At 38.1% G+C, this 70,133-nt stretch overlaps 6 protein-coding genes and 1 pseudogene across 9 annotated transcripts; 4 read left to right on the forward strand and 3 right to left on the reverse strand.

The window, feature by feature from the left end:
* Nucleotides 1-10,253: 10,253 nt before the first annotated feature.
* On the reverse strand, nucleotides 10,254-14,948 carry LOC121787656 (ubiquitin receptor RAD23c-like). 2 transcript variants are annotated; one of them, XM_042186457.1, is made up of 12 exons: nucleotides 14,749-14,948; nucleotides 13,595-13,756; nucleotides 13,392-13,442; nucleotides 13,141-13,217; nucleotides 12,976-13,032; nucleotides 12,701-12,875; nucleotides 12,384-12,524; nucleotides 12,217-12,285; nucleotides 12,046-12,093; nucleotides 11,852-11,958; nucleotides 11,617-11,695; nucleotides 10,254-10,648 (listed from the first exon to the last, which is right to left on the reverse strand). In XM_042186457.1, the coding sequence occupies exons 1-12, from the start codon at nucleotides 14,812-14,814 to the stop codon at nucleotides 10,535-10,537; spliced, it is 1,146 nt and encodes a 381-aa protein (XP_042042391.1). In that variant the 5' UTR covers nucleotides 14,815-14,948; the 3' UTR covers nucleotides 10,254-10,534. The 2 variants fall into 2 exon arrangements, with proteins under 2 accessions (XP_042042391.1, XP_042042392.1); XM_042186458.1 differs by lacking the exon at nucleotides 13,392-13,442.
* Nucleotides 14,949-16,098: 1,150 nt separating this feature from the next.
* On the forward strand, nucleotides 16,099-17,571 carry LOC121786124 (IST1-like protein). Its single transcript, XM_042184665.1, has 4 exons — nucleotides 16,099-16,444; nucleotides 16,534-16,637; nucleotides 16,729-16,900; nucleotides 16,972-17,571. The coding sequence occupies exons 1-4, from the start codon at nucleotides 16,253-16,255 to the stop codon at nucleotides 17,260-17,262; spliced, it is 759 nt and encodes a 252-aa protein (XP_042040599.1). The 5' UTR covers nucleotides 16,099-16,252; the 3' UTR covers nucleotides 17,263-17,571.
* LOC121786122 (NADPH-dependent diflavin oxidoreductase 1-like) lies at nucleotides 17,569-26,844 on the reverse strand. 3 transcript variants are annotated; one of them, XM_042184663.1, is made up of 14 exons: nucleotides 26,649-26,844; nucleotides 26,413-26,490; nucleotides 26,103-26,201; nucleotides 25,933-26,010; nucleotides 25,748-25,852; nucleotides 25,409-25,500; nucleotides 24,315-24,490; nucleotides 21,500-21,594; nucleotides 20,882-20,956; nucleotides 20,655-20,765; nucleotides 20,195-20,317; nucleotides 19,027-19,146; nucleotides 18,370-18,586; nucleotides 17,569-18,289 (listed from the first exon to the last, which is right to left on the reverse strand). In XM_042184663.1, exons 3-14 carry the CDS (start codon nucleotides 26,187-26,189, stop codon nucleotides 17,760-17,762), a joined length of 1,809 nt encoding a protein of 602 aa, XP_042040597.1. In that variant the 5' UTR covers nucleotides 26,190-26,201; nucleotides 26,413-26,490; nucleotides 26,649-26,844; the 3' UTR covers nucleotides 17,569-17,759. The 3 variants fall into 3 exon arrangements, with proteins under 3 accessions (XP_042040597.1, XP_042040595.1, XP_042040598.1); XM_042184661.1 differs by having other exon boundaries at nucleotides 26,103-26,290; XM_042184664.1 differs by lacking the exon at nucleotides 26,413-26,490.
* A 107-nt stretch (nucleotides 26,845-26,951) lies between these two features.
* Nucleotides 26,952-32,920, forward strand: LOC121786123 (annotated as a pseudogene).
* A 2,997-nt stretch (nucleotides 32,921-35,917) lies between these two features.
* LOC121787244 (14-3-3-like protein A) lies at nucleotides 35,918-39,491 on the forward strand. Its single transcript, XM_042185926.1, has 5 exons — nucleotides 35,918-36,072; nucleotides 37,997-38,509; nucleotides 38,612-38,734; nucleotides 39,059-39,175; nucleotides 39,288-39,491. Exons 2-5 carry the CDS (start codon nucleotides 38,024-38,026, stop codon nucleotides 39,348-39,350), a joined length of 789 nt encoding a protein of 262 aa, XP_042041860.1. The 5' UTR covers nucleotides 35,918-36,072; nucleotides 37,997-38,023; the 3' UTR covers nucleotides 39,351-39,491.
* A 2,798-nt stretch (nucleotides 39,492-42,289) lies between these two features.
* On the forward strand, nucleotides 42,290-47,068 carry LOC121787243. The gene is made up of 12 exons (XM_042185925.1): nucleotides 42,290-42,623; nucleotides 43,051-43,148; nucleotides 43,240-43,326; nucleotides 43,393-43,543; nucleotides 43,654-44,169; nucleotides 44,557-44,699; nucleotides 44,784-44,978; nucleotides 45,050-45,140; nucleotides 45,228-45,396; nucleotides 45,829-45,930; nucleotides 46,004-46,100; nucleotides 46,684-47,068. The coding sequence occupies exons 1-12, from the start codon at nucleotides 42,450-42,452 to the stop codon at nucleotides 46,718-46,720; spliced, it is 1,860 nt and encodes a 619-aa protein (XP_042041859.1). The 5' UTR covers nucleotides 42,290-42,449; the 3' UTR covers nucleotides 46,721-47,068.
* Nucleotides 47,069-57,638: 10,570 nt separating this feature from the next.
* LOC121786108 lies at nucleotides 57,639-60,276 on the reverse strand. Its single transcript, XM_042184644.1, has 5 exons — nucleotides 59,897-60,276; nucleotides 59,768-59,812; nucleotides 59,460-59,696; nucleotides 59,192-59,373; nucleotides 57,639-58,045 (listed from the first exon to the last, which is right to left on the reverse strand). Exons 1-5 carry the CDS (start codon nucleotides 60,090-60,092, stop codon nucleotides 57,866-57,868), a joined length of 840 nt encoding a protein of 279 aa, XP_042040578.1. The 5' UTR covers nucleotides 60,093-60,276; the 3' UTR covers nucleotides 57,639-57,865.
* Between the last annotated feature and the right edge of the window lie 9,857 nt (nucleotides 60,277-70,133).

Here is a 70,133-nt window from a genome sequence, read left to right on the forward strand (position 1 = left end):
GCTGGCCACCTTTCTTACTATCGAGGAAAGTATAATCCAAGAGTTCAGTAAGATGCGCTTGGAAGTGGTGAGAATGCCCGAGACTGTGGAAGGGATAGTAGCCACGTTGGTGATGGAACCCGACTTAAGAGCCAGAATTGTAGAAGCTCAACGGCGAGATACGTTACTAGAAAAGATTCGCTCAGAAGTGAGGACGGGTGAACTCGGAAATTTTCGTGAGGCAGCGGATAATGGTCTCACATACAAGGGAAGGTTGTGTGTGCCTAAGGATGAAGGCCTGAGGATGGAAATCATGAGAGAAGCACATGAAACCCCATACGCTGCTCATCCAGGGAGCACCAAAATGTATCAAGACTTGAAAAGACAGTTTTGGTGGAACGGTATGAAAAAGCATGTTGCGGCATTTGTGGAGAGATGCCTAGCATGTCAACAAGTAAAGGCGCTACACCAACGGCCTTATGGGAAATTGCAACCCCTCGAGATTCCGGAATGGAAGTGGGAACATATTGCAATGGACTTTGTGGTAGGACTGCCAAAATCCCAGCGAGGGAACACGGTGATTTGGGTGATTATAGATCGCCTCACCAAATCTGCCCATTTTGTGCCGGTTCGTGCCACTTATGGATCCGATCAGTTGGCTAAGGTATATGTACGGGAAATTATACGCTTGCATGGAGTTCCAGCGACAATCACATCTGATCGTGATGCTAAATTCACTTCTAGATTTTGGACAAGCCTGCAGCGCGAGTTGGGGACTAAGTTGAATTTCAGTACAGCGTTCCACCCGCAAACCGACGGGCAGTCGGAGAGAACGATACAAGCATTGGAGGACATGCTACGAGCCGTGGTGCTAGATCGAGGCGTAGGTTGGGAAGAAGTGTTGCCCTTGGTAGAGTTCGCTTACAATAATAGTTACCAGGCGACTATCAAGATGGCTCCATATGAGGCCTTGTATGGAAAGAAGTGTAGATCGCCACTTTATTGGGATGAAGTGGGTGAGAGAAGAATTCTCGGACCAGACTCTGTAGAAGAGATGATAGAGATTGTCCGACAAATCCGTGGGAGGATCAAGGAGGCACAGGATCGACAGAAATCTTATGCGGATGTTCGAAGGACCGATTTACAATTCGAGGTCGGAGAAAAGGTCTTTCTGAAAGTTTCCCCTTCTAAGGGAATAACTCGTTTTGGAGTGAAGGGAAAGCTGAGACCCCGATTTATTGGTCCATACGAGATTTTGGATAGAGTCGGCGTGGTAGCATACAGATTGGCCCTACCACCAAGCTTCGGAAATGTGCACAACGTTTTCCATGTGTCACAATTGAGGAAGTATGTGTATGACCCCACACACATCGTTCACCAAGAAGAAATGATGGTCCTAAATCCCGATCTAAGCTATGAGGAGAAGCCCGAGGCCATTGTGGATCGAAGAGTGCAAGAATTGAGGAATAAGTCAGTTGTTTCGGTGAAGGTACGGTGGAGGAATCATGGAGTCGAGGAGGCAACATGGGAATCAGAAGATAAGATGAGAGAGAAGTTTCCAGAACTGTTTGAGTAATCTAACAAATTTCGGGACGAAATTTTTTGTTAAGGTGGGAGGAATGTAATACCCGAAAATTTGTGGAATTTTATTCTTTTAATTAAGGATGAAATTCTTTTCTATGTTTTTGTGTTTAAAATTTGGTGTGGAAAATATTTTGTGTTTATTTGATTGTTGTGGATGTGGTATTTTCTACCTAGGCAAACTAAATGTAATTAAATAATTAATTAAGCCATGTTTTTAAAAATCCTAATTAAAATTAAATCTCTCTTTCTCTCTCTCTCTCTCTCTCTCTCGGTTTCTCACCCCCTCCCCACTAATTTCTCAACCTCCCCCACTCCCTCTTAACCGATTCTTTTCCCCTTTTTCAATCTCTTTCCCTCTTCGGTCTCTCTCATTCTCTCGCTCGCTCTCTCTGTTACTCTCTCTCTGGTAAGTCTCCCTTCTTCTCCCTCTCGGTTTTTACCTTCCCTCTTACTCCCTCTCATTGATTCCTGATTTCATTAAGGTAGCAAACTCTCGCGTACCGTTTTGAAATCGGAGTAGGGAAGCTTTGACCTACGTTTCGAACTATTCGGAGAAAGGTAACCCCTAACCCTTGTTAATTTTCGAAAACTCATGCATATAGGACGTTTTTGGATGGGTTAGATGTTGAGTAGGATTTGTGGCTATGTGCTTGTGTTGAACATGTTTTCGGTGATAACTGACAGTGGGTTCCGACCCCTTTTTGACTGAGCAAACGACCTCCTTTTGGTACGATTTTTTTTTAACTGTATAAACCTTGGTGTGTCTTCTGTGTGGTGTGTAATTTTCAGCCTCTTTGGATGTCGTATGAATTTATTATGATTTTTGCAAGTAAACTGCGCAGTTCTGCGTGTTGTATGTTTTGGGAGATGTTTTCATGTGCTTTTGGCGTGATTCTGAGTGATATGTTTTTGTGATGAATGTGGGTGTGTTTGGCCAAGAGATGGCTCGGGAAAATCTGTGTTTGGCTCAAGGGTTTTGTGTGGGTTGGCCGAGAGATCTAGGGTCCGGCCTAGGGCAGGCTGGTGGGAAGTTTTGAAGGGATGATCCCAGGTGTTTGGGTGTGTTTTGGGACGTAGAATGCGTGGTGGGAATGTCGTATAGGGTTTGAGAATCGGAAGTTGAAGGAAAGTGAGTGTACACGGAACCAGCGGCCGAGGTGCCGAACAGATGGCCGAGGTGCCGAACAGACGGCCGAGGTGCCGAGCATAAGATGCCGAGGTGCCGAGCAGGCGGCCGAGACGGTCGGTCGAGGTGCCGAGCCGGACGGCCGAGATGGTCGGCCGAGGTGCCGAACAGGCGGCCGAGACGGTCGGCCGAGGTGCCGAGCCGGACGGCCGAGATGGTCGGCCGAGGTGCCGAGCTGTGCCGAGATAGGTGCCGAGCTATGCCGAGACAAGTGCCGAGCTGTGCCGAGACAGGTGCCGAGCTGTGCCGAGACAGGCGGCCGAGGTGCCGAGCCAGGCGGCCGAGACGGTCGGCCGAGGTGCCGAGCCAGGCGGCCGAGACGGTCGGCCGAGGTGCCGAGCCAGGCGGCCGAGACACCGAGCCAGGCCGAGACGCCGATCCTTTTTCCGAGCTTTTTCCGAACCTTTTCCGAGCCAAGTGAGCTGTTGCACAGTAAGGGTATGCCAGGACTTGGAGTGCTGTGTTCGGGTGTCGTGTGCGCGTTTTGGGTACGTCGTTTGCGCGCGGGGTGTGTTTCGAACGTGTGGCTTTGTGTGTTTGTTATGTAATATGTTGTTAAGTGTATGTACGTGTAATGTGCTAGATGTTGAAGTCGTCCACGTAGGAATCATGCATTGTCGTTTAAAGTCTCGTCTCTTCTGACTCTAATCATGATATTATTTATCTTTCAAAAGGGTGATCTTTTTCGAGGAAAGTGTGGTTGAAGGGAACTGTTTTAAAAGCTAAGCAATCGAGGTGGGCTTTTCTACCCTACTTTTATGTGGGTTATCTTTAAATACGGACTTTGTTCCGGAAATGTTTATGGAGGTGAACTGTTTGTCTTGCCAATTATTTCGTTTTGAAACCTATCTGAAGTGGTTTACCACATATGTTTAATCGAATTCGGGTCTGTTGGGCTGCGAACCCTCAGGCTAGTGTACACGAGACTGGGTGCCATCTGAGAGCAAGTTGGCCGGTCTAGATGACCTGGGGTGTGGCCACGCCCCTTGTCATGGTTTGGTTCAGATAGTGTATGATTGAGGGAATAAGGGTGGCAATATCGGAAAATGACTGCGCAGTCGAATTTATGAAATGTATTTTTGTGTACTTGGGTTATTTTCATTACACTCAAAACCCCAATGTTACACTGTTATGGCATGACAAACTATGTTTTTGGCGTGTGTCCACTGAGTGCATAAGTACTCAGCCCTGCATGTTGTTTTCTTAATGTGCAGGTTGAGCGGCGATGGGGAGGACGGATGTTGAGCAGTTAAAGCCAAAGTGTGTTTTTATCTTTTGGATGGTGTCGTGTCGTCATACCCGGCATCATCTGTCTTTGGGTCTTTTCCGCTGCTTGTAAACCGTCACGATGTTTTCATTTAAAACTCTGAATACTTTAACTTTCGTAATGTCGTCTTAAGTACAATGTTTAAAAGTGAACTTCCTTTATTAAATGTTTTGGGTCAAATATTCTTGTTACCCCCTTTCTTCCCCGCTTCTTTATTCCCCCCCTAGTCGCGGTCCACCGTACTTCCTATCCTTAGGAAATGCGGGCGTGACAAACACATTCACGGTCTCAACTCTCAACTTACTTCCCTCAAAGATAACCGTTTCTCACCACATTTATTGCGACCTCATATGTGGCTGCCTCACAAATTTATGCAATAAAATAGTAGAAAAATCAATGCACATTACATTATCTTGGTTAAATTAATTGAGTTGTTGCATGCAATGTTTTTTCATCTGCAGGTGCAGAACAACCAGAAATTAAAATAATAGTCCAAATCATACTAAGTACTAGTAAGTAGTTCATAAATATATAAATGAAATTCTTTGATTACTTTAATTTGATTTCATCCATATCCATATTAGCCTAAAAAAACCATTCTTTTGTTAAAAAGTGAGGCACATTCGAGGAAAAAACGGTGTTGAAATAACAAAGGCTAATATTTTGAGCTCACTAAAAATAATGTTGATCATTTAATGAAGGCGTCATCTATTGTTGGTGGTAGTACTTTGGTTAGACGATGTAGCGGAAACAAGTTGAAAGTTGAATATATATCGAAATGTTCAATATATCTTTAAGTGTAACCACTTAATTAAGGGTCAAGAATCAAAGAGGTCAAGTTTGGCGATTATATTTATTAATCGATAGGTTTGTCAACTATCAACTTCCAACCACTTATAACGTGATTTAATATAGTGATGATATTATTTGTCCTACATTGACAATTTATATGATCGTGATTAAATTATTTTCCTAAAAGTTAAGTACTAACTATAAGGTTTCATTTAGTAACTATTACTATTGTTGTAGAAGTCTTCATTATACAATTGCCATTTTAATTACTTTTGTTTGTCAAAGGTTTAAAAAAAAAAGGTTTTCTTGTGTGGTGTTAATTACTTAATATCGTTATTAACATTACGTATTAATTTATTTTAGATCATCCTTCTAAAGAATTATCGAGAGACTTTGTTTTCATCTTTCTTTTCTACTATAAGTATAATAAATTTATAAAACTTGGCCACATTTCTTATATGTTTTCTAAGCTTCAATCTTATTGGTGATACTAATTACTAGTATTATTTATTTATTTATTATATTATGTCACTTTATTTAATCTTAGCTGCGTGCCTATTGAATACATGTACGGTTAATTGATTATACCGCGATCGCGAATGTCGTAGTATTATTTTACTTAAATACTTATATTAAGTGCATGCGTTAAATAAGTTAAATTATTTTGAAAGTATTAAATAATTTAAATTAATTAATTTTCACACCTATTTCCCGTCTTAGGTTGTAATACCCCGACTTTTTCTATCTTTTTAGTTGTTCTTGAAGGGACGTCGTTTGTGTAGCCGAAAAATTTCCTTCAATTCTTTTAGATGTTAATGAAATAGCCAGTGTTTTTATTATTGAATTTTGGGCTAGGATCTTTTTCTTTCTTTGTATGAAGCCCAATTCTTCGTCGCCAACTTTTGGAAGTCCTTTCAAATTCCTTTTAGGCTAAAACAATATATTTCTTTTCTAGCCTAATTGTTCCTTTCTAAATGAAGTCATAGGAGCCCAAAACCAGTTCTTTCTATTTTAATTTGCAGCACTTCAAACCCTTCTATATTGCAACATCACCCAGTTATATTAACCTCCCCACTATCTTAAAATCTCCAACAAACAAAGCAAATCCTTATATCTCCTTCCACTCTACAATGAAATCGGTTTCTACATATATAGCTTCCCATGATCCCAAGTTCATCACTCCCAATCAACTTCTTTTTATTTTCACCAATTTCAAGCTTTCAGAGCATCAGCAATGGAGGCGTCAAAACCGCGACGCCGATTTTTCGCCGACGCCGGTTCTGACGCCGAACCATTGCGACCGGCGTCGGCGAAATAGGCGTCAATTTCGGCATACCCATGCCGATTCGTGTGGTGACACCGGTTCTAACGCCGATCCTCACAGCGCCATTGTAGGCCCCGGATCGGCGTCATAATTTAATTTTTAAATTTTTTTTCGAAAATACTATATATACGCGCTTTGGACGTCATTTTCATTCGCACCACTTGTTTTAACGAGTACTCTCTCTATCTTTCTTTCTGTACAAGATCAATTTAAGAAATGAGTAATGTCGGTGGTAGTGGTGGTGGTAGTGATGGGGATGCTGATGAGTACGAGCGTATGCTGAACGAAGAGCTAGATGCCTATACGAGTCGTGAGGTTGATCGATGGATGCAGAGTTATATGCAGCCGCCGGTACCTCGCCCACGATCAGTTGTCCGCCGTCGACAAGTGGTTGATCGTGATCATGTAGCTGCACATCAGCGCCTGTTCACAGATTACTTCGCAGAGGAGCCGCGTTTTAACGCCAACCATTTCAGGCGTCGTTTTAGGATGAGGCGGGACTTGTTTATGCGTATTGTTAACGGTTTGTAGCAGCGATATCTGTATTTCCGCTTCAGGCACGATGCGGCTGGCAAACCCGGCCACACCCCTATTCAAAAGTGCACTGCAGCAATCAGGCAGTTGGCCTACGACACTTCGGCAGACATGTGGGACGAATACCTCCACATCGGTGAGACGACTGCCCTCGAATGTATGAAGTATTTCTGTCAGGGCGTGATTGAAGTATTCGATGATCAGTATCTCCGAAAGCCTACCCCCGAAGATTGCCAGGATCTGCTGCGGATGCACGGGGAGCAGCATGGGTTCCCAGGAATGTTAGGCAGCATAGATTGTATGCATTGGGAGTGGAAGAACTGTCCCGCTGCCTGGAAGGGGTTCTACACGACCGGCTACAAGGGAAAGAATCCCACGATGATCCTCGAGGCCGTAACTGATTACCGGCTGTGGATTTGGCATGCGTATTTTGGGATAGCCGGTTCGAACAACGACCTAAACGTCCTCAACTCGTCGCCCTTTTTCAACCCGCAGTGCCAGGGCGTCGGTCTGGCCATCAGTTTTGTCGTCGACGGCAACCAGCATGATATGGGCTACTACTTGGCGGATTGGATATACCCTAGGTGGCCCGTCTTTGTGAAGACGATCCGGTGCGCATCAGATGCGAAGAAGGCCTACTTTGCGACGCGGCAGGAGTCGGCGCGAAAGGACGTGGAGCGCGCATTTGGTGTGCTTCAGGCGCGATGGGCTGCAGTTAAGGGACCAACGCGTTTGTGGCATGTCGACTGCATTGCTGATATAATGTACGCCTGTATTATCATGCACAACATGATTGTCGAAGATGAAGGTGTACAACTGACTGATTGGGCCAATGACGATGATGAAGCCGGTCCAAGCCACGGCGTCGCCGCTGCCAACGTACGAGGTGGGGTACCTCAGAAGAGAGAAACGGAGAGAGAAACAATTTCTCGATTGAGGAATTGGGAAAAGAGAGTGCAGAGAAACAAAATTGAGAGAGAAATAGGAGATGGCAGCGGCAGGCTGTCCCTGCAGAGCAGCACGTCCGATCAGCGGCTGCAGTGGGGCGGCAACGATCCAGCAACGGTGGCGGTGACTCGGAAATATTGCAGCGGCGATGAGAGAAGGAGATAGGCGGAGAGCTGAGCCTTCGAGCTCGCCGACGGAGACGACAGAGTTCAGATCGGAGGAATTGAGAGATGAAGGAGGGAAGCGAGTTATCTTTTAATTTTGGATCGGAGATGTCGACGAATCTGACGGATGCAGTGGCTCTGATGGAACAAAACGAGATATAGAGAACAGAGAGTGAACCGGAGAGATCGGCTACGTGGCGGTGATAGCAAGCGGAGACACCAGCGGTGCTTGCTGCAACAGTGAACAGTGGCGGACAGCAGCTAGCGTCGGCGAAGAACAGTGGCAGCGGCGATGCTGAGTTTTGCCGAAGAGAAGGAGTTTTAGAACGGGAATGGCGTGAGCAAGAGAGAGATAGGAGTCAGATTTGTTCCTGATTGAGTAAGGTTAAGATGGAGATTGGAAGAAGAAAGTGAAGTGATTTGAGATTTTAATTTGGGGAAGAAGATGATAAAGGGCTCGCTGTTTTCATTTTACAAAAATGAGTTGATTCATTTTGCATTTGGGCTGCTCTATCATTTCTTTGATTGGGTCACTGTACTAGTTTTTATTTCGGACCATTAGTAATTATATTTGTGGGCTGCGGCTTAATTATTTGGTGTTGAGGGACATAAATGAACGAAAGAAATGGATCGAGAGGATGGGAATGAAAGCCCGAATGGGAATGGCCGGCCGACGTTGTCGCGACGTCTAAGCCGGCCTCGAAAATAAATGAAAGAGAAGAGAAACGTGGGCTCAAATGAGGGGTTTTCTCTGCAAATAAAATTGGAGTCGAAGTAAGGAATTCTTTTTAAATAAGGACTATGTCCTAAGTATATTTATTTTTACGAAATATGTTTGTCATGCCATATTTTTGTGTTGCTATGGGACCTATCTGAAATGGCTTTTGCCATGTATGGTTAATCGAATTCGGGTCTGACTAGGGAGTGAGTCCCTACTCAGGCTAGTGTACACCCCGCAGATCGTGCGCTATCTCTTTGAGTTGGCCGGTCTAGTGGCTTGGAATGTGGCCACATTCCTTGTCATGTATGTTCAGATATGGTGATGGTGATGATAAGGTTGGTGAAATGTTCTAGTGACTCGGGCCCTTTCAAAGTTAAAACCCCGAGGTCACTCGTTAATGGCATGATAAATATTTTTATTGAAAATGTTTTCGGCATGAGTCCACTGAGTTCATCAAGTATTCAACCCTGCATTTCTTTTTAAAATGTGCAAGTTCAGTTGTGACGAGCGCAGTTGGTGTTGAGCAGAGCTGGTGAAGATTTGTGTTTGCATTTAAATGTTCCGAATATATTACGTCTTCATACATAATATTATTCTTCTCTCGAATGCTTCCGCGGAATGTTGTTATTTTGATTTCATGTATTGTTGAGATAGTATTCTTTGGAGTTGCTGATTGTTGAGATACTCTTAATTATATCGAGCTATGGTGTTGAGGTGTTGTTTTCCCCTTTATTCCCCACTTCTTTAACCCTCTCCTAGTCGTGATCAACCGCATTTTCTATCCTTAGAAAATGCGGGCGTGATCCTGTCCTATTCTCATAGAAGTATGTCTCTCTCTCGTGTCCCATTTTTCACTAATTCAAAATTATTTTTTTCTAAATAAAATGTTGTCGAGAAGAAAACATAATAATAAAAGGATTCCATCCGCACCATTAATCATGTATTCAAAGTATTGACTATAAGTCTATAATTATTAATCTAATCAAATTAGTATTAATAAAAACTTACTGAATTATAATGAAGTAAATAAATAATCGGACAATACAACCCCAATAATTGTCATTCATCCTCTTTATTCATATAACCCATTCGGCCATTGAGCAAGAAACAATTATGAAATTATGAAAATAACAAAACAACGCTTTACTTTTATAAAAACAATTTGCAAAAAAAAAAGGCAAGAAGATCACACACCATCATTAATAACTCAAAATCAAGAACATCCCAGCAAAATCAACAATGATGAAGAAGGTGACGCAGCGGCGGGGTAAGGCCAAGGGCAAAGGTGTCTCAGATCTAGGTAGGAAGAGAGACAAGAGGAAGAACCAGTTTCAGAAATTAGGGTAGAGCCAAGATGAAATGTAGTGAGATTTGGGTGAAAGTAATACCATCAAGACGGGCCATGACTAGTGAGACGCGGGCTTAATGACAAAACTATCGTACCAACCAAACGGCGGACTATTCGCCAAGAGACATTAAGCTGGGGTGTAGAAGGGGCATCTGAACAGCCCTGCATTATATCTCAATCGAGTCTGCTATCTCAGTTGTTTTCATCTAATTATACCAACATAATGATCCATTCATCTAATCAGCCAAGAACAGAGACTAATACGATCAAAGACATCTTCAACTTGAACAAAATTGAAATGAAGGAATCACTCAGATTCAAATATAATTCCATGATGGTAATGGTATCCAACTCTACTTGAAAACTATTGAAATCTGACAAAAGCTGGAAAATATTAAAGAGAATATGAAAAGAATAAATGAAGCATTCATAGAGAGGCACCAATGCTAGAAACGGTGAAAACCAAGTCGAAGCCCAGTACCAAACGTCAAATACAATGCCTAAACAGAAACTAACAGCAGTTCAAGAAAATACCACAATTTTGAAAATGTATCTACCTTGTGTATCCAAAAGATACTGTCTAGGGTAGTAGCCACTTTGATCGATATATAAAAGTTAATCCACGCGGAAACCACAACTTCTTTAAACAAGGTAAACCCACGAGATCTTCAATTGTAATGGCCTTCATTATTCAAATTCATGCATATGATCCAGCAAGTAGTTCGCTGCCAGCTCTTCATTCTTGTTGCATGCAAAGAAGACTTCCAGTACCAAGGCTCGATCAAAACCCATTGATTCAAGCTGCACATTAAGACACAGAAACAAAAACTTTAACATCTTATATGGACCAATAAATGTCTGTTACCGAAGAGATAAATCGAGAATACTTAGGTACCAAATTAAAGATCTAAAGCAAATGTCGTTCATCTTCAAAACTAAGCCCCTTCTTGAAAAGCTTAACAGGAGCACTTGATACGAACTAAAATTGTTTCAAGACTAAAACATGGAAAAGTAGAAATCCCCAAACAAAAGTGGTGCTGGCAAAAATAGGGCATGTTCCAGTATAAAAAGATTCGAGTTATATAGGTTCTACCATGATGCCATGGATATACAATGTCTTTCTTACAACTCGTATGCTGATTACTTTTGTAGTCTTACAAGTGTACGTCTACTAGGAGTCTAGCATTAACCAAAAAAAGTCCGGTATACCCACTAAAAACAGAAAAGCAATATAGCATATCCGCCATTATGATTATTTACCAACAAAAGTTCACCAGCATTTCTATTCTCATAGCATTCTCTAATCCCAAGTCACAAAATGGGGATTTGCTGCCCCACATACAAAAGCCAGCTCATTAATGTTTCTGTTGCCTCTATCTATATGACCACTCATTCTTTGTCAGATGCCATTACAACTGCATATATATTCTGCAAACATTTTTACTGCTTAAGGTATAAACTAAATGTCAGAGTTCTGGATTTTCTACCCCTAATAGCAGGAGAAGAATCTTGATGGCGCATATTTGTCTGATTATTCACAATCTACATGATGGTTTCTCAAGTTTAACTGAATTTATAACATGAAAGAACAGACAAACCAATGGTTTATACATTTTCCTGGGCAGGACACTCAACAGACTAACGAGGTCCAACAATCATTCAAACAGAGAAAGTTGACTCTTGCCAGGAAATATAGGATAAACAGTATGCAATGGGGCTAAGGAATCAGCTAAAAGAGATTGATTACACTAGAAAGAAGGAAATCTTACACGTTCAATTGCTTCCCGCTCTTCACGAGTAACAGTCACAGCCTGTGGCGCTGCTTCAGCGAGTTGCCCAAGTATATTTCTGAAAACATGTTGGCAATACTTCAGAACTAAGGACTTCATACCATAAAATCCATGGATAATTGTTTCAAATGCTTCCACAAATGCACCCACAAAATTAGATATTACATTCTAAAACAACATAAGACCAATAAAGTAACAAAGACCAATTTCTTACCCCTCGCCTTCAACAGGTTCATTTATTAGGCGTAGGAAGTCAGCCTGGTGTTCTTGGATCAATCTTACAAGCTGTGGATTCTGCTTTCCAAGTTCTTGGAGCATAGGCTGCAAATAGGAACATGACACTATTTCAGAATATGTAATTAGCTACTAATGCCTACATGAGAAGCCTAAACTGACAACTACAAGTACCTGCAAAATTTGAGGATTTGCTTGCACCATGGCTCGTAGGGCTTGAAACTGAAGATGTTAATAAAGCAATACTCTTAGATAACAAAAAAAGAACATACAAGAGGAATGGGACACAAATAAATATCTAAAGATCTGACTTCAAACCAGTAAAAGCCATGTTTAGAAACGGACCTGCTGACTATTACGAAGAAAATCTAATGTGCCTGCACCTGCTGCATTAGAACCCATATTTGGAAGACCCTGAATCATGGAAAAACAAACAATCGACATCTTTTTTTGTTTTTGTCAAATCAATAATTCTTTTGCTGAATTAGCTGGTTTCTCAGAAAAAATCTTACCTGAGGAAAAAGATCCAACGGATTAGCATTGGGGCCACTAGGAGGTACAGCTGGTTGCGTAGCCTGGGATGGAGGGTTTACAGGCTGCACACCTGCAGGAGGTTGAGCCACGGGAGGAATTTCTGCTTGCTCTGGAATACCCTGAGATGAAGTTCTTCTCCAAGGTTATAAGAAGACATAATATAGACTAAATAATCATACAGCAAAATATACTTCTAAGTCTCGCAGACAGGTCATACTGACATTAGATGAATTGGAAGCACAAACATGAACATTTGAATCACTGGCAATACACATGATTCTCAAAGAAGACTCACAGAATAGAGGTATTCGACAGCTCTTTCAGGATTATTATATGCAGCCCTTAGGGCACGAACAATCGTATCTCTATCCCAGCTTCCTCCACCCATGTCAAAAATTTCTTGAACAGTGGACTCCAGATTAGTTCCAGCAACAAGATTTGATGCTGCTAGACCATACACATCTGCTGAGCTGTTTGAGCGAAACCAAAGAAATTGATTAAAAATCATGCTATGAAGAACAGCAGTTGAAAATAATTATTAGATTGATGAAGAGTGCGTATGAAACTAACGGAGCAGGGGCAGGAGAAGGAACTGGAACAGGAGAAGATTCAGGAGCTGATTGCACGCTGCAATTTAAAGCAAAAATGAAATAGTTTAAGTCCTGACATTAAGACAATCATGGAAGAAGACTTTTATCCGAACAGTTTAAAACTAGAGCAGTCAGATGAACTCACGGGGCAACAGTTGGTGCAGGAGAAGGAGCTGCTGTTACAGGTAACGTTGGCTGAGATGTATTACTCGCAGGTTGTGGCTAAGTGGCGATCAGGTAAACCAGTGATTAATTAGAAATGACATTATAAGTGGCATGAGTTTTTATAAATCTACATATGTATGTATGCATATCCTAGTACAATGATATTGTATCGACACAATAACCACTATATATGCTTTTTGCTAATTGGAACTGGTAGGTAAGCTGGATTACATTGTTTGATGGTGGAGCAGATGACGACCCTCCAGTTGATGAAACCTTGGTCTACAAAATATGCAAGATACAGATGCAATCAATGTCATGCATATAATTGTGTATTTGCATGTGAGCCCCCATAGAACATGACAAACAAAAAGAAGTGTAGTAGTAAAATGGACTGCAGAAGTAGCTAAACTATAGTATCAAGCAAAAATTACCTTGGACAACATAATCACAACAAAACTATTTTCAGCAACTTTGTTCTCCTCTAGAGTCGTCTCATCCTTGAGCACTTTCCCTTGATGGATAAGCATCTGTTGGGCAGCAGGGTAGACGCCAGACCCCTGGACTTCTTCAATACTCTTTTTCACATCTGCCACCTAATAACCAATTCAAAAGGAGATTAAACAAAACCACCATCAAAAATTAGAAAAGGAACATGGACACTTCCTAATATTAAAGCACGGTAGTTCCTCAGATAGCGGATGAAGCAAAAATTATCATGTTCATTGCAAGCATGTATACAATGCAGTATATAAGGAGCAACCACAGTCGACTCTAAAGTGAAACAACAATTAAAAAAGTGGTATCAATTACAAAGAGACATCTTTCACAGGGGTAAACGAGATGAATTACATGCCAGAGTGCTTATTGTGTTCACAACTATTTGTGCTAATCAATACCATTACTTGAAGAAAGCACAAATGCCATACATTCATTGAATACGTATCTTCAGAAGCTAACACCGTCGCAATCTTCAAAAGTTCATAAAAAAAAGTATCCATTGTTTAGTTGATCAAAGTGTGAGAACTATTTACAATGATCAAAACTGCATAAATGCTCAGCTGACAATCAGACGCTAGAAAACTGAGTTTCTTCCAAAAGGACCAACAGAAAAACATAAGTGCTACAGATAAAAACAGCAACAACACTCGGTTTCATATGAATCATGACTTTAGTACTACTCCATTAGTTATAAAGATCCTTACATTCGAAAAGCACAAGAATTGCTTCTCTGGAAACAGCCATAGTTCTATTGACATTACTAAATACTAAAAATATGTGTGGATGCTGAAATTCAACATTATACTACCAACAACTAACTAGGCCAATTCTAGGGAACAGGGACAAGAACTCAATTTGAACTACACACGGAATCATAACAAATTGAAGCACGTATAAAAATATGAGGAACATATATCCCAAGTAAAGGCAAGACCAGCAATCAAGATCTAATAAAATTCGAAAACCCTAATTACAGTCCAATCCGCTGCAGCAGAAAGCAATTCACATAATAAACAGACAAACAAAAACTTATACTCATAAATTCGCGTATATTCATAAGAGAATTTAACGGCGACGGAGCTCATACAGTGTCCTCGGGTTTCACTTCGACGGGGAAGTGCGAGCCTTTCAGAGTCTTCACGAAAATCTTCATCTCAGGTCTTGTTAGTCGTTGGCTCTCTGAGGCGGCGTCTCCGATCTCCGGTGGCCCCCGAAGAGGTGCGTGCGGATGATTGCAGAGAGAGAAGAGAGGGGAGTCACAAATCGGAGTAGAAACGGCAGCTTTAAAGTCAGGCGAAGTTTTATATAGGTGGTGGGTGGCAATGATTTAGTGACAGCGGGGTCACTGACCATCTCGTCACAGCCAATCAGAGACGAACACGTGTTGATGACGCGGTGCGCCTGAGGTTTTTGTGTTGGGATAAAATTAGAAATGGCAAAGTGCATCCGCAGTTTGGAGGGTTCTAGTAGATTTGGTGATTTTTTGGTGTGGTGCATATAATATGTTTATTATATTTGTGATTATAAAATAAAATAAAGTACTACTCCTTGTTTTTTACGTATATCAAATGCGTATACAAATAAAAGGTATATAAAAAATTATATGTACAAATAATTTGTGATTATCGAATAAGATATAGTTTGTTAAAACTATTTGTATATACAAGTAAAAAAATATTTGAAGAAAATCTATTTATATTGTTAAAACTAGAATCTCTTACTACTTTCTTTCACTATCTCTAGGCCATTTTCGTTAGATGGAGTATATGTTATCGACGAAATATGGACGGCAATTTTCATTTAATATTTTTTAGATTTAATAGCCTTGTCTTTTTATCTTTAATAGTAGTAGTATATAGTTTTGGGAAGAAGATTGTCAATGGGGCTGGTTGTATTATGCATGCTTGTGGACTGTGGTGTTGTATAAACATAAGTTGGCTAGTGTATATTATTATTTGGTTAGCAACAATTCAATCAATTATCAATAAGATAGTCTTGTCCACTAGATTTTGTTGCAAAATAAGATAGAAATAGAGATAAAATATGATTGAAATATTGTTAATTAAAAATGAAAGTCATCTTATTAGAGAGAAAAATTTACCATAAAATCACTATAACTGATTTAGATAGACAAATTAAAATGAAAATTAAAAAAAAAAACTTGATTATTTTTCATAAAAACAAATTTTTGCAAAAGTTATTTTAAATAATATGTGAAGTGTCATTTTATAGAACACAAGCGATTACTCTTATTTGTAAAAAATTATACCTTGAGGTGTGAGAGTGTGTGTGTAAAATGCGTGTGATTAGGAAACCAAACAAAGCTGAACATTTGGAGACCTTTGAAACAAAGCAATTTAAAGCTTATGTAGTTAGTGTAGGCCCAATAATAAGAATAGTCTCGAAAATCATCTCATGCTGTCACAGTTGCCATTAAATTCACAACGTAAAGGAGAGAAGTTGAAGATGGACTAATTCATACCAGAATCAATGTTTAAGAAAATCTAAACTTTGAATCTTTCTGTTGGAATCCACAACGATTCTACAAACTATATATTAAATCAAACCACCACATCTAGAAATTGAGCAGAATGGGGAAGCGGTTGAATGCTCTGCTGGGAAGAAGCTCCAGCGCCTCGAAGAAGCTAAGGACGGTGGCGAATCTCGCAGTCTCTAGGATCGTCATTCTCAGAAACCTTCACGGCGTGAGATGCAGCCAAGCAAGATCCGACGTGATTCAGCTGCTGCACCAACAACCTCATCAACACCATGCTCTCGTTCGAGTAATTTCATCTCACATGCTCAAGATTTTTATCGTCCCACAATCGAGTTGAGTGTGTGTAGTTGATGTGAGTTTAATTTCTGTTTATAGGTTGAGCAAGTGATCAGGGAGCAAAATGCATTGGATGCACTGGTTATGATTGAGATGTGCTGCCATATATTGAAGGAGAGCACTGAGATTATCACAAACAGCAGGTGAAAAAATATTGTGATCATAGCTTCTTTTTTTTCTCTCCTTTGTCAAACCAGAGGAAGTGTTAACAGAAGGTCTGACTGTGTGATGCAGGGAGTGTCCGGATGAGGTGAAGGAGGCGGTATCGAGCTTGATCTTTGCTGCTTCAAGAACTGGAGAGTTCCCGGAGCTGCAAGAGATTCGCCGCATCTTCACTTCCAAATATGGCAAAGACTTTGCATACAGTGCTGTGGAATTAAGAAATGGCTGCAGAGTTTATCCTAAGGTAAGTCAGTCTGAGAGTTTGAGATGATAATTAAGCAAATGCATGGTTTTAAGAGGATAATTTCATTGCAGTTGGTAGAGGGATTATCGAGAGAGAGAGCGAGTATGGAGACCAGACAAAATCTGCTTAAGCAAATCGCGAAAGAAAATGGGATCACTCTAGAACTGAGCAGAAACATTGATCTGCAAGAAGAGAGTGAAGAATTAAAAGATGTTCCCATGAAAGATGATTACCATGAGGTAGCACCAGCGGATGGAGATGCATTCGACTCAGATGATGATGGCTCCAGTGCAATGTGCAGATCAGATGAAGAAGAAATAATAGAGAATCTAAATGAATATAATGTGCAAGAGAATGCCTAAATGTCAGAGGACAAGGTTTTTGATGCACAAGTGGATGGAAAAACAATAGTACATGATACACCTTAATTAAGTCACAAATTTTTAGTTTGTTAGTTCAAGGCAAAATTTGCAGACTGCTACGAGTAAATAGAGAATTAACATAATTTCATCTCCTATTAGCCTATTAGGTGAATTAGTCTTTTACACCCTTCTCAATAATGTTATAGATTTTAGTTTCCTATACGTTTTAAGTACCTTATTTGCAATTTCATAATGCAAAAAAAAACAATTTATATTTACGAAGAATTAAAAAAGGAATCAACAATATCGAACAAAAAAAAACAGATTATAAATTAATTAAAAACAAGGAATTTCCAGCAGTTCAGAAAAATGTATTCTCCCTTCAGTAGATGCATTTAACATATCCATGTTGAACAACAATTTTTACCCATAAATATTGCTAAAAGGCGTGCACCTTCATGCTTGTAAACATTGCAATGGAAGTTTTATTAAGAAGGTCAAGACCAAGCCTCGACATGATACTTGCCAGCCCTTTCCAGTGTCCTAATCCTTGTCGATGCAGCTTCTCTTGGAACCCCGGTTTCATTCGAAACAATTTCCTCCAATGCTGACAGTACATCAGCAGGCATTTTATTTGCAGATCCAGCAACATAAACAGCAGCACCCTGACTTAGAAAACTCCATATTTTACTACTTTGCTCCCTCATTTTGTGTTGTACATACACTTTATGCGACTGTTCCCTCGAAAATGCAACATAGAATCCTCCACCTTTCTCTTCAGAAAGCACTCCATTCTTCTGCAAATGTGACAGCCAAAAATCCCTGTACAGGAAATCGTCCTTCTCGTTTCTACACCCAAAGAAGAAGACAACAGGAGCAGTTGTAACACTTTTACTCTGAATTGCACGTTCCTCCACAAACCCATGGAAAGGTGCGCATCCAGTTCCAGGTCCAACAAGAATCAGAGGAAGTGATGGTGGTGGCGAAGGAAGACAGCCTTTGCTAATCCATGCTGGTATAAGGACTCCTGTTAACAGGAAACTGTAAATACAATTTGCTCGACAAGAGGTCCTGGGAGGGGAGGGGTTGCCATAAAACAAATCTTACTCTGATTGGGATCAAGACCAGCAAGCCATGATGAGCAAAGACCCATGCGTTTCCTCTTGTAAGGTGTTGTCCATGAAACTACACTTATAGTTAAATGGACCTGATTTGGATGGGCTGAATTAGATGAAGAGATGGAAAAGGCCCTTGTTTTTAGTGGAGGCACCAGCTGTACCAACCATTCGAAGGGCATCTGCACAGAAGGAAAATCCTCCAGCACCTACATCACGGAAACAAAAATTGATAAATTTCATTTTTGATTGCGCAATCAAAGACAGTAAGAGAATTTAATTCCTATACTAGGTGCAGCGAATCAACAGTTTTTGACTAAGCAACTGAGGTATCTAGTAGTATGATAAATCTATAGTCCATACAGAGCAGGACACTAAAGAAAATGAAGTGTCTATAACACAGATCTCGTGGTATTTTTACATGGAGCATCCTACACCAAAGTAAACTGTTTGCTATAAGATTATGAAAAATCACACATTTTACTTGAAGATCAAACTGTGACATAGGCCCACATCATACCAACTTTAATTGATGAGAAAGTTGAACCACTATTAGCTTTCCCAGTTATATTGCAGTTATGAAAAATGTGAAGTAAATATTAATGTCCTGTTCGTGTTATAAATAATCAAATAAAAACCATATCATCACCTCAAGGACAGTTCTCCGTTCCTTCTGATTGTACTGGTATAAATCATCTCTTCCTTCAGGTGAGGCGAAATATTGAAGCCTTTCCTTTTCATGCTCAGCAGTGGCAAAGAAACTCATGACCTGGAGTAGCTCGTGAATCAGAAGTGCTAAGCTAAACCACACTTAAATTAGACATATAATGCTTCAATCTCAATGTAGTAGTTCTAGTTGGATCCTACGAAATATCTCAAATGGTTAGCTGAGACATCTTCTGAGTAGATGTCCTTTTTGACAATAGATGTTTATCGTTATTATCAATATTGTTTTTATCAATACCTAGTAGAATAGGGCAAACCATGAGTTCACAGCATCTAGGATTGTAAGGTCTTGTTTGGTATGCAGCATGACATAATGTGTGATATGCTGATATGTTTGACTAGGATGTCTAGTACTCCCTCCGTCCCAAGGAAGATGACCCTTTCTTGGGCGGCATGGTATTTTATGCAGTTATATTTTGTGTGTTAAGAGAAGATAGTAAAGTAAGAGATAGGGAATAAAGTAGAGATAAAGGTGTTTCCATTTGAAGTAATGGGCCATCTTAGTTGGGGCAAACCATAAAAGGAAAGTGGGTCATCTTCAATGGGACGGAGGGAGTATCATGTAATGTATCAATATTATGTTTGGTTACATAAACTATAGTATCTACAACAAAAGTAAATTATGGTAGGAAAATGAAATTCTAATAATTTCATCAACTAATTTATGATGGTAGAGTGAAAGTATGGTAGTTTAATCAATTAATTTGTATAATAAAGATTTGTATTACATGTCCTACCTGGGAGGCGAGGTGTTATACAATATCCGAAAGATCTGCATAACATATTCTTTGGTTTACAAAGGGTCTGTTTTTATGCAAACAAGATATTTGATGTGATGGGTATCTATGAAACCCTTGTCATGAGTAGCAAAGGAAACCTTAAGTGCACTATTATTGAACTACTAGCATGCCTGTGAGCTAGCTAAAAATGTGTCAACTGTTTATATGCTAGTAACTTCTATTTTTATGGAGTACTTTAAAAGAAATAAGTAGTTAACCAAATTTATTTTAAGAAAATAACAAACTTTTGATATAAATTATATTCTTAGAATGAAAGACAAAACAAGGAACTAAACCAGGCCCCGATAGTACCTCAAAAAAATATCGCCTAGGGGAAGCCGATGCAACATCCATTGTCAACTCAATGAAGGATTTCAACTTCACAGGGGAAGAAGGTTTCTGAAGACCACGGTTCTCATTATCTCTAGCTTGAACCTGAAAGCAAGCAATGAAACAGTTGGGGGGATAAAATATGTACTGAAAGCAAGCAATGAAACAGTTGGGGGAATAAAATATGTAGGCAAAACAGAAACATAAGCTGTTTGAATCATATGGGGAAACTGGGATTAGATATCAAGCGAAACCATAATTCTCACTATCTCTAACCTGAACCTGAAAGCAAGCAAGTACTGAAACAGTTAAAAAGGATAAAATAACTAAGCAAAACAAAACAAAAGCTGTTGCAGGTTTATATGGAGACAAATTGGGGATTTGATATTGAGCAGAAAGACTGGAATGCTAAAAATAAAAAGTGAAGTAGAGAACTACCTACAGTTATGTACGATTCAGGGTTCAGATTACACCGTTGCATAAAGGCATCAAGTGCTTCAGGACTTTGGCCTGGAAGAACCTCAAGAATGTCACCTACATCATAATTGATTGGCTGCAAAGGAATAAACTATCGGTTAAGTGTTTAGACAGCTAATTGAGAGGTTTCACATCAATAGGGAGCCACTTGATGTATATTAATTTAATCTAAAAAATATATGCCTCACTTACACATGAAACAGCTTCAAACTCAAAGTGACGTACATCCTTCCCGCTTTCCACTCGACTTAATTGATAATTCTTGGTCTACATTAACAAAAATAATTGTTATTGTTATGAAATATTTGCAAGCAATAAGCACTTCATACACAGTATAGTATGATCAAATTGATGTATGGCTGCCAAAGCTTTAGGTATTCTACTAACTAATTCATTCTTTCAACTTGGTTATGACTATTATTCGGACAATATTATGAGTATAAGGAAGACGACATTTAAATCTATATCACTAAATATTAATTTTTCCATTTTGTTTCCTCAAATGACACTTTGTGACAATATAAAGACTAGAGACAGCCCTCATCACTAGGGTGGAGATATAGGGTCTAGAAGACAAAAAGGTAAAAGATCAACACTAAATATGAAATAAAAATGCACAATGAAGTGGTTCTGTCTGTCGCTTTCTCCATGCTGCTTGGTGAGGCAAAAAAATAGGTAAGTTTTCCTTTTTTAGGGTCAACATGTGATTGACCAAAATACCCATATTAATAGCCTAGCACCAACCAAAGAAGCTCCAACCATTAGATAACTCATTAAATCAATATTAGAGATGCATAAAACACTGCCTACCAGTTTGAGGAAGCAATCAGGCCTGCTTTTGCCAGAATATTTTGCAGGATTCATTGAGTGGGCTTTCTCAAGTTGCATCTCCAGATAGTTGAAATCTGTAACATAAATTCTTTTAGGTTAATAAGCATCCGAATCCAATGGTTAAAGCTCAAAAGCAAATATCCAAGGATATAGCAAGCTACATCCAAAAACTTCGGTCAGTCGAGTCTATCTACTACATCTTTTAGATACTATAAATACTGCCGAGCCACAGAGAACTAATCGATGTAAATAGCAGTACAGAAGCATATAAAAATTAATGATTTTGTTTAATCAGAATGAGGTCTGAACTCAAGCCAATAGAAGAAACAAAATGCACACTCTGACTCTCCTCGACAACACAAACCACCAATCTTGGGGTGCTTATGCTAGATGGAGCAGAGTAGTATGTATTTTCTGTAATAAATATCATCTCAAAGTATATGGCAAGGCAACAATGTCAGAGAACAACAAACAGAATTGCTTGTCATACAAGGATTACTGCAATCAACATTAATTCCTTACTCTTAAGATGCTCAGCATCCCTGTTCGAGAAATGGCTACAAACAAAAGTTTAACGAAGTTATTACTAACCATAATTTACAAACAATTTTTTTCAATCTTACAGTTTACATTAGAGCATCCACGTCCGTGCTCTTGCCAACGAGCACGGATGTGGGCCCGGACCCACTTTTTCTGTCTGCTCTTAGGCAAGAGCACAACACCCATATCCGTGCTCTTCCGCAAGGACGAGGACAAGGGTCCCACCATTCCATTATTCAATTTAAATAAAAACATTTCCACAAAATTAAAATACATTAAAAATGCCCCGGAATAATATTACAAAATACATTAAAAATTACATAATTAAAATCCCAAAAAATAAAAATTACATAATTAAACTCGTAATCAATAAAAAATACATAATTCAACTCCTTAAATAAAAAAAAACTACTCATGGCCGAATTTCGCTCAAATGTATTTGATTTGATTAGGTCTTCTTGTAGCTCAACGTGGGTTCGGGAATCGCGCATTGTGTGCCTTGTTTCGATCCTCTCACCCACCGTCGTATGCACACCTCGGCATGTGGGAGACCTCGCGCTTGAGCTTCTGGCTTCATCCTCGTCGTAAAAGCTAGCCGCCCTCAGTCCTTCGTCGGCTATAATCATGTTGTGTAAGATAATATGCGTGTACATGATGTCGGCGATATTTTTCACGTACCACAGTCGAGACGGGGCCTTCACAATGTTGAATCGGGCTTGAAGGACCCCAAAGGCTCTTTCGACGTCTTTCCGCGCGGACTCTTGACGCTGCGCAAAAAGAACCCGTCTCGGGTCTTGCGGGTTGCTGAGCGTTTTCACGAAAGTAGACCACCTTGGGTAGATACCATCGGCGAGATAGTAACCCATGTGGTATACATTTCCGTTGACGATGAAGTCGGTCGTCGGTGCTACACCATTCAACACATCATTGAAGAGTGGTGAAGAATAGAGCACGTTCAAGTCGTTGTTGAATCCGGAAACACCGAAATATGCATGCCAAACCCATAGGCGGTAGTCGGCGACCGCTTCAAGGATAAGTGTTGGGTCGTCGCCTTTGTGGCCGTTTAAGTGTTGCCCCCTCCAAGCAGTCGGGCAATTCTTCCACCTCCAATGCATGCAGTCAATGCTGCCAAGCATACCGGGGAAGCCATAGACTGTTTCGTGAAGACGAAGCAACGTTGTCAATCATCGGTGGTGGGTACCTGAAGGAATTCATCACCGAAAGCTGAACGAACGCCCTCGCAAAAATTTTTAAGACAATGGATTCCAATGGACTCACCGACATGCAAATACTCGTCGAAGAGGTCGGCCGTTTGCCCAGTAGCGAGTTGTCGAATGGCACACGTACACTTCTGCAATGCCGAGAGACTTTGCCGGCCGGCTGCATCTGGACCTGTTTGGAAGTATTCAACACGGGCGGACAATGTGTTGACAATACGCATAAACAAGCGCTTTGACATGCGAAAACGGCCCCTAAAGTAATCTTCCAGAAACCGCGACTGGTCGTAAAAATAGTCGGCAACGAGCCTTTCGTGGGCTCCCTCCCGGTCACGATGAATGTAGCGGCGAGTTGATCTAATTGGCTAAGGAGGAGGGGCGGGGGTATTCGCTGCGACATATGCTTCATAAGAGGCATGATGTTGTTCGTAGTATTCTTGTTCTTCGCGCTCCGCTTCCGCAATGAGATGGTGAAATCCATTTGAGGTTTTGAATGAGAGATGAACGTGTAGATAAGTTGTATGAAAAATATGAACGAGAGATGAATGAGAGATGATTTGATGTGAAAAATGAATGATGAATGTGTGTATTTATAAATGATTTTGGGGGAAAAAATCAAAAAAATCAAAAAAATACAGAAAACGGGCAAAAAAAGGCCATTTTTTGGGATTGTGAATTTTTTTTTGGTATTATTTTTTATTTTTAAAAAAAATGATTTTCCAACGGATATGCCGTTGGCCAATCAGAACGCGCCACGTCGCCTGCTCGCTGGCACAGACGTGCTCGATGGATCAAGCAGCGTCGTGCCAGCGGCGGACAGCCTCTCCGTGCCGCTGGCACGGACGGACGGACGGACGCATCCCTGCTCGCCGATGTGGATGCTCTTACCTCACATAAATCAAGTGCATGTTTTTATCAATGTATTTTAATAGTTTAACAGTAATAGCAAACGCAAACGCAAACGCGATAACGATAAATAATGAAAAAAATGTCCAACACTAAAACATTATTTTCAAAATAGCAAAAGGTTTAACAACCTGCGTTGGTTGTCATAGGTGACCGCCCTTCTTCAGTGTCATGATATATAACTTGCACTTTAGGTTGATCCATCAAAGTATCGTCAGGATTTATAGCATTTGGAAGCAACCTAGGATTTCTTTGATACAATGTACTCCACAAGGAGGACATCCATGGATCTAGAGCCCCTTCATACCTAACAATGATTAATATTGAGAAGGTGAAAACAATCAAACATTCAAACATATTATCTTCAAAACAGTACACATCAAAATGACCGGATGAAGAGTATAAGAATATATGGTACTTGAGCATGTAAAGCTTTATGCTCTCTATTTCTAAAACAACTTTTCAATTTTTCACCATATTCACATCATATATGGTTGACCATTCCACTTACTATTCCTGACCATCCACCATCCATCTCATTGAAACCAGTTAAGATTGATATCAAGTGGTTGTTAGTTACACCATTGCATGGATGAATCTCTATCTCTTCTCATGGTAAGTTTTTACCTTCTAGCTTTCAGATTAGAGAAAAAAACCAAAAGACACTCTTTTAAAACAGTGCAACTGACATGCAGACTGAAAGGCAATTAGCCACACTTAATATGGCTACAAATATTGGTGGTCGAATTCATTGAAGAACTAATTTATCACATTGCCCTCGCCCCGTTTTCAAGTCCAATCACACGGGTGACGGGGCTATTAACTTTTAAAATTTAGGTAATCAAGTGCAAACTGATCTGAAGCACCCAAAAGAGGGAGATATAGACAAAACTTCCATGCTAAAGCTCTCGGTTTTTTGGCCATAGAATAATTTGCTCCACATCCATTTTCCGATTTCCCCATTTCCTTTTAGTATCACTCCTAATATATTTGGCAGCACACATAACAAACTACATCATGATACATAACTCCTCACTTTAGATGATGTGCACAATGGTGATAAAGAATAACCATGACCCTATGTCAACCGACCTATGTCTACCAATAAGTACTCTAATATCTGTAGATTTACTATGATGTAATGTAATATTCGCCAATAATAGTAGCAAAAGTCTACACAGTTCAATGAGAAATGTGCATAGAGGACCAGAAGTGAAGATGGTACCCTGAAGGATGTTGATCATCTCCCAGGCCTCTTTCAATAATCGGTGATGCACCAAGACTTGAAAGCCGTTTGTCCAGTTTCTTTGCTACAAACTATAACCAGAAGACTCATGTTGTTAGATGATTTAATACTATTTAGCATGTGATATATGCATAATGAGATTTTAATCAACCAAAACTTGTCTGCATAATAAAGTGAATGGAAGGGAAAATGGTACTAGTAATACAGCATAGAATCAGCCTATATGTATATGTGGGATATAAAAAATCACCATTAATCCTATTAAATAGCCTCAAGTGATTAGTAAGATAAATTATCAATCAATCTTATAATAATTACATTATACTTTTGGTAGCTTGAATCGCCCAGTCCAAACACAGCATAATTAACTCCTTTAAGCCAGTCTTCTGTCAAATTCTTTTGCAATAAGAATCTCCAAAACCCCTGCAGTTCAGCCAATATATTAGTGTAGAATTCGATTGACACCAGAAACATTAGATAATAATGCTTCAGTTTCAAGCAACCTTCATCGAATCTGGATTTTCCCCCTGACCTGTGGTCGACACCACCAAAATGACAGCTTCCTTGTTCGGCAATTCGCTCTGAATCAAGCAAAAATGACCATCATACTCAGAAAATAAGTCTGCAAAACGTATCAAACTAATTTCTTTTTCATTTGAAATTCCTAACTTACAGGATGAAACTCATCCATGGAGAGGACAGATATGGAAGGGCAGCCACGGCGCTCAGATTCGCGGCCAAACCGCTCAGCAGCATCCATTGCATTTCCTGTCTGTGAAGCATACAATATCAGCAGCTGATTTTCACGCTTCTTCTCTGTCAAGCACATCGTGTTTTGGATGCAATTTCTACTGATAGTCGCTGATCAAAAGGAAAATACTCCACATTTTAGTCTAAGAGTTCAGTCTGATACTTTTGTTTCAAATTATTGGGATAAAATTTAGGTAAATATTAAAAACTTAAAAAGCAAAACTAGTTCATACCTAAAATATGATCTTGCTGCCTTAGTGAATCACACAACCGATTATGAATGTGCTTTTCTAATCTCACTTGGATTTCAACTGTCAAGCATATCAAATAGGGCTCAGAACAGACATTAAATCATTTATGATTTACCCCGCCCGGGAACCGATTGGATCCATTTAAGATTCTCAGTCCGTACAATCCTCTAGAAGGAAAATAAGATAAATTGATGAGAGAAAAAGGAGCTAAAAACTACCGTGTTCGGTGTCAGGGTAGATAACCGCGGTATTGATTTCCCGGTGCAGTGGAGAAGACACCGAGCAACGCGAGGGAGCAGTCGGCGGCGTCAAGTGCTTAACGAAGACGTGCACGTAAACGACGGCGGCTATGGGCTCGTGGTGGCCGTCGAGAGAGATAGGTGAGGAAGTAGTTTGAAGAGAGACAAGAAAAAACGGAAAATATTAAAGAACAAATTTAGTTATGCGGAGGCTAAAATTAATAAGAATATACTAGCCGACGTCGTATCAAGAGAAAACCCCTCTTCTATCCATAAAGCCCTAGAGAAAAACCCTCTTCCCCACTCCACTCTCTCTCTACGTACTACTTTGAAACTTCGATCTAGCTTTACATTTCGGAGTCATTACAATTGTTCATTCGGCTAGTCTCTAGCTTCCATTAGTGTTATCGGTTTTACATACGAGGAGTAGAGTGTTAACGATGTCGCTGAAGGTGCTGAATCCTAACGCTGAGGTGCTGAACAAGTCTCATGCGCTGCATATGAACATCAATGCCGCAAAGGGCCTCCAGGATGTGCTGAAATCTAATCTCGGCCCAAAGGGAACTATTAAAATGTAAATGTTTTGTTTCCCCCCCTAGTTTTCGCGCGCGTGTTTGAGTGTGTGTGTGTGTGTGTGTGTTTTATACTTCCTTGTTGGCTTTGCTGTTGATTACTAGCGTTTGATATTTGCAGGCTTGTTGGTGGCGCTGGCGATATCAAGCTTACTAAGGATGGAAACACTCTGTTGAAGGAAATGGTCAGCTTTGTACCCCGTTTTTGTATTTAATTTTTTTCATTCGGCATGCCAATTAGTTCAGATTTTTTTAACATACGAGAATGCAATTAATGATATTCTGTCTAAATCTGCCATTCTGTGTCGTGAATTTGGTGTGGGAAGTGTAGACAATCTGTCTTCCTGGATATTTCTTGGTGGTGTCTAAATATATAGGCAAAATAATTCTTTTTTAGATTCTAAGGTATCTAATGTTTGCAATGGTGTAGAAGCTGTATTTTACAGAAGTCGTGTTTTACAGCAAGTTTCTCAGCATTATTGTGATGTTATTACTCCATGAACCAGTTGAAGTTTCCGCCCATTAGATGTATGGGGGAACTTGGTGTTATCTATATACTGGGGCAGAGTTTCAGAATGGACTAGGTTTGCTCCAACAGTCACACAAAAATAATACAAAGTTAAAGAAAAGTTCATTATTGCTCATTTATTGAATTTCATATAGAAAATAAGGTGCATCTAGGAAACATATAGGGACCAGGAGCAAATGCTAGTAGAGTTAACCTGTTTTATCTATTTGCATGATGTGTAGTTGATTTGTTTGCAACTTGTGCTTATATTAGGAAGGTTCTGAGATTCACTACATTTTCTCAAGCTGAAATTTTTCGCTGCGTGCAGAACTAAAATGTATATGTATAGCTTCATTCTTAAGATTGCAGATTTTTATTTTAGTTTTTTATGACAGCAAATACAAAGCCCTACAGCCATTATGATTGCTCGGACTGCTGTTGCCCAAGATGAAACCAGTGGAGATGGTACCACTTCTACTGTCATCTTTATTGGTGAACTCATGAAGCAATCAGAGCGGTACATAGACGAAGGCTAGTCAGACTTACCTTTGTAAGATAGTCATTAGTAAAGAATCAAGAGTTTATTGATGTTCTTGCTCAATAATCCCAGAAAAATAAAGGCACTGATCTATTACCAATGTCAAGGTGGTTTATATATGTATACCTCTTTTGAACTTACTCAAGCATGGATTTCAGGCAAATTTCTCTGTGTGTTTAGTGTTTACAATTAATTTTAATTAAAGTTACTATTGTGTGACGCACACACACTTACACTTAATTAGTTGCAAGAAACATTCGCCTTATGGAACATGAATTAAATAGTACTCCCTCCAACCCAAAAAATATTCCCTTATCCCTTTTCACTGCGCATTATACTACTAATGATGTGCCCCACTATCCACTAACACTACTTCAGATACTTTTTCTCTTTCTCTCATACTTCACCAAATTTGCAACTAAACATGTGTTGTCCTCAAAGTCTCTATTTTTTTGAGGCGGAGGGAGTATTGAAAAAGAGTAATAGGGAATAGGAAGCCTTTGATGGTGGCCGTGGGTGCCCTCTGTGACCGATGCAGTAGATGAAAATATTACTCCTACTACTCCCTCCGTTCCACTAAAGATGACCCACTTTCCTTTTTGGTTTGTCCCAACCAAGATGACCCATTACTAAAAATGGAAACACCTTTATCTCTACTTTATTCCCTCCCTATTACTTTACTGTCTCCACTTCACACACAAAACAAACTTGCATAAATTCCCGTGCCGTCCAAGGAAATCAGCAAATCATACATGTAGAAACTAGTTACAGTTTATGTTGAGAAAACGGATGGAAATCCATAAACTTAATATTATTTCAGGAATGCATCCGCGTGTTCTGGTTGATGGATTTGAAATAGCTAAAAGAGCAACACTCCAGTTTCTCGAAAAGTTTAAGACTCCTGTAGTGATGGGTGCCGAACCTGATAAAGAGATATTGAAGATGGTGGCAAGAACAGCACTAAGAACTAAGGTTTTTTCTCAGACACTCTATTTGTGTGTTATGTACTACATAACTCATAAATATTGCACTTAATGTTGCATACCCATCTGTTCCTGTGCAGTTGTACGAGGCATTGGCAGACCAACTAACTGATATTGTCGTAAATGCTGTAAGTGATTAAGCTCAGTGTTAATCTTTTACACATCCAAGTATCAGAGAAAGATAGATGAATAATACTCCGCATTAGCTAATTTGCAATTAATATTATATATCTAAAGTAAATTGCCACATCCATTTATTTCAAGATGTTCTTATAATGATGCAGGTCCTCTGCATCCGCAAGCCTGAAGAGCATATTGATCTTTTTATGGTTGAGATAATGCACATGCGCCACAAGTTTGATGTAGACACTCGTTTGGTATGCTATCTTGATGATTTATTATTCTTTAGAAGGTGTCAATTAAATGTTGAATTTGGTTTATTTTACTCCCTCCGTCCCACAAGAATATGCGCACTTTCCTTTTTAGTCCATCCCACAAGAATATGCACTTTCCAATTTAGAAACTCTTTTCTCTCTAATGAGGTGGGACCCATACTCCACTAAAAATATTTTAATTACTTTTTCTGTCTACATCTCTCTTACTTTACCAATTTTGCATTAAAACCCGTGCCAAACCCCAAGTGCATATTCTTTGGGGACGGAGGGAGTAGCTATTTTTTCAAACGTTTCCATGCAAAAAGATACATCTATCCTACGCTTCGAGGGAATTCCTGTCTCTTTTCCTATTTGGCAATTTAGATTTTAATCACTGTATGGTGAAGCTAGCTTACTTTGGTATGCTTCGGACTGGTTGATCAGTGTTGCCTTTGGTCTTATGCTAGTAAATTTTCCTGTTTGATATTGTGCTTGTTGATATTTTGTGTTGCATAATGATGTATAATTTGTTTTGCATAATACTGATGTGTACATATTCATTGTCTTACTGCTGTATCTAGGTTGAGGGTCTAGTTCTTGACCATGGTTCAAGGCATCCAGATATGAAACGCCGAGCAGAGAATTGTTATATCTTGACTTGCAATGTGTCACTAGAGTATGAGAAGAGGTAATGATATGTGAATTTTTGTGCTAGCTTGTTAACTGGTTTTCTCCTACGCTGGGAGATTGACTTTATTTTATTCAGTGAAGTAAATGCAGTATTCTTTTACTCGAGTGCCGAACAGAGAGAGGCAATGGTTGCTGCAGAAAGACGATCTGTTGATGAGAGGGTCCAGAAAATCATTGATTTAAAAAACAAGGTTTGTGTGTCCACCTATGTCATTGTGGTCCTTATGGGGGCGGTTAATTGCTTAAAAATATTGTTATCAAAGAAGCTAATATCTAGTGTTCTCTCAGGTGTGTCCTGATGATAACAGCAATTTTGTTGTCATTAATCAGAAAGGAATTGATCCCCCATCATTAGATATTCTTGCGCGAGCTGGAGTAAGTTTCCCTTACTCTTCTAGAAGTGTGACTGAATTAGTAATAGATATGCTATACTTGATATAAATTTCTTCATGCTTCACCCAAATTCTGTAAGCTTATTGTGTTGGAACTTCAAGTTAGTGTGTTTCATGTTTGACTAATAACTGTGGGAAATCAATTTATACTAATATTGAAGAAGATACAAGGAAAAAAGGGGTTTTCCATTTCACATATTGAAGGAAAACTGATGACTTACATTCTTGCTCTTTCTTTCTTTTTCCAATATTTTGTCGTGCTTGACTTCTTTCAAGTAGTTTGTTAAAAATATTTGATGTGGTTTGCTCTTGGCATTGCGACAATATTAGGTGTCGTTACCTAGAAGGATCTTTCAGGTCCTTACAAATTATTATTTCTCAACCATTGCTGTTTAGAAGCTGGTTTATATTTTGGTTTCCTTTCAGGTTCTTTATCATCTACTCCTAGAATCTTGTTGTTGATACTTTTAAATAAAAAGTGTTGTAAAATTTGTATCCTAATTCTGTTCATTCTGGTTTTTGGTATAATTTGTAGATAATTGCCCTGCGAAGGGCGAAAAGGAGAAACATGGAGAGATTGGTTTTGGCTTGTGGAGGAGAGGCTGTCAACTCAGTTGATCCCCTGATTGCCTTGGTTGGGCTGGCGTGGTATACGAGCATGTACTTGGAGAAGAAAAGTATACATTTGTGGAAAATGTCAAAAATCCTAACTCTTGTACAATTCTCATTAAAGGTACTCGATTTCTGATCTCACTGCTTAGTTCTGTGTCTCCATACCTGTTGGCGACAATATATTTTATTCTGTTCATTGTGTCTTTTTTTGTGTGGTTCTACTGGTGTATCATCTGGTTCAGTACAAATGGTTATATCCATTGTGTATATACTTATGCACCCTGCAACCAACCATGCAGGGCAAAATGATCACACGATTGCTCAAATTAAGGATGCTGTCCGTGATGGTCTGAGGTCAGTGAAAAATACCATTGAAGATGAAGCTGTTGTACTGGTGAGTTAATATATTTGTTAACTGTTTGTGATTAAATTGAAATTTACTCTTTGATTAGTAATGTCTACCTAATCCATGGTGATGCTGAAGTTTCACAGATATCACCATTTCATTTGATCTCCGATTCACTTGTTTATTAGATTTTTTAATTTGTGGTTGTCTACTTTGTCCATTAGTGATTTTTTGTTTATATTAAAAATGCTGCATTTTCTCTTTTATTTGAATAATAAATGCCTCTTTTATAAAGTTTGTTGTTTTTCTGCATATCTCAGGGTGCAGGGGCTTTTGAGGTGGCAGCCAGACAATACCTGGTTAATGAAGTCAAGAAAACTGTTAAAGGAGTACGTAATATTCATTTCATTTTATTTTATCTTTCAGTCACCAATCCACTCATCTAAAATATCTATACACATATGTTTATGGGATTTGCTCTGATGTTGTTGTAACTTTGAATAGCGTGCCCAACTTGGTGTGGAAGCCTTTGCTGATGCGCTTCTTGTGGTTCCAAAGATACTTGCTGAAAACTCTGGTCTTGACACCCAGGATGTGATAATTGACCTTACGGTAATTTTTGTATTTATCAAGTACTGGTCATCCATTGAACAAACGTCCTCCTTAAATATCGATTCTTCTTTCCCAGGGAGAGCATGACAAGGGTAATGTGGTGGGACTTAATCTTCAAACTGGAGAGCCTATTGACCCTCAAATGGAGGGTATCTTTGACAATTACTCTGTCAAACGTCAGCTTATAAACTCTGGGTATGTCGAGAAAACTGTGTCTAGATGCGCCGACACCTTCAGTTCTCCAGTCTAAATATCTTCTTCCCATTAATTCATAACCTTGTCTGTTGTGCATTATCAATCCAATCTGCTGAAATGGTTTTTTGTCTGTTGCAGCCCCGTGATTGCATCTCAGCTGCTACTCGTAGATGAGGTGATTCGTGCTGGCCGTAACATGCGGAAACCAACCTAATTTGTGGTGAACTTCACTAGCCTTGTTTTCTAGAAGATTGTAATCGTGGTGAGGGTCGTGATTGATTCTGATTTACCTAAGCTCTATATAGTCATTGTGCCTAGAAAATTTTGGTTGGTTATGTCGTGGATTTTTTGCTTGTTATGTGTTGTGTTTTAAAATCATGTGATTGTCGGAAGCTAGTTTCATTGAGTCATAATCAGATAGTTTGCTCATTTTTGTATTGTGTTCCCTTCTCCTAAGTCTTGTTTTACTTTTTTTTTAAGAATTTGGGAAGAATGAAATTTGTAGTTGCATCTGACTTTAAAATTGCGAATTGATTTTCCCATTGGTAAGAAAAATACATAGGAGTACTAAATTTTGAAACAAATTTATTTTTCTCATCTAAGTTTTTACAAAATATAATTGATATAACTAATTATATAAGAAAATTATTTTAGAAAACATAATTATGCAATAAAATTATTTAAGAATTATTTATATTTTTGTTAATAATAATTTATGTACCTGCTGTCCAAACAATGAAATTGACCAAAACTTTCCTACATTTTTTAATTTGAATGAATATTATCTTATATATAAAATATACTATAAATTTTGCATTTGAAATTCAATAATATAGTTGTGTTTTCATCATTTTAAAATTTTAGCATCAGCTTATTCAAAGTTCTAGTTCTGTCCCTTATTAGGAGGGGTTAATTTTGTAAGGAGGTCATGACCATTTGGATCAATTCATATTGTTTTGGACCAATAGTATTGTACTAAATACTACTTAGGACAAAAAATTATTTTGGCAAATACTCCACCAAGACTTGTGAGTTGTGGCAAAAGCTAGAATCACTTCCATGTGATATGAGCCAAATTCTGGGTGTGCATATTATGTCTCTTGTGGTATATGATTGTAGAAGGGAGATAACAAGCATTGTCAGCATGTGGACAAGAGTAGATGAAAGTAAAAGTTTTGATGTTGATAGTGCTATAATCTTCTTGTACCTTTTGGTTTCTTATGTGAAATTTTGGCATAATGCTTAATGAGGATCATCTTAAAATTGAATGACTTGAGATAGTAAATCAAGATTGAATATTGGAGTCAAGTATGTAATCATTTCCGGTAACTAGTCATTGTGAGATTAACATTATTTTGTGGAAGAAAGCCTAACTCTTACAAATTTAATTGTATTTTACTATTTGAGCTCCTTTTACAAAATGTATTTCGAGGGTACATAAACTTGTGTTTGACTAATTTTCCATGTTGGAGTGCGGGCATACAAGCTTACTTACGGTTACCCAGTGGCGTATCCAGGATTATCAGTTTGGGGGTACGATAAATAATTGTAGTGATTTAAAATTTTAAAATATCAATCTTTTTTCTTCTCTTTGATTTATTCTCTCAATCAAAATTTCTAACTGTATTTTAAACTAAGATTATTCATTGTATATAAATGTGAATTATTTTTAATATTGGTGTTACTACTTAAATGACTTTCATTATTCTAAATTAATGTTCTTAGATTTGAATATTATAAATAAATTGTTTTAACAGATCGGGTTATCTTTAGATTCTTTACTAATAAATCAACCGTTTGCCTAATTTTTACTAATAAATCTTTAATGTTTCAATTATTTAAAAACATAGAAGATAAAAAAACAAAATATGATGGAAGAATTTAAAACAAAAAAAAAGATAATATTAAAATACATTAGAAAATAATTGAAATGCATAATCTTTATAAAATAAGGAATTGTTTTAAAAACAAAGTGCATACATAAATTTGAAAAAGAAATAGTAGTACAATATAAGACGCATTAGAGGATAATATAAGACGCATTAGCAGAGAGGATAATGAAAAGACAAAATACTTGATAAAATACAGAAGCTAAAATTAAGAGAATAAGTACTTACTTAAATGAAGAAACTAAAATAACTAAAATGAATAAGCTAAAATAAAGAAGGAGAATAAGTACTGACTTAAATGAAGAAACTAAAATAAATAGGAACTAAAATGACTGAGCTAAAATAAAGAAGGAGAATAAGTACTGACTTAAATGAAGAAACTAAAATAAATAGGAACTAAAATGACTGGGATCAGAGGGAAATCGAACTTGGGGCACTTTGTTGATAGTGGAAGAATTTACCACTGGGCTAGGGAATCAACTTAGTTATCTATTGATTGTATAATAATAATATCATAATTTGGGGGTACAGTTGTACCCCTTGTTCCTTAGTGGATCCGCCACTGCGGTTACCTCATGAAGTATTTTATGCATCAACTAATTCCAAATTTTTCCGTTACAAAGATACAAATTCTCGTTTAGCTCGACTATTATTGAAAGAAATTGGTTGATTCTATGATAATTTAAATTCTACTATTTCCCTAGAAAAAAAAGTAGAAGTAAGTTGTTAGTCGGTGAAGACCTTCATAGATGAATAAACGGGGCCCTACGGCTATGGCTGGGAATTCGGTCATTGGTTAGTCGGTTAACCGATGACCGAACCAAATCACAACGGTTCTCGGTTAACCGACGAGAATGTCGGTTATCGGTTCGGTTTCGGTTCCCAATGCTATTCGACGATCGGTTCCTCAGTTAACCGAGAACCGATCGGTTAGAACCGATTAGAGCCGCCCAAAACTAATCACGCACCCCTTCCTTTCCTTTCCTATTATACTCTCACGTTGTAGCACAACCTCCTCCACACCACGCAGCCGGCAGCCCTATTTTCCGGCGCTGTTTCCCTACCCACCGGCCGCTACTGCGACGCTCTGCCACGGACCCGCGCCTCCGCCTTCTCTTAACTCTGGATTTTGGCGTTTTCAGTATAATCACCAGTTCACCACCATTTTCAGCATAAATATTTTTTTACAAACATACAAAACATTAAGAGCAATTGGCGCAATTGGTTGGCTAGTCGTATTTCTCACCCATTGGCAAGGGATCGAATCCCAACAACAACGTTAACCGGAACCGAACCTACCCGAATTCGGTTAGGATACCGAATCCATTTCGGTTCCGGTTCCGGTTCTTCATTTTCGGTCAATTGAGGACTCGGTTAACTTCGGTTAGAACCGAACCGACCGAATTCTCTGCCCTAGCTACAGCCCATTATGGTTGCCCGTGAAGCCAAGGGGCCTACCTGAGAAATGACGATAGAGGGCTTTGACGAGTCAATGCCAGCTTGTCGCATACCACGTCCTCATAATAGCAAACTCCGCCGTTCTCCACCAGCTGTCGCTTTATCATTGGCTGGCCGCCTCCTCCCCCTAAATTTTCACTATTTAAACCTCCCCCTCACTCCGCCTTCACACTATCGAATCGGTTTGTCAGAGGCTGGCATTTCCCGAATCAAACTCCAGATCTATTTATACAGGTCCACTCTTCTTCTTCGTTTTTCTTTTGGGTTTTTGGTTTTATTATTTACTTAATACTATTTTTAGATTGATTCTACCTATTCTGTAGTTAGATCTTATGTGATTGGGTTTAAGGTTTAGGTTTAGGTTTAGGTTTAGGTTTAGGTTTAGGGTTGGATCTTTCGAATTTGGGGTTTTGTGGATTTTGATATTTTAATGGGATTTGATTTGTTGCTGGTTGAAATTAAATCATGGATCTGGTGATTTGTAGTTGTAATGATTGACGAACTGGGTTCTGATTTCCGATTATTGTTTTTTATGCGTGTTTTCCTTAATCCTGTAGGACTTGAAGGAGGATATAGTCAGTTGATTTTGTAAACGGTGTATTGTGACTGTTTGAATAGGAAGGGATTACCTCATACATTTGCATACTACATTTTATAATACACTACTCAATATTTGACAAGTGTATCCCATATTATGGTAAAAAAGTTATTACTAAAAATTATTTTCTTCACTTTCTTACTGCCATATTTAATCAAAGTAGTTTTGTTATTTCATGCACTTTTGCTTATTATATTTAATCAAAGAAGTTACGTAACTGTTGTTAAAAATATTTAATAAGTCAAACTTTATTTACTTCACAATATTTATATAAAAAGATTAAATTTTTATGTATTCCAAAAAATTTTAAATTTTATTTTTTTTACTATTTATTTTCTAATTTTATTGAGATTATATAATTTTTAATATCTGTAAAAGATGTCGATTTTATATAAAATTGTAATATACTAGAATTTGACCAAATTTCATATTTTATATATAGCTATTGTCGAAATACAAAATAATATACAAAATATAGTACTCCATAAAAATAATTGTAAAATTTTAATTAATTAAAAAAAGTTTGACATAATTGGTTGATTCTAGTATAATGAGACCGGATTTTTAAAAATATAGTCAACTAATTATGTCAACTTTTTAACTTAATAAAATTTTACAATTATTTTTATAGAATAATTATTTATATTATTTATATTAAGATAATAGCTATATAAAACATAAAATTTGGTCAAGCTTAAGTTTATTTTATATAAGAGAGACGTTCTTTTTATATAAATCTTTTTAAAAAGTAAATCATCATAATAAACTAAAAAGGGAAATTTTGACATTTTTATATTTTTTAGAATACGTAAACGTACACTCTTTTATATAAATCTTTTTGAAAAGGTAAATTTTGACCTATAATATTATTTTAACAAGAGTTAACAAAATTATTTTGATTAAATATGGTAGCAAGAAAGTGAAGGAAATAATTTTTAGAAATAACTTTTTTAAGCATTAAATAGGATTCACTTGCCAACTATTTAATGATGTATTATAAAATGTAGTATGCAAATGTATGAGGTAATCCCTTCCGGTTATGAAGTGTTGTTAACTTTGTTTAACTTGATCTAGTTGCCTTGATATAGTGGAGAGATGTAAATTTGATCCCGTCATATAATGAATCAATGATTGGTTTTGTTTTTTGTTAAATGATTATTTGAGTTGGAGCTAATGTCTTTCCCCATACCAATTTCCGGATCTAATTACTGTTATTTTCTCCCATTTCTGTTGTTTTTACGTATTAGTGATAGTGCATTTACTTTACCAAAAGAGCACCTTTTATAAACAACTTTCACTGAATGTATGCTTATTCATGAAACCTAACCTAAAGAACTTTGCTGCTTACTTTAGCAAGTGATTTGGAATCTGTATTGTTGATGTGTCTGATTTGATGAATTATTTTGAATGTTGAGTTTTTAATTGGAAGTGCAAATAGTTGTTCTAAGATGGAGGTTCTTCTTGGCTTAACTTAAGACTTAAGTTTGTTTAATGAAAGCATGTTAAATGTCAGGATATAGTAAGTGGCCTAAATTAAGGGGTTTTTTTAATTTTCTGCAGGTTTTGTATCTATTTTAGCTCATTAAAATGTCACCAGTTGAGTCATCCCGTGAGGAGAATGTTTACATGGCCAAGTTGGCTGAACAGGCTGAACGTTATGAGGAAATGGTTGAGTTCATGGAAAAGGTTGCAAAGGCTGTTGATAGCGATGAGCTGACTGTGGAGGAAAGGAATCTCCTCTCAGTGGCATACAAGAACGTGATTGGTGCTCGGAGGGCTTCATGGAGGATCATATCTTCTATTGAGCAGAAGGAAGAGAGTCGTGGTAATGAGGATCATGTTAGAATTATTAAAGAATACAGGGGTAAGATTGAGGCAGAACTAAGTAAGATATGTGATGGGATTTTGGGGCTCCTTGAGACCCATCTCATTCCGTGTGCCTCTTCTGCGGAATCAAAGGTGTTTTACTTGAAGATGAAGGGTGATTATTATCGATACTTGGCTGAATTTAAGACTGGGGCTGAAAGGAAAGAAGCAGCTGAGAGTACTCTGCTTGCTTACAAGTCAGCGCAGGTAAATTACCATTGATTTGCATATGCTCTTTTTTTATAAATTTGTTCAACGATGTTTTTTCCCCTTTTTATTAACCTGTTTGTGTTAATTTGTACCATGTAGGATATTGCACTTGCAGAGTTGGCTCCTACCCACCCTATAAGACTGGGACTTGCTCTTAATTTCTCAGTTTTCTATTATGAAATCTTTAACTCTCCAGATCGTGCTTGCAACCTTGCGAAGCAGGTATTTGATTGTTCTGGGTATATGATTCCATTTTATAGCAGTAGCTTGCTAGAACGTGTATTAAAAGTCCTAAATTAGAATTGAAGAAAATGATATTCAGAAACTGAAATTGCAATGTTTTCAGTAATGTAATTAGCTGCATCTCATCATTATCTACCACATCCAAACATTATTGCTTCCAACTGATTCTCCCCCAAAAAGGGGTTTGTTGTTTTTCAAGTATGCTTGTTAATTTTTTGTTCTCATTCCCATCTTATCACTTTCATTATTTATTAGTATTGTATAGTTTCTCACACATTGTGCATTGTTTCTGTTGTTACAAAGGCTTTTGATGAAGCTATTTCTGAGCTAGATACGCTGGGTGAGGAATCATACAAGGACAGCACATTGATCATGCAACTTCTTCGAGACAATTTGACTCTGTGGACGTCTGATGTAGCGGTACTTGCACGTCCATGAAAAGAGAATCAATGCTAATCTTAATATTTCCGTACAAAATGGTTTTTTTGATGAATGTTTTGACAAGGTGATATTTGTTTTGTTTTGGTTTTAGGATGAAGCTGGGGATGAGATTAAGGAAACTACTAAAGGTGAATCTGGCGAGGGAGGACAATAGTGATGGCATTGTTTTGTGTTGGATGCATTCTGAAATATGTTCTAGTATAGAAATCCTTTGTGCCGTAGTAAGACTTAAATGGTTATCTTATCTGTGTGGTACTTGAGGTTTCTACATATTGAAATGTTCTTTATAATTTTATCATGGCCTCAATTTTGAAGATCTCAATTCATTTCATTGCTTCTATTCAAGTCAAGTTGCAATTACAATGAAAAATATTTGATTAACTCATGCATGTTTGCGTTTGCCCTTACCAATAATTATTGTTACTAAATTATTTAAGCGTTTGCACCATTCTTCAGTTCTTCAAGTTTTTGGTTCTTTTAATATCACTTTCTCTGTTTCTGTACAAATTTTTATGTTTCTTGTGGTTGGTTAAAGACGAATGTTAGTAATTCAACTCACCAGCACAGCAACACTAATAGCAACAACTAGGAACAAGCTACCGGATCATGTGAGCTTAATTCTGAAAGTTAGTTCCATCTACTTAAAATAAAAATAAAATGTTAATATAATAAAAAATCTAAAAAAAATTGGAAAGTTAATCAATAAAAATATCAAAAAAATCTAAGAAAATTGAAAATCATAAAATAAAAATTGCACATGTTCGAATATATCTGCACTTTTATGTGGTTACAAATGAATGTTGTTGTTGTCCTTTTCCCTGAACGGAAGGTGGATCTGATATGTGCTATATATCGACATATTGGGCGGGCTTGGTTCTTTACATTTCTGGACTTTCTTTGGATTTGTTTCTCTCAAGTAGTGGTTTGTTTGAGACGCCTATTACGTATATCAAATGGATCGACACATTACTATATGATCGAATACATCTGCACTTTTATGTGGTCACAAATGAATGTTGTTGTCTTTTGCCCTGAAGATTTTCCTGACATGGCCGCCGCAGCTGAGCAAGAGGAGTCTCCAGAGTTGGCTGAAATAACGTGTTCTCCCATGTTTGTTGAATTTTTGTATTCTGACTAGAAGCATTTGTGAATGATGTTTGTTGTTTAGGAAAATATTGTTTGTTGAATTTTTGTACTCCCTCCGTCCCTGAAATTTTGTCATATTTTTCCATTTTCGTTCGTCCCACAAAATTTGTCATATTTCACTTTTTATCATTTTTGGTAATGAACCCCACACTCCATTAACTTATTCTCGCTCACATTTTATTATAAAACTAATACTTTAAAAGTATGATCCACATTCCACCAACTTTTTCAACTCACTTTCCATTTCTTAAAACCTGTGTCCGGTCAAACTATGATAAAATTTGGAGGACGGAGGGAGTAGAAGATATTCTTACTAGAAGCATATGTGATGGATTGTTGTTTAGGAAAATAATATTTGTTGAATTTTTGTAGAAAATATTCTGACTAGAAGCATTTGTGAATGTTGTTGAATTTTTTGTTGTAGAATATGCTTTAACACCTTTTAAACAGCTTTCGTTATATATATACCTCCATCAGTATATAGGAAATGATATGTTACACACCTTATGTAAACTCTTTAGGTGAGCATTATACTCATTCGAAGCACATTTAACATTGTTTCTATTGATTTTATATATTTAGTTTGATTCTTTTACATTAAATATGTTATTGAGATTTTTGAGGTTGTTGCTGGTCTTGGATCTTAAAAGATGGTAATCAAGAGAGACATTTGTATAGAAGATAAGACATGGTGGCTAAAGTTGTAGAGAATAGTAATTTGATTGTATTTTTTGTTGTGATTGAAAGAGTTACAGATACTCCCTTTTATAGGGATATTACAACTTTAGGAAACACCTCCATCACTTTAGGAACTAACACTAATTTATTGTATCTAGGAAAGTTTACTCATTTATTGTAATAGCAATTACCAAGTTTGTTGGTACTTGGTACTAGCCGACTAGCCGTTATGTATCCAACTATTAACACTCCTCCCAAGTTGAGCAATGGTATCCCCGATGTTCAACTTGACCAATCTTTCTCTAAAACTCTTTGGATTCGCCGCTTTGGTTAAGATATCGGCCAATTGTTCCTCGAACCGGAGGCATCCACTCACCGGGCCATCGTCGACTATGTCTGCTTGTCTCCTATTGATTCTGACACGAGTTTTAAAAATGTAAAGGAAAGTGGGTTGAAAAAGTTAATGGAATATTGATCTCAGTTTATATATTAGTTTTATAATAAAATGTGAGTGAAATGAATTAATGGAATGTAAGGTCTACTTATCATTTATATTAAAAGTGAAAATGAACAATTAATGGAGGATAAATGAAAATGGCAAAAGTGAATAATTAATGAAGCACAGAGGGAGTAAGAATTAACTCATCAAAATCTCAATATATTTATCATTCTAATAATAATTTATGTAAGATACTTATGATTTTTATTTTTTCATAAATAATTAAGTATGAATAATGACAAAATAATAACACAAACACAAGCTTTAATACAAATTGATTGATTTATCTTTGTTTATGTTGTAGTTGATCGGGATGGAAAACTTCTCTCCAACTATTATCAATAAAAACTATAAACATTTGAATAGTTTATATGATTCTAAAACTAATGAAGAAAAAAATATTTAAAATTTAAAATGATTTAATAGAGGAAAATTTTGATTACAAGAGACTATTTTAGAAAGTTTCTAGGCCCAAATAGCCCGAAAGCCGACGGGTTGGGATTGAAAATTCATGAGGCTAAAATTTATAACCTGAATAGTTCACACCCAAACAATCCGGCATCCCGAGTGGGTTGGCTGAACCCGTAAGGTTAGCCTGATTGACATCCCCGGTGTATATAAATTGTGTCATTATTAATTACTAGTACTACGATTTTGAATTTAATCTGGAGGTCTTCGTCCAATTGAGAAAACAGCGGCAATTAGAATTATCAATTTTGACAGTGGCGGGAAATGCAAAAAAAATTGGTTGGCTCTTTTGTTTCACTGCAAAAATTCAAACTCCCTCCACTCCCTCTCCGCGTATCTACAAAGACAAATCCAGAGCCCAAGTGCTCCCATGTCCTAACCAACTCATACTTTTTAAACACTCTCTCCACTTTCATAGAAAAACATCTCCGAAAATTATCGGTTCGAAGCTTTCCGGCGACAATGGCGGTTGATTCAGGCGCTGCTTCCAGTCAGATGCTCAAGAGCCCTAAGAAGAACACCAAATCCCATCGAGACGCTCCTCTTTCTCCCAAGGCGAAGCGGAGGAGCTCACCCGGAATCCGCCTCGTCGGTGGTCGGATTTATGATTCCGTCAACGGAAAAACTTGCCATCAGGTTTGATTTCGGATCCAAGAAACCCCCCTCTTCGTTTGGTTATTTTAATTTCGCTGTGTTTGTTATGTCGCGGCATCCGAGCCTTAAAATAGATTTTTAAATTTGTAATTTTAGTTTTTGGGAATTGATTGTAACCAAATCGTGTTGCTGAGTCATGTTAGGGTTCTTACGAAGAGTTTGCTCGGTCTAGATTTTGAATATTTGAAAATCAAGCTAAAACCAAGTATGATTCATCCTTTAAATATCAAATTCATCGTTTTATCCATGAGTGCAATCTTTATGGAACCGATAAATTGATTTTGATGTGACTGAATACTCCCAATAGGCTTCTTCTTAAGCCATATGAGAATGCATTTTCATTGTTTATGATTGCAAGTCCATTTAACTGATTTGATCTGTTTCTCACATTTTATATTGTGATGTGTAGTGTCGCCAAAAAACAAGGGATTTTACTGCAGCATGCAAGAATCAAAACAAAAACAAGCCGTGTACGATTATGTATTGTCACAAATGCCTTTTGAACAGGTAATTGCCCTTTTTTAGTTGTCATGTGTTTTTGAGAGCATTCAGTCATGCAAATATTAATAGTTGTAATGCACCATCTTTTGCAAGTTAGGTATGGTGAGAAGGCAGAAGAAGTAGATGCTTTAGGAGAGTGGAGCTGTCCGAAGTGTAGAGGAATTTGCAACTGCAGTGTGTGCATGTGAGTCTTCTCAATTGTTTCTCAATGCTTGTTCAGTGTGTTCTGATACAATTGGATCTTGTTTAGGAAGAAGAAAGGTCATCAACCTACTGGTATACTTATTAATACGGCGAAGAAAACTGGCTTTTCATCTGTTTCTGAGATGTTGCTTAAAGGAGGAGCTCAACATTTGAGTCGTGAAAAAGATGTTGCAGTGATTGCTGCTTCGCCAAAGAAGGTTGCCATCTGAAAAAACTTTTCAAGCATGTCATACTTGTAGATGCATTAACAATAATTGGCATTTCTAATAAGTTAGTTTGTCTTTTGTTATGGCTCTGAAATCAACAGGATGTTGCCCCTTCACCCAGAAAGCGAGGGAAGGAAAATGCTTTTGATGGAAAAGTTGATGCAAATTTGCCAAATGACACTGACAAGAAGTCCAAGAAAGTTAAGAAGGGCCACAAAGGCAATAAGGATGATCTTACATCAGAAATGCATGACTCTAATAAGAATTCTGGAACTGAAGGTACTGGTTCATGTGGTGCTAAGAAAAAAATGAAGAGGGATAGATCTTCTGAGCTGGAAAATACTAAAGATAATGATGAAATATTGAAGGAGATGAACTGTGGAATCACAATGACCAGGAAAGATGGTGTAAAGCCCTTTAGAAAGGATAACACAATGAGAGATGAAATTGAGTCTGCGAATACACTGGTTGTTTTAAAGCTGCATAATGCTAATATTTTCCCAGACATACCGATGCCTCTGGGGACAGAATTAAACAATGTGGCTGGGTTTGATGTATCGACAGAAGATGTTGGAAATGCATTGCAGTTTTTAGAATTTTGTGCTGCTTTTGGAAAGGCAAGTAATTTATAACCTGCAACCCCTACTTCTAGTACTCATTAATCCTATCTGATTGCAACTCGACATGTGTATATATTGTTTATTTATGATGTTCTAAACTTAACCGCATGGAGATTACAATTATGGTATCTACTGTAATGAACATGCATGCTTATTTCTTATGGTCTAGCAATTAAGTATTGATTGTTATCATATTTTCATTCCATGACATTCAAATGCTATTTATTTTTAAGAATAGTTATTCTCATAATCTACATTGTTGTAATTATAGTTCCAACAGTTCTATTACTGAACTTGATCTGCGACTTCCCAGTCTCCCACCATTACCTTGGCCAACTGGATTTTCCTTAATTTTCATTGTATATATTTGGTTCCAATGAACAGACTCTAGAGTTGAAAAAGGGACAGCCAGAGCATGTTCTTCAAGACATGTTCAAGGGGAGAGTTGGGCGCCGAGGAAAATTTTCTGTGACAGTTCAATTTCATATTCTCCTACTATCCATTTTACAGACAGAGCAAGGAGAAGAGTATGACCTAGTCTGTTGTAAATTGGCAAGCAATTATTTATTTCACCATAATAGGTTGTTAATCCTTTTCCATTTTCTATATAGATGTGGAGAACTAAGTCCATCAGTTGGAAAAAACTCATGGTTCAGTGCACTTAAGAACTGCTTCTCTGAGTCTCAAAGCTTTGGTAAAGCTCAGGGACTGGATTGTTTAGAGAGGGCATCTGATTACGAATCTCTAGAACCTTCTGAAAAGCTCAGGCTTTTAAATTTCCTCTGTGATGAAATTCTTGAAACTGAGTAAGTTCACTTTTAGTTTCACTTGTATTACTAAAGGTTCATGGGTATTCACTATGTTTTTCAATTCACAGAAAGTTGAGGAGTTGGATCGATGAGCAGAACACAGAATTTGCTGAAAAAGCCAAGGAAGCTAGACAAGAAGTTTTTGCTGCAACACAGAAGGTTATAAATGAAATATCATTCACAAAGAAAATTAATGGAATCAGAGTTTTCCATACCTATTTTCTTAATCTTCAACTGTCAATGCAGGAGAAAACTTTGAAGCAGAAAATGAAAGATGATATTGCTGAAGCCATTATTGCCAAGCATGGTGCTCCTCTTTTGATTTTAGAGCATGAAGCCATTGTCTCCAATATTAAACGGGAAGCAGAAGAAGCTCATGCCAAGGTGCTTGAGTCAAAGGGCATACTTCTTGAAAGTAAGTATTCCGTGTTTCTTTTGGCAGCATCACCTTTTTTTCCTGAATGATCATAGGTGTTATTGTCTTTATCTGAATGATCATACACTGATATATTTTCTTGTGTTTTAGAAGATTGACAAAACCTTCTTTTATCTAACTTGGAATTCAGAGTTAAACTCTTTTCTGTTCTGTTCAATTTTGGCTGTACATTCACATTTGTTCAACCATGATTGAGTTGGTAAATCTTTAGGGCTATAGAAGATTAGTTCCTACACATGGCCAAGTTGCAATGAACACAACTACACAAGCTTGCAATCACTAACTGTTTATGATGGAATTATTTTTATATTTATATTTTTTCTTACATTGCTCAATTTGTTAGAAACCCGTGAACTCAGTTCTAACATCTATGTTCTTTAAATCTTGGTATTGCTATTACTGAATCTGTAGAAAGTCGGACTTGCAACGCTATGCGAATAGAGCCTTTGCTTGTGGAACATAGTGGTAATGCATACTGGAAACTGAATTGTTTTGGCAATGTACTGCGCCAGTGTAAGTTAGCATTACATGTTTCGCATTCCATCAGTAACTATTTGATTTAGCTAACCTAATGTCTTATGTGAAGATGTTGGAAAGGGAGACACTCTTACATTAAATGAGAAATGGTTCTCTATTGACGATGAAGGAAAAGAAGCAGTTCAGAAGCACATCGACTCTTTGAGGTAAGTTATCTTCAATGGCAAGTCAACTTACTATTCAAATTTGTTTCATTAATGTGGTATATGCACATTTACTCAAATGCTGCTAAAAAATCCTTATGTTTTGTCTGGAGCAATTGTAAGTTAGTATAGTTTCTTAGTTAACTATTAAACCTAAATCAATATCAACTGCATAAAAGCAAAATCCAACAAAACTGGTGTACCTAAATCGATAAAAACTGAGAGCAGATAATCTATGTTGGTGTTGATATCAGAATACCTAGTTTTATTTCAGCTGCTAGAGCATTATTTTTCGTAAAGGTAGTTTTTCACAAATAACTTTAGATATACAAGATGACAAGATTCAGTAGTTTTCAATTAATAACAAGATTCAGTAGTTTTGTTCTCGATGTGATTCCACATGCAAATCGTCCAGTATGATATCGTTGTGTAAGATTATTCATTTAAAGTATCAATCTTGCTTGTTACAGTGATGAACTAATCAAAGTGAAAACACTTATTTGAGTAGTCTGAATGGGGGTTGGTGTTCTTCAATCCGTTTTGGTTCTTTTTCAAGAAATGTGGAGTAATAAACTTTTTCTTGCAGCGGAAAAAGGCAGAGCTTCCGATGTAGACAAAACTGAAGGTTTGTGGCTGATGGAAAATATGTGCTGCTTCTGCAAAATATGGATGAAATAACAAGTTCAGATGCTTCTGCAAAATGTGTTCAGTGTGTTCTTTCTCCCTATTTTGTTTGTTGAATTTTGTAGAAGATATTCTGACAAGCAAGACTCTCGGAAGCATTTGGAAATGAAATATGTTTGTTTGTTAAGGAAAATATGAATCATGTGTAGTTTTGGCCATTTGGGTGATCACTTTTCTTTTTGTTAGGAAAATAGTCGTAGAGAGAGCAGAAAATCATTGAGATAATGCTTAACTGATTGTAATTGTCAACGTATATTTTATTGAAGCTGGTAAATGTTTAATTTCAATCGTATCATTGTTGTTGCATTATCATATCATAGAGACCATTAAGACTTTGGGGATGACATGAATTTTAATGCGAAATTGATAAAGTACGAGAGACGTAGAAAAAAAATTATTAAAGTATTATTAGTTTTGCTATATGATATAAGTTTTCTACTAAAAATGAGATTTGGTGTATGGTTAGAGATGGTCTAAAAGACGAGGGGGTTTATCCAAACTTATATATATATATATATAAGATGGAATTATTACCAAGTTGATGTGAGACGATTTCAAGGTTCTGAGATTTTAACATACTCCATCTCCGTCCACGAAAAATAAGGTAAATTTACCAATTTTGGTTGTCCACGAAAAATAGAACACATTCAAAAAAGGAAAGTTTTCAACAACTTATCTCTTACTTTTTTCCCTTCTTTCTTATTAATAATATGGACCCCATATTTCACTAACACTACTTCTCTCCTACTTTTTTCCCTTCTCTCTTATTTTACCTATTCTATATTAAAACTCGTGTCATTCATAAAGTACCCTATTTTTTTTGGAAGTATTGCCTTACGTTTCTGTTGCGGGCGGCTCTCGACTTTTATTGATTTTGCTAATTTAGATCATTTTTCCGCTGTTTAATTAAATTCTTTTGTAGTATGCTTCATTGATTCTTTAGCTCACTCCTATGGTTGGAGCATTTTTTGTCATAGTTTGCTCAAGTACGCAGCCAGATTAGCTCATTTACGCCACATAACATATTTTGTCAATGGATTATTCCGATCAATTCTGAAAATTCTGTAGTAAATACAAACTGAATTACTATATGGGTAGCTAGTAGGAGTAGGATGGAATCAATGGAATACAAAAAGTGATGTGACCGTTCCTAAACCAAAGAACAAAAACCAAAATAATATAGAAAAGCAAATAGTTGATATGACTTATAGAGATAGCAAAAATGGTGGAACAATGTTTAGTGATGATAAGGATTCATGCTTTCCAACTCAAACATGGGACCTAAGAAAATGGCCACATAATAATTGTGATGATAAATAGAGAAAGTGAGTCATTTTCCACCATCAGTAACCAAGATAATAAACATTTCCTTTCCCTTTCTAACTAGGGGTGAGCAAAAAACCCAGAAACCGAATATCCGAACCGAATCAAACTGAAATTATGAAATTTGGTTCAGTTTTTTCGGTTCGGTTCGGTTTTAAAAATACAAAAATTTCAGTTTTTCAGTTCGGTTCGGTTCGGATGAAGAAAAAACCGAAAAATCGAATTATATATATATATTATTTATAATATACATATATTTATTTAATATATTATTAGAGTCCTCACAAATTTTTAGTGTTAAGCTTCAAACAGATCACAACCTTTGGATCCTTAGATTGGATGGTTGTGATCAAAATAGCCGAGCTGCATTATTTGATGAAAAATCTACATTATTAGTTGGTGTACATTATTAGAATGAAAATCTACATTATTAGACTATAATGCTACATTATTAGTCGGTGTACATTATTAGAATGAAAATCTGCATTATAAATGACACGTGGCATTAATCTGACCGTTAGATGACAAAATCGTGGGGCTGAGATTCAGTTGAATGTTTGGACAATATTTACATGTTGAAGTTGAATATATCCCTTCTACTATATAATGGAGTATATATTATACTATATATTATTAATCTTATATTATATATATATATTATTAGTATATATAAAATAAAATAAATTACATATATATATATATATATTATGTTTTTTTTGTTTTTCAGGTTTTTCGGTTTTGTTCGACTTTTCAAGTTGGTTTTCGGTTTTTCGATTTTTCGGGTTTGGTTCGGTTTGGATTTTGAACTAAATTCGGTTTTATGCACACCCCTAAGCCTAACAACTGATTACGTTTGAACTAAATTAATTTATAAACATATAACATCTCAAGTCTTATATATAAGCACAATATTATTCGATGATGCTATTTTTCTTAATGTAGGATGCACGATTTATTAAAAAGAACACGAAAGAGTTTAAGTGATCACTGGTAAAATAGTACTCCATAAAAGTCATTACAAAAGAAAAATTATAAAAATTACATAAATTCAAGATAAAAAGATGATTACTGAATCATGCATCTTCCAAAATAAAGCCTACCAAACGCTTCACATTACTGCAAATTAATGGTCAAAATTGAGTTGATATAAATTGACGAGGCAAAAAGGTAAATACCCTATTGAGACAAATTATATTCATTATTATAATAATATATAAATAAAATCCACTTGCTTTTTTCAGTTTACACTTTAGCAATAGGCGTGTATTAGACCAATTATGGGGATAATTCTTCTTATATACTATGCTATTATAGGATTTAGGCTCCCATTGTGGGAGGTTTTTTTTATAACACACATATTTATACTCTCAGGCCATCCGCAATGGCGCCTAGCGCACCGCCTAGCCAAGCGCCGGCGCTAGGAGGTGCGCTAGGCGGTCCATTGCAACCGCCTAGCCAATTTCGGAATAAAAACCGCCCAGCGCTAGGCGATTTCGGGGAGCTGGGCGATCCGCTCGGCGCTATTGCAGCGTCCGGATCGCCTAGCGCATCGCCTAGCCGATTTTTAAACAATTTTTTAATTTTCGAAACACTATATATATGCGCTTTGCACGTCATTTTCATTCGCACCACTTGTTTGAACGAGTACTCTCTCTATCTTAATTTCTGTACAAGATCAACACCGAGAAATGAGTAACGCCGGTGGTAGTAGTGGTGGTAGTGGTGGGGATGCTGAGGAGTACGATCGTATAATGAACGAAGCGCTAGAGGCCTATACGAACCGTGAGATTGATCGATGGATACAGAGGGCCTTGCAGCCGGCGGTACCTCGACCTCGCCCAGTGGTCCACCGCCGAGAAGTGATTGATCGTGATCACGTAGCTGCACATCAGCGCCTATACGAAGACTACTTCGCACAGGAGCCGCGGTTCAACGCCAACCATTTCAGGCGCCGTTTTAGGATGAGCAGGGCCCTGTTTATGCGTATTGTTAACGCTTTGGAGCATCGATATCTGTATTTCCGCTTCAGGCACGATGCGGCTGGCAGACCCGACCACACACCTATTCAAAAGTGCACTGCGGCAATCTGGCAATTGGCCTACGGAGGCGCGGCAGACATGTGGGACGAGTACCTCCACATCGGTGAGACGACTGCCCTTGAATGTATGAAGTATTTTTGTCTGGGCGTGATTGAAATATTCAGTGATCAGTACCTGATGCACTATTTATTAGCACTAAAAATACCTGCAAGCATACAGGGTAGAACTAGTATAGCTAAAGGTCAGTATCGGAATATCGAACACAAGGAATAAGATTGCAACTGGCTATCATATACTAAGCGTCATATACTATCTAGAGACATGGAGTTTTGGGTTTTAGTAAGATTAAACTAGAGAAAAAATAATAAAAACAAAATAATATAAAGCAGACTAAAGAAAGTAGGGTTTTAGGATCCAACTACTACGACCTAGTGATGATTAATCTCACAGAACCTTTACCTTTATGTGTCTCCAAGATTATTAGGAAAGTCGCGATTTTCAGATAAGCCCTCTCTCGCTTGCACTTATCTAGTAGATTAGACTCTAACTATCAAAGTCTCCTTCCAATAGATAAGATTCTAACTCCTTAAGTTCCTAAGACTCAAGCCCTCACAAAGGGTCCCCTCTCTCGAGTGCAGATAAACCTATGTGTTGTACTCGTTCCTTTTACCTCGTAAAACTAGTTATCTCTCGATTAATCTAGTTAAATGGACATAGTTCTAAAGTTGGTCACACAAAAGAACAATAAAAGCACAAGAACAAGCAAAACAATCACAGGAGCTAGGAAAAGGTTTAATTCAATAAATCAAAACATGTTCATAATAGTCTTCACCAAAAAATCTAAAAATGATGTTTAACTACTTATAGACAAGTAGTAAAATCAATAATAAAAGTACTAGACATGAAAGAAATTGATAAAACCCAAGGTTGAATCTTCAATCTTCAGTCTTCTCTTGCCTAGATCTGCAGAGCTCCGCTCCAATTGAAGATGGATGAATTATGTATGGAATATGGAATGGAAGAAAGTGTAGAGAGGGAATAGGATTGGAGGCTTTGAGATGAAGATTATAATTTAGGTTATGGGTATTTATAAGCTAGAAAAAGATTTAGAATGGTAAAAAGTATCCTCCAATTAATTGAAAATATAATATTTTCGAATCTGCAATTAAAAGGAGGGATTTGGGCAATAATTTCTTCATTCCTTGAATTTTCGCCTAATTTCCGCCAGCTTTGACTGCACTGCGCAATGTTCGTAGAATTGTCATAACTTTCTCCACAGAACTCCGATTGAGACATACAAGATATCCACGCGAAGCTATTTCGAAGACGAAGAGAATGGAATGTAGTAAGCACTGACTGGACTTCAAAATCTCTGGCAGAATGGGCTCGAACAGAGGCTGCTGCATTTTGGCCTTTTTTCACCTTTTTCTATCATTTATCAACAAACACGTCAAAAATACCAAATGTATAACATATGTAATTTAAGAACATAATTTGCATGATTGACATTTAAAACAAGTCAAATCTAGTCCTTAAAAACATGCAAAATCCGTGTTTGTCAACTCCCCCAAACTAGACTTCATAGTTGCCTCAAAAATTGTAACAAGAAATGAAGAGTTTGACAATAATACAAATCAACTCAAGCAAAGCTTATTAGTGCATTTTCATTACTAGCTCGTTGATCACCTTGAAGTACATGCGCTCACAAGTGTTTAGAAGTGTGTTTATCACTCACTCACAAAGTGTACATTGGAAAAAGTGTATGCTCTCAGATCATGCAACATGCAAAGTTTACCATAGGCTTGCTCGAAGTCTAATCCCTCCTCTACTTTATGTGATTAAAATAAAAAATCCGAAAGGTCTTTAATTTAGGTTATAATGTAGGCTCTTTGGTAAGGTGAGGAAATATGGCTAAAAAATGACTAAACCCAAACATAGCAAAAGTGATCAATTTCTACTACATCAAACTTAGCACCCCACCAACAAATCAAATCGCAGTAAATTCTAGACTTTGTCTAAATTTCTTCTCACTTCCCAAATTCCTTTGATTTTTTTTCTTTTCATTTTCTTTCTTTTGTACATCTTTTTTTTTTCTTTTATGCACAACCAAATATCTCATTCAAACCACAAGTGTCTATGCACTTTTCACAAGTAAGCACGCTACTTTTCTTTCTACCTTATCTCTCCAACTCTTTTCACAAAATATATACTAAATTTCACCAAAGAGCGTATGGATATTCCCCTTTATTTAGCTTCCAAAGAAAAATGTTTTAAAGGCTCAAAGTGGCTAGCTAGGGAAAAATATTTTGAATAAGGTCATAAATTTGGATATATAAAGTAGCTAAGAAGGATGACCTAACGTCCTCTTTTATCATTTAAACACTATATAGACTTAGGCAGACCAAGAGCAAGTTCTAGAAGCAAATACATGAATGCAGACAAATCACACAAGAAAGAAAATATAGCTCAAGTCTCACAAGGTATAAACATGATTCAAGGCAAACAAGCAATTCATTAATTATACACCTTTTTACAAAACTCTCAAATCAATGTATCAAGTTAACTCAACCAACACATAAACAAAATTTTTATCATAGGCAACTCGGTCTGATGTCCATAAATATGAGTATTTCTAAGTTTTCTATGTTATGTTCATGACAAGATTCACCTCGGGTTTATTAAATAAAATAAAACTAATAAAAATAAGAAAAAACAACTAAACTCACGGTCCACCACTTCATCCCCCAAACTTATTCAAAACTAAGTTAAGAATAAGTTTGTAAAGTCGGTAGGGACGTGAGTAAACTAAGAAAACACATTAAACTAAAACAAAATTAAATAAAAAAAATGATACCGATGTTGGGTTGCCTCCCAACAAGCGCTTGGTTAACGTCTTTAGCTTGACGTTCTTTGAAGCTCATAAGTTAGCCCCCATTCTAGGGACTTCCTTTGGGATGCCTTTTGTAGCGGTGCGGATGGTAATCCATTGTTGTGCTTCGTGCTCTCCTCAAATAGCAACCCTTGTAAAACAGATTAAAAAAATCAAAATAAAACTATATAAAAAGTTATACTCTAAATTAGTATTATCAACCGTTCTACAATATCAGCTTAAAGCAATAATATTCCCCGGCAACGGCGCCAAAAACTTGATGCACTATTTATTAGCACTAAAAATACCTGCAAGCATACATGGTAGAACTAGTATAGCTAAAGGTCAGTACCGGAATATCGAACACAAGGAATAAGATTGCAACTGACTATCATATACTATCTAGAGACATGGAGTTTTGGGTTTTAGTAAGATTAAACTAGAGAAAAAATATAAAAAACGTATAAAAGCAAAATAATACAAAGCAGGCTAAAGAAAGTAGAGTTTTAGGATCCAACTACTACGACCTAGTGATGATTAATCTCACAGAACCTTTACCTTTATGTGTCTCCAGGATTATTAGGAAAGTCGCGATTTTCAGATAAGCCCTCTCTCGAGTGCACTTATCTAGTAGATTAGACTCTAACTATCAAAGTCTCCTTTCAATAGATTAGATTCTAACTCCTTAAGTTCCTAAGACTCAAGCCCTCACAAAGGGTCCCCTCTCTCGAGTGCAGATAAACCTATGTGTTGTACTCGTTCCTTTTACCACGTAAAACTAGCTATCTCTCGATTAATCTAGTTAAATGGACATAGTTCTAAAGTTGGCCACACAAAAGAACAATAAAAGCACAAGAACAAGCAAAACAATCACAGGAGCTAGGAAAAGGTTTAATTCAATAAATCAAAACATGTTCATAATAGTCTTCACCAAAAAATCTAAAAATGATGTTTAACTACTCATAGACAAGTAGTAAAATCAATAATAAAAGTACTAGACATGAAAGAAATTGATAAAACCCAAGGTTGAATCTTCAATCTTCAGTCTTCTCTTGCCTGGATCTGCAGAGCTCCGCTCCAATGGAAGATGGATGAATTATGTATGGAATATGGAATGGAAGAAAGTGTAGAGAGGGAGTAGGATTGGAGGCTTTGAGATGAAGATTATAATTTAGGTTATGGGTATTTATAAGCTAGAAAAAGATTTAGAATGGTAAAAAGTATCCTCCAATTAATTGAAAATATAATATTTTCGAATCTGCAATTAAAAGGAGGGGTTTGGGCAATAATTTCTTCATTCCTTGAATTTTCGCCTAATTTCCGCCAGCTTTGACTGCACTGCGCAATGTTCGTAGAATTGTCATAACTTTCTCCACAGAACTCCGATTGAGACATGCAAGATATCCACGCGAAGCTCTTTCGAAGATGAAGAGAATGAAATGTAGTAAGCACTGACTGGACTTCAAAATCTCTGGCAGAATGGGCTCGAACAGAGGCTGCTGCACTTTGGCCTTTTTTCACCTTTTTCTATCTTTTTCTATCATTTATCAACAAACACGTCAAAAATACCAAATGTATAACATATGTAATTTAAGAATATAATTTTCATGATTGACATTTAAAACAAGTCAAATCTAGTCCTTAAAAACATGCAAAATCCGTGTTTGTCAGTACCTTCGAAGCCCTACCCCCGAAGACTGCCAGGATCTTTTGCGGATGCACGGGGAACAACATGGGTTCCAGGGGATGTTAGGCAGCATAGATTGTATGCATTGGAAGTGGAAGAACTGTCCCGCTTCCTGGAAGGGGTTCTACACGACCGGCTACAAGGGAAAGAATCCCACGATGATCCTCGAGGCCGTAGCTGATTACCGGCTGCGGATTTGGCATGCGTATTTTAGGATAGCCGGTTCGAACAACGACCTCAACGTCCTCAACTCGTCGCCACTTTTCAACGAGCAGTGCCAGGGTGTCGGTCCGACCATCAGTTTTGTCGCTAACGGCAACCGGCATGATATGGGCTACTACTTGGCGGATGGGATATACCCTAGGTGGCCCATCTTTGTGAAGATGATCCGATGCGCATCAGATGAGAGGAAGACCTACTTTGCGGCACGGCAGGAGTCGGCGCGCAAGGACGTGGAGCGCGCATTGGGTGTGCTCCAGTCTCGATGGGCGGCATTTAGGGGTCCAACGCGTTTGTGGCATGTCGATCGCATTGCTGATATAATGTACGCCTGTATTATCATGCACAACATGATTGTCGAAGATGAAGGTGTACAACTGACTAGTTGAATCAACGACGATAATGAAGCCGGTCCAAGCCACGGCGTGGCCGCCCCCAACGTACGGAGTGGGGTACCTCACGATGAAGCCGGACGCCTCCATGCACATGCCGACATGCGCCAAACGGAGGCTCATATTCGACTCCAAAAGGATTTAATTGAAGAGTTATGGGTGCGGAGGACTGCACGACGTTAGTTTTTTTTTAATTATGTAATTTTTTTTAATTAATGTACTTTTTAAATTTTAATAACATTATTGAATTTTCTCGTATCTGTGTCGTAAATTTAATTCCGTATTTTGTGTGATTGTTAATTATTTGTTTTATATAATTTTGAGTGATGTGGCTAGGCTATGGCTAGGCTATGACTGAGCTATTTGCTTGTTTTGATGATGTGACAGGAGGATTTTTAGTGTTGATGATGTGACAGGAGGAGTTTGTGACTAGGCTATAGCTGGATTATTGCTGGGCTATTCCTATTGTGGATGGCCTCACGCGACACAAACTAGCATGTGATAGTGCATTTATACACGCTCGTACAATATATCATGTCAGCATGATTGTTTGCATTTCATATAAAGACAGAAACATGAACCAGAATATGCATTCCGAAAATGGATTATGGTAAATGAGATGGAGGGCATGTTTGGAATTGTTCAAATAACTTTGGATATGAAGGGCTCTCACGTGACATAAAAAAAGGTACTCCTTCCGTCCCACGGTAGATGTCATACTTTCATTTTTAGTTTCCCACAAAAGATGTCACATTTTCTCTTTTGGAAAAAGTTACTTCTTACATCAATTATAAAATTATATTTTTTCTCCCTACTTAACACACAAAATAACATTTCATAAAATTCTGTGTCATTTCCCAAATGTGACATTTACTATGGGACGAAGAGAGTACCAATATTAAGTTTAAAAAGTACTCCATGTTGAACCGGTTGAACCGATTTCCGGATGAAGTGTCTGATTTTACAAGTCTAAAATGGTTTAATGAACGGGCGATCTGGTTTTTAAAACACTATTTCCTTTCTTAATATCTCCAAACCCTTCAAACATTACTATGGCATATTTACATTCAAGAACTTAAAAAAATCCATTAACTGAAATTGATAAACAGTGTTAGGTTTAATTCAAAACTAACTAGGTTCACGAGAGAGGAACAGATTCTCGGATTGCTTCACTTCCAACAGCAAAAAATTAGTTTTGGCTGTCAAAAAGGATCCATGCACCATGACAAGACATGACCTAGTCAGATTGGACCCTCTTTCACTAATCTCACAGACATTACATTTTTCTTCCCAAAATTAAATAAATAAAGGTTTATAATTTCAAATTTGAATGTGTGTTGAAAGAGACTTGGGAGAAAAGATATTAGAATAATTGCCATCTCAGAAAGATAAGGAAAACCAGCAAGCTTTTGTCAGATTTTTCACTAAATGAGAACAAAAAACATAACACCAAAGACGCAGTACAATAATTCAGGGGAAACACTCAAATAAACAGCCACATATTTGCCCACTACAATTTTTTTGGCACTTTCTCCATTTATCACATCACTTTTTTTCTTTTTCTTCACCACGTTCTGAGCTCTAGAATGCATACGAGGTGACATCCATCTCTAACTTATGTTACATATAGAATATACATATTTTAATTATACGAGGTGAAAATTGCTAAAAATTAGGGATACAAATTGTTAACATGCACAACAATACTATTTTTATATATTATATTATATCCTAGTTAATTTTAATATGTGTATGTCCCAATTCTTCTCTATGGAGCTGTACATTGTACGGCATGTAATCAATCATATGCATGTACGTATTTGAATAAGGGTCTTGTTTCTCGAAGGAAAAAAAATAACACTAAATTTGCATTATTTTCTGAAGAAGGACATCGTACTTGACATAATAAATTGTTCACTGGATTTTGTAATAATATTGTATGATCATATAAATAACTTTATGAGAAAATTAGGAAAATGACAAAGCTGGCCCCATTACCTTGAGGGGTATTGGAATTTGCGTTCATAACTCACAAAATCGCTTGATTTAGGGATCATGTCACGTTGCTCTCAAATATCAATATTGGCTTCTGCTATAAAATTAATAATTTAGTTTTTCACCTAAAATGGTAATTTGGGAGTGATTTTCATACTTCCATGCACAACTCTAGTATATAAAAACCCAACTTTAAACCATACTGTAGCTTATTTATATATAGGCAATACATGTGTGACCAATGATCACTCTCATTTGATACACGTTCAACGTTATTTGTTAGTACTATGTCTTTATACATTTAGTTGGATTCTAACAGATTAAAGATTATCATTGATATTTTAATTTTAATATTTTCATAAAAATCAAAACTCGGTTTTATACAATTTAAAGAATATATTTTACATCATTGGCAATAATGGTCCATGGTAAAAAATATAACCATAACTAACACGCATGCATATTATAAATGGTTTTGATGTGCAATATGAGTAAAAAGGTAAGTGGAAGAGGGGAATGGAGAATCTTTCTATTTTGTGACAAAGTTTGGAGCAGTGAGGTTAGGCATTGAGATGGTGAAGAAAGGTTGGATTGTTTGTTCTCCTTTTGTGTTTTTCTTTCTGCCTTTGTGTTCTCATGATATACAGACCCCTCAAGGATAAGCAGTAGCATCCCATCCCCCACTGCTTTTTTCTCTCTCCTCCATTTCTTTCTTCCTCTATTGTTTCCTTCTCTTCTACCTGCATGCACTAGTTAATTAGTAGTAGGAATTTCTGCAGCCCAAATTTTACTTTAAAATTGAGTATATATAATATAAGAATCTTCAACTAAATAGTTCTCTTAACAAGTTGACAAATTCTCTTCTAATTTCTAATTTAACAAGGGTGAACTTTTTTTCTTTGGTTAGAGTTTATTTTTGTCATGAGACATTTATATTTGTTCCAGATTGGTTAATCAACTAGTTGGTGCTGAACTTGGGTGAAGTGGAACACATCAGTGAGCAATTATTATCATCTACTAGTACCATTTTTCACACAAAACACACACACTTGCTATATATATGTGACATGGTAATAAATAATCAAATACACCCTGGTTACTATATATGCATACATTTTAATGGAAGAAGAAAGTAAATAAAAAAAACATTCTTAATTATTGTGGCATATCAATAAACTTTGAGAGCGGAAGAATCTTAAGAAAGGATTGTGTGGTGAAAGGATGGTACTAAATTGGCAATATATATGTGGAAGACAAAACTAGGAGTTGTTTGGCTAAACTTATTTTACGACGGATAAAATCCCATGTCCCACAATCTTCCGCGTGATATACGACTAAGAATTTTAACATTATATGAAACTCTCTGGAGAGTTTATAAGGTGCATCAAGCCTGCTTAAAATTCAATCAAGGTTGTTAATTGTGAATCAGAAATAAATAAAGAAATGGCAGGTTGATGATTGGTAGAAGAGAGAGGGGTGCATCAAAAGAAAACAAGATGAAGAATGTGACCTTAGCACATGCTAAGGGACCGAATCTCCACCAGTCCCCCACACTTACTACCCCTGTCTGTCCAAAATCTAGCTGCCTTTGTAGTAGTACCACACACTCATGGAGTATATGTATTTGTAAATATATATGTAGATAGAAGGGAAGTTGAGAGTGAGTGAGAGGAAAACAAGGAAGAATGAAGGTGATTGAGTCCACATTTTCCTGTGATGGACATGGAACTCATTGCCTAACTTGCAAGTGTTCTTGTATGGTCTATTTCATTCATGGACCACTTATCTTATTGCCTCTGTTTTGGGACCAATGAAAGCGACGGACTCTATATCATTTTATATTAACTCTTAATTTAGGAAAAACAACAAGTCCGTTAATTACTTACCTCTGTTGGCGTTGCGGTTTCCGATTTGAACGAAACGGATGAATCTCCCCCTTCCGCCTCACTCGTCAATATCTTCCTCGATCGATCTTCAATCGAAGGCGTCGCCGCCGGCGTCGGGCTGCTCGAGCTCAGATCTATCGGCGTGCTTTGCGTCCCCACGTCTCGAGTCTTCTTCTCCACCTCTGCCCTCCAAAATTCAAAATATTCAACAAAATTATGTATACATTTTTTGATTTTATATCTGTACATGAAGCAGAAGAAAAGATACGTGGTTTTTCGAGGTGGATTTGGGAAGGGTAGATGAGCGGCGCGGACATGCTGATTCTGGTGGCGAGGCCGCGGAAGGATCTGCCGCTTAGGGTTTTCGCCGATAAGCACTCCAGAGGAACTTCTCCTGATAACGGATTGCTTATGTATTTCTCCGCTTCGTTCCATTTCGAGTTCAGAATCAATCCATCTCGCGGCTGCTGCGCCTCCCACGCGTACGCTGTTTTCGCTTGCAACGCTGCAACGCCAGTTGATTAATTCAATTTTCAAATTGAAATGTGTTTTTTCATCAATTAGTCTTCACTTTACCTCTGAGAGCGGTTGTGAAGGAATATGTGGAAGGATCGATTTCCTCTGCGTGATGAATGGAGCTTGTGTCAAAATAGAAGAAAGGTAGAGATGAGGAGGAATGTGTTGGTTGGGTGTTTAATTAATTACCTCTGATGGTGTAGCCAGGCGAGGAAGCGGTGCTTGAAACGGTGACGTTTGATCTGAAGGAGGCGGCTTCTTCTCTCAAGCTCTTTAAATTTGAAGCTGAGAATCTTCTGGATTTGGTATTTTCGCGGCTGATCCTTCGAGCTCTAACGCCCCATTCATTGAGGTTAAAATCACCCTCTTCTACTGATCGCTCCATTCTCTGTTTTCTTTCTAATTCTACTTCTAATATCTGAATTATTTTATTTATAGTGCCAATAAATAAATGATTTCAAATAAATAAAAAGTCCAATCAGCAAAGAAATTCCAACTTGTAAATATTTTGTAATCGATCGACTATGGGCCACTCTCTCCATTTGTCATATGCTTAGTGGTGGGGAGTGGAAACAAAATCTTACATATATTTTGTGATTTCATTCATGTAATATTCAAACCAGAGTAGACTGAGTGAGTTGCTTTGTCAGCATAAATGGTTACATTTATTTTGATTTAATTGGTGTCTTATCATAAATAATTCACACATAAGATAGAATGGCACTATTCTAATAATTTATGGTTCCTAAATGAAATTGTTATTCGACGAAATACGTATAAGCCTCGTTTAAGTGAGAATTCAAACGGTGCAGATTTTAACATGTAAGCAACTTGGTAAACTACACTTCCAAGTAAAGAAAAAAGGAAATAAGTTGCGCACTATTATGTTCAATTGTTGTCAAATTTGGTAATGACATTTCAATATCTTACTAGTAGTTGGGTAGGTATGTTGACTTGAGAAGTTTCGGTTAAAAGTTAAATTGCCGGAAAAATCGTGAAGTATGGTCAAATTTTGATATGTCCAACAATTTTAAAAATAAGCCGAAAAAAGCATGACATTTAATTTCTTCTCAATATAAATTATATAGCGAAAAGTTTAGGTAAAATTGTAACTGATATGATAGCCGAGAAGTCATACACGGATGTCACGACTAGTGAGTCAAATAATATTATCTATTCATAATCAAACTGACATTATTTGGTTGAAAACATCCTCAACATATTTCACCATGAGATGTGAAATTAAATTAAAATTTATAATTTTGACTCATTTTTAAAAGTGAAATTGGTGTCTAATATCTCGAAACTTTTCAAAAAAAATTTTTTTCCACAAACTTTGAACTTACATATAATATTACAAACTTAAATAGTTATTGAATTTTTCCCACCGGCAACAAATTCCGACTATATTAAAATGAGATAGATAACTATATCTAGCTTCTAGGAAGTTTGTAATCACATCACTATCATTTTTTAGTGGTAACCATATCTTATGATGTAATAACAAATGAAATGTAGCTGGAGTTTGTCGTTGGTGAGAAAAAAAAAATCAACAACTATTTAAATTGGTGATATTATACGTCATATTCAAAGTTATTGAGAAAAAATAAATTTTTGTAACAACAAAAGAACTATTTTGTCCTTTAAAATAGGTTAGACTGAGCTTGGTCTACTAAAATGAAATTGAACCAATTACTACTTTATTTACAAGAAATACTAAAATGATACTCTTAGTAATTAGTTTGTCGTTTTATAGGTTCATATATTATAGGAGGAGAAACCTACCGATATTTCCGCCTCAAGGAATTACGAGATTTATGGGATTGACAATTGACATCAAGGAAGATTTAAGAAGACCTACACATCTCTCAATCATGGAAGCGGCTATATTTGTGGATATCTATGTCACTCTTTGTTCTTTTATATGCATTTGAATGCATACTGAAATGTACCATACAATCAAATAAACATAACTCCTTTTTTCTCTCATTTATGTTCATTTTTTTTATAACTGGAAAATTGCAAATATGATTATCGATCACTATTTGTGTTCATACGTAGGCGCATGTGTTCATGGAAATACAACACTATTTGAAAGGGTTTGATTATTATATGGTGAAAGAGACGAAACGGCAATGGAAGGCTATCGCTGCGGCTTATTATCCTGAGCTTTATATGGTACAATGGTCCCTCTCCATTATTATTAAGACCTTTTTTACTTGATGATTGTAAAGCTTTTGATTGGTGCATACCCTAGCTTCATTTTCTTATAGTTTATAGATTTTTCTTTCGAATTAACATAGGAGTTAATCATTATTCTCCTTCGCTTGTGACTAGTGAACAACTTGTTTTATATGGCGAGATTTGTTGGAAAATTTGGTTTTATTCTTCTAGTAACAATTATAATAATTAACCATAAACATCACAAATTTTAACATTTTCTCAAACTAGAATTTGAATTTTTAAGTTGCATGACAAACCAAAATTTGACTAAAGTTTATTATTTTCTGATAATTTGCTTTAGATTATATACATGAATATGATGCAGGTTAGCTCGATTGTATAGGTTGTAGTTGATATCCTTCACAAATAGTACAACTATTAATTTCGTATTTACCCCATAGTTTATAATTTAATTAATTAGTCATCTCTAATATTATCTATATTTAAAAATTATGGTTTTAGTAATTAGTAGTAGTAGATTTTTGTTTTGTATAGTCAAAAATATTTTGAAAATGAATTATGAATATGTTGATTTCATGATCTATCTGTCTCTCCACATACTTAAATTCGATTTCTTTCAACTCAATTATGATATGCATACGACTATATCATATTTTTTTTATCTTTTCATTATGATACTTAGATTGGAACAATTGTAATTCACATGCGACGAATAATAACCAATCAGATAAATCTAGCTGTTTCGTAAAAAAAATACTACTAGTTGGCTGAAAATGAACTTTGATAATATTGAATATTTGTTTTTTCACGCTATGGAAATGTAATAGGAAAAGACTGTCTGTCGTCCACTCATATAAATTAACATTGTCCTTGTAATAAGTCCTTGTAATAAATAAATCTTGAATAATATGACTCGGTCGGTCACCTAACCTTTTTTCAATTTACTATTTACTGGAGTATTGTATTGGCATGTTCAATCAAATTCGAAAAAGCAGCCCATAGAATTATGTTATGTGGCGTGGTGGGACTGAAAAAGCTACCGATATACTCCCTCATTCCCACAAAATTTATCCTATTTCACTTTTTTTACCATTTTCAGTAGTGAACATCATATTCCACTAACTCATTCATACTCACATTTTATTATAAAACTAATATATAAAAGTAGGACCTACATTTCACTAACTTTTTCAACTCACTTTTTATTAAATTTCTTAAAACTCGTGTCTGGTCAAAGTGAGACAATCTTTATGGGACGGAAGGAGAGGGGAAGGAATAAAATATACTAGTCCTCCATTTAAATCATGTGCTCAATTTTTATATATTTACTTTTGGTGCACACGTGATCAACTTGCATTTAGTTGCAATAGCATAATCACGTAAGAATATAGAAATGAAAAATAAAATGAAGTAGACTCGGGGATATGAAACAAAACATTTAAATGATATCTTAACATGAAAGGAGAACCATGTGCATTGTTTCAGTCTACTAAATTTTACTAAGCACTCGTCACTCGTGTAAAGCAAAATACTCTACTATCATTGATGGTTTGGCGAATTTTTGATGGTGATGAATGCAGGAAAATACAGACCACGACACAGAGATTTACGTGGTTCGATTTACTGAGGTAAATCTACGTCCACGGGAAGAAAAGAGGGCAGAGTTGTATTGCTTGATCTGTTTTCTACAGCTTACAATACAGACTTGCTATTTTATCTTTGATCTCTAGAGAACTTAACCCTTCTTTACCTGATCTGAGTTCTATTTATACATTGAACTAAGATCGTGGCTTGCATCACCACCAATGATGGTTGTGAATGTCGTGGAGGTCATGGAGATCCTGCATGGGTCCACTATCCTGCATGAGTCCACTATCTCTGTGCTTGGTCCACTATCCTGCATGTGATCCTGCATGAGTTGACTATCTTCCAGTTCGGTCGAATACTGAGACCGAACTGCTGAACTATTGCCGAGTAGCTTTTGCCGATCTGAGAGTGGAGCTTGATTGGTCGGCTTTTACCGAGCTGTTGGCTGGGGCCGAACTCTTTGGTAATGCCGAACTGATACTCTTCCTTGGGCTTTGGGCTGATGGGCCGTCACTGCTATTGGGCTTGTTTAGTACGTACCCCATCACTACCCCCCCCCGAAAGACGAAGTGAATCACTTCGGCGAAGCGAGTCACTTCGGCATTCTGGATAAAGGTACGGGGGAGGCTGACGTCAGGGGACGTGCCTTGCGCGTGACTGCATTAAATGCGACAGTAAAATCCGGCCGTTGAATCCTAAAAAGGTGGGATTCGAAACGGTGCGATGATTTTGAAATCTTCTCCGAATCTGATAAATACGTCCTTTCTTCATCAGTTGAACACTTTTGCTATAGCTTCTTCTGCACTCTATCTCCTTTGCGTAAAAATTTCCTTCCGCTTTCAAGAATTTCTTCAGAATTTCTTCAGATTTTGCAAAGAGTAAGAACCATGTCTTCTTCTTCTTCTTCTGAGTTAGGTAGCGGTAGGAAAGGGGGCAAGGGGTCTTCTAGCCGGAAAGAGTCCGGGGAGAAGACTGTAGAATACTTTCACAGCGTCTTGAGTAAGGACACCGTGATATCTCTACACGAAAAATATCTTCTTCCCGGGGGGAAGGCGGTGGTTCCCGACGATGATCATAGGGCTAACGACCCGCCGGAGGGTTATGCCACCGTTTACGAAGCCTGCTTAGAATGCGGGCTTCGTTTCCCTCTTCCCCCACCTTTTGTAGAGCTTCTTGATTTTTTTCAACTCCCTTTAGGTCAGGTGACTCCGAATTCTTGGAGGCACTTGTCGGCTTTTGCTGCCGAACTCCGTAGGCTAGATAAGGATCTGTCTCTGCGGGCAATCCTTAATTTTTTCCAGTTTAAAAGGAAGGGATCTTGGTTTTACTTGATCCCCTTACAGCCTTTTAGGGCATTCTGCAAAACCAAGTGGCCGAAATGGCAAAACCGTTTCTTTTTTTATAATAGGACTTCGGCTCCGGGCTTTCCTTGGAGAGGGCCGAAGTCCGTGATTCCCCATCCTCGGTTAGAACCGTTGGCCGAGCTCGAGGGCGAGCTCAATAAGATTCCTATGATTAGGAAACAATACTCGGAAACTGAGCTCGTCAAGGGCGACCTCGTGTTCAATATCTCGTCTTCGGACGAAGAGACTGAGGGTGAGGATTTCTTTTTTATGCCTTACTGCTTTAGCGGCGAAAACTAACCTTGTTTCCTTATTTTTCGGTAGTGAACATATTGAATAAGCTGAGCCGCAAATCTTCGGAGTCCAAGGAGCCGGAGAGGCCGAAAACCACCAGCTCGGCGTCTGATGCCGAGAGGACTCCGAAGAGGCAAAAAACCTCTTCGGATCCGAAGAAGCCGGAGTCGACTTCGGCAAGTAGGAAGGGGAAGACCCAGAAGCCCCCGAGAGCGCCAGAGAAAGACGTGGTCTTGGCGCCTCCTTCGGAACATATCTGTGAGCCGTTTTTATGGCCCACGGACTTCGCCGAGGTGAATTCTCTTCTTGATTTTCTGGCCTTGCTTTTTTCCTGTATTTTTTGTGGCCCCTTTGTTGACTTTTTTCTTTATCCATTTTCAGAGGAACGATATGCTCTCCAAGCTCGTCGCCGTCGAACTCTCCAAAGCGTCCAATGACTATGCTGAGATGCAGAGGAAGTTGGCGGCTGCTTGTCATCGGGCCGAACAGGCTGAGGCCAACTTTGAGAAGGCCAGGGCTGCTAGGATTTCGGCCCAGGATGAAGCTCAGTTTGCCAAAAACCAGCTCGTCATCCAGCGAGAGCAGACGAAACGGAGGGATGTTGCTGCCGTGGTTGCCCAAGGGGAGGTTCTCCGTGCTTTCGCGGAGAAACTCTTTCTGAGCAACCAATTTTCAGCCTTTGTCGGTGATCTGCTGAAACTGATGACCGATAAAGCCGAGCAGGGTCCCGAAGTCATCCTGCCGCTGTACGGCCGAGAGATAGCAGCTCGGCTTCAGAGTCTGCCGGTGCTTGAGGAGCTTGCTTCGTCCTCGGTCCTGCTTTCTGCAGACCAAGTTCGTAGTTGCCGAGCTGACCGCGATGAGAACATGGAGGCTATCTTTGCCTCCATAGGGTCAGTTTCACCCGCTCCAATTTTCCATGGAGAGGGTGAGACCGAGCAGCATGAGCGGCAGACCGGCGATGAGCAGGCCGAGCAGGAGGCGCAGCAGATCGGCTACGGTGGCGCCGAGCAGGCTGGGGAGAGCAGGGAGGCCGAGGCTGAAGCTGAAGCAGACAAGGAGAAGGAAGCTGAACCTCACCGAGAAGGCGGAGACGAAGCTAGCGGAGTATGATTTCATCTTCCTTCTCTTAGTTTAGTTTCTTCCTTCTTGTAAAACGGCCTTGAAGCCCTTGTGTAGAAAAATTTTTTTCTTATGAATGAAAAAAATCTTCTTTCTGCTCTTGTGTCTTCGTATAGCCTTTCGTACTCTCTTACTCCTGTTGTGGTTTACTACCTGCTCGGTAAGCTGAAATGCCGAACTGACGTAGCTGCTTTGTATTCTTAACTCTCAAGGAGCTGGAGGTACTTCACTGGAAGCGGCTGTACTCTTCGGCTTTAGACGAAGCTGAGAAAAGAGCTATAGCTGACCAGATGAAGAATGACGAACTCTTGGCTCGTTCAATGAAGCTGGAGGCCGATAATAAGGACTTAGAGTCCGAAAAGAAGGATCTGGAGGCCGAGCTGAACACTGCCGTCGCTGAGAGGACTGCGTATGAGGATTTCATCTGCAGGCGTGGGGGAATGACCATCTCTGAAGTTCAGGAACGAGTTGACGAACTGTGGGAGGAATATCATGTACTCCGGAGGAACAATGCGCTGGAGAGCTCGGCTTGCCAACAAGTCGTGAAATCATTGCGGCGCTGGGCTTCTCGGTACGACATCATTCTTTCCCGGCGTCCCTCAATCGAGAGATTCCTTAGGCATTTCCCGTCAACAGATGGTCACACTCCAGCTCAAACCCCTGATTCACTTGCTCAAAACCTTACTCCAAGTCAGCAACGAACTCAGGAACAGCCGGAAACGTCAAGACAAGGACAGACTGAAGTTCGTAGAGGAGCTGTGATTATGAGTGAGCAAGATCAACAAATGCTTCGTGAAGAGACTCTTCGCCGCCGAGGTGCTAGAGCTTCCCGGGCTCAGGGAAGAGGTGGTAGGTCGATTAGAGCATCTCGTCGACCTGCTTATTCTTCAGCTGCCGAGAACGCCCGAACTCGGCTTCACGAGGATTTTGTGAATAGGTGGCTCAACTTTAGCAACCCCGGACAGTAGAATAGTCCTTTGTAATAGCGTAACGCCATTTTGTAGGGTAGCGGAGTTGTATGCCGAACAAGATTTGAAAAATGAAATTTTGTTTTCGCTTCTAACACTGTGTATTTACAGCTTAGCGAAAAAATTTCATCGTACTTGTCCTCGGTCTTATGAAGTAAACTTCTTTGACCGGACTTGGTCCTTGGTCTTATGAAATAAACTTCTTTGACCGGACTCGTCTTTGGTCTGATGAAATAAACATCTTTGACCGGACTCGTCTTTGGTCTGATGAAATAAACATCTTTGACCGGACTCGTCTTTGGTCTGATGAAATAAACATCTTTGACCGGACTCGTCTTTGGTCTGATGAAATAAACATCTTTGACCGGACTAAGCTTGTGTCCTAATTTGGCGAGTTTTATCGCTTGGATCGGACTTTCCGTTGTCCTAATTTGGGGATCGGACTTTCCCTTGTCCTAATTCGGCGAGTTTTATCGCGTGGATCGGACTTTCCCTTGTCCTAATTCAGGCAAGTTTTATCGCGTGAATCGGACTTTTGTTGCAGTTCGTTTCAGACGAAGTGCTTGATTCTTAAGCTGAATTGTGGTCTTGTATCCTCTTTAGAAGCTTGGACTTCACAATCGTTGGCTTATTGCAGTTCGTTTCAGACGAACTGCTTGTTTAAGCTGAATTGTGGTCTTGTATCCTCTTTAGAAGCTTTGACTCACAATCGTTGGCTTATGGCAGTTCGTTTCAGACGAACTGCTTGTTTAAGCTGAATTGTGGTCTTGTATCCTCTTTAGAAGCTTTGACTCACAATCGTTGGCTTATTGCAGTTCGTTTCAGACGAACTGCTTGTTTAAGCTGAATTGTGGTCTTGTATCCTCTTTAGAAGCTTTGACTCACAATCGTTGGCTTGTATATGTTCTAAGAAGGGGATCAGCCTTCGAAGAACAAGATACCTCAGTAACATTTGTAAGAGACGACACGCACAGAGACAGACAAAACACACAGACAAAACGCACAGAGACAAACAAAGACCAAGCAAACCAAAGAAAGCACATTGACCGAACAGGACTCAAGACTGACTGACCGGACTGTCTCTTACAAATGGAACTTCTTGAGGTTGGAAATGTGCCATGTTCGGGGTACCTGTTCTCCTGACATGTGAGCCAATTTGTAAGACCCTTTGCCGAGGACTTCTGACACCCGATACGGACCTTCCCATGTGGGTTCGAGCTTGCCCAGCTTTTCTGCTCGGCTTACTTCGTTGTTTCTCAAGACGAGATCTCCCACTTGAAATTGCAGCTTCTTCACCCTTTGGTTGTAATACCGGGCTACTTGCTCCTTGTACTTGGCTGCTTTTATGCATGCCAATTCTCTTCTTTCTTCGGCAAGATCTAGCTCGGCTCTCAGTCCGTCGTCATTCATTTCTGCTGAGAAATTTAGAGTTCGGGGACTGGGTATGCCGATCTCCACCGGAATCACGGCTTCAGTGCCGTACACAAGACTGTACGGAGTTTCACCGTTGGAGGTTGTGGGTGTAGTTCGGTAGGACCATAGGACTTGAGGGAGATTTTCTACCCATTGTCCTTTGGCTTGTTCTAACCGAGCTTTTAACCCTTTCACCAGGATACGATTTGTTACCTCCGTTTGTCCGTTTGCTTGTGGATGAGAGACCGAAGTGAACCGCTGTTGAATATTCAGCTCTTGGCACCAATTCTTGAACGTCTTGTCGGTGAACTGAGTCCCGTTATCCGAGATGAGGATGTGGGGTATGCCAAATCGGCACACTATGTTCTTCCAGACGAAATCCAATGCCTTCGAGCTCGTTATCGTAGCTAATGGTTCAGCTTCCACCCACTTCGTAAAGTAGTCCACGGCAACGATTAGGAATTTTATTTGCCGAGGAGCTTGTGGTAGTGGTCCTACTATGTCTATACCCCATTGCATAAAAGGCCAAGGGCTTTGCATAGTGGATAGATCGGTCTGCGGCATCCTTGGGATATTTGCATGGATTTGGCACTTCGGGCATGTCTTGACGAGCTGCACTGCTTCTTGTACCAAGGTTGGCCAATAATATCCCCATCTTAGAACTTTTTTAGCTAAAGCTCTAGCTCCGATGTGGCTGCCGCACGATCCTTCATGAACTTCTCTGAGGATGTAGTCCGTCTCTTCTGGCCCTATACATCGTAATAACGGCTGAAGGTAGGACTTTCTGTATAAGACTCCTCCATGAAGTTCGTACCGAAGTGCTCGGCATGTGATTTTCCGAGCTTCTCTCTTATCCTCGGGCAGTTGTCCTTGATCTAGATACTGTAAGATCGGCGTCATCCAGTTCGGCGAGCTGGTTACTGAATGTACCTCAGCTTCATCAATGCTTCGATGCATCAATTCCTCCACCTTTGAGCTTGGACATGCGGCTAACTTACTTAAAGTATCTGCTCGGCTGTTTTCTGCTCTGGGAATGCGGATTATCCGAAAATAAGAGAAACTTCGGCTAATGCTTTGCGCTTTGTCTAAATATTTCCTCATCCTCTCATCACGGGCTTCACTTGTACCCAACATGTGATTCACTATGACTTGTGAATCACAATGGATTTTGAGAGACTTGATACATAGACTTTGCGCTAGCTGGAGTCCGGCAAGGAGGGCTTCGTATTCGGCTTCGTTATTAGTGGTTGGGAATGAGAACCGAAGTGAATAGGTTACCTCGTGTCCATCGGGAGCGATAAGCAGAATACCAGCTCCACTTCCCGTTTTATTCGAAGCTCCATCTACGAATCCGCTCCAGCAGTCCGGCGGCTCTTCTTCGGATTCCAAGGGCTGTGCTAGTTCGGCATTGGCAGAATTTTTCTGTTCGGCAATGACAGGGATTGCTTGATCGAACTTGGCCTCTGCAAGAAAATCTGCCAAGGCTTGTCCCTTGATGGCTTTTCGAGGTAGGTA

Source organism: Salvia splendens, chromosome 22, assembly GCF_004379255.2.
Source record: "Salvia splendens isolate huo1 chromosome 22, SspV2, whole genome shotgun sequence".
In the NCBI taxonomy this organism is placed as follows: Eukaryota; Viridiplantae; Streptophyta; class Magnoliopsida; order Lamiales; family Lamiaceae; genus Salvia; species Salvia splendens.

Bases quoted from the DNA above. Each gene is read 5' to 3' on its own strand.
- LOC121787656 (XM_042186457.1), bottom strand. From the start codon at position 14,814: ATGAAGATTTTCGTGAAGACTCTGAAAGGCTCGCACTTCCCCGTCGAA. The intron at 12,286-12,383 runs GTAAGATTTTTT...TCCATGATTCAG, and splicing joins CGTTGGATCTTTTTCCTCAG to GGTCTTCCAAATATGGGTTC. The intron at 11,959-12,045 runs GTACTTGTAGTT...TCCTATTTGCAG, and splicing joins CAAATCCTCAAATTTTGCAG to CCTATGCTCCAAGAACTTGG.
- LOC121786108 (XM_042184644.1), bottom strand. From the start codon at position 60,092: ATGGAGCGATCAGTAGAAGAGGGTGATTTTAACCTCAATGAATGGGGC. The intron at 59,813-59,896 runs GTAATTAATTAA...TTCATCACGCAG, and splicing joins GCCTGGCTACACCATCAGAG to AGGAAATCGATCCTTCCACA. The intron at 58,046-59,191 runs GTAAGTAATTAA...TAGTGCATGCAG, and splicing joins AAACCGCAACGCCAACAGAG to GTAGAAGAGAAGGAAACAAT.
- LOC121787243 (XM_042185925.1), top strand. From the start codon at position 42,450: ATGGCGGTTGATTCAGGCGCTGCTTCCAGTCAGATGCTCAAGAGCCCT. The intron at 43,327-43,392 runs GTGAGTCTTCTC...GATCTTGTTTAG, and splicing joins TGCAACTGCAGTGTGTGCAT to GAAGAAGAAAGGTCATCAAC. The intron at 45,141-45,227 runs GTTATAAATGAA...CTGTCAATGCAG, and splicing joins TTTTTGCTGCAACACAGAAG to GAGAAAACTTTGAAGCAGAA.
- LOC121786124 (XM_042184665.1), top strand. From the start codon at position 16,253: ATGGGGAAGCGGTTGAATGCTCTGCTGGGAAGAAGCTCCAGCGCCTCG. The intron at 16,445-16,533 runs GTAATTTCATCT...TTCTGTTTATAG, and splicing joins AACACCATGCTCTCGTTCGA to GTTGAGCAAGTGATCAGGGA. The intron at 16,901-16,971 runs GTAAGTCAGTCT...ATTTCATTGCAG, and splicing joins GCTGCAGAGTTTATCCTAAG to TTGGTAGAGGGATTATCGAG.
- LOC121787244 (XM_042185926.1), top strand. From the start codon at position 38,024: ATGTCACCAGTTGAGTCATCCCGTGAGGAGAATGTTTACATGGCCAAG. The intron at 38,510-38,611 runs GTAAATTACCAT...TGTACCATGTAG, and splicing joins TTGCTTACAAGTCAGCGCAG to GATATTGCACTTGCAGAGTT. The intron at 38,735-39,058 runs GTATTTGATTGT...GTTGTTACAAAG, and splicing joins CTTGCAACCTTGCGAAGCAG to GCTTTTGATGAAGCTATTTC.
- LOC121786122 (XM_042184661.1), bottom strand. From the start codon at position 26,258: ATGTGCTTGACAGAGAAGAAGCGTGAAAATCAGCTGCTGATATTGTAT. The intron at 20,766-20,881 runs GTAAGTGAGGCA...ATTCCTTTGCAG, and splicing joins AGTTTGAAGCTGTTTCATGT to CCAATCAATTATGATGTAGG. The intron at 20,318-20,654 runs GTAGGTAGTTCT...GCTTGCTTTCAG, and splicing joins ACCCTGAATCGTACATAACT to GTTCAAGCTAGAGATAATGA.